Here is a 72089-nt window from a genome sequence, read left to right as displayed (position 1 = left end):
GGCGGCGCGTGAGACCCCCTGTGGCTGCTCCGTTCCTTTCGACGACGTCGCCTCCTCTCTCCAACCAAAGCCCACCACCCACACTCATCAGAAATCCAACTAGAGATATGCAACTGATCACGTTGCTTTTTCATTTTATCCACTTTAATAGTAATCGGCATAGCAGTACGTAATGCCTCACTCACATTTTTGAAGTCATAATAGTAATCCTTGATGTCTTGCCCTTTCTGAGACGGTCGATGAACATCCAAGGACAACTGATACAACCTCCTCAAATTATCTGCCCCGCTAAACCATTTATTTACTAGTTCCAACACTTCCTTAAGACATTTACAATGTTGTATAGATAGGATTATTTTCCTATCAATGCAATTTATTATACGCGAAAACAGGGCGTTATCGTCTTTCTCCCACTCTTGGGCTTCGGTAGGGTTCACCGGACATGTTTTAGTTAAATGTCCACCTTTACCCATACCTCTCAAGTTAACTTCAACTAAAAATTTTCATTCCCCAAAATTGGACCCATCAGGTGCCAACACCATATCAATTAATTTAGATGGAGTTGACACCACCGTAATGGTCCTACCTTCTACCATACTAAACAAACAAAAAAAACTGACCTGGACACCGGGCAATAGAAGTAGAACAATAGAAGAAGAACAACGCAACCAACACAAAACCTCCTAAACACCAGGCTATACCACCACTGCAAATGTGTTGGGCGTACAGAGACGAGGCTAACAGTGTAAGCCGCGATCGGAGAAGACATCGGAAAAGGGCACACTCGCTGGCGCGTTGCGTCAGAACCCTAGAACTACGGCGACATGTGGCGGTGCGTGAGACTCCCGGTGGCTAGTCCGTTCTTTCCGATGGCGTCACCTCCTCTCTCTGACCAAAGCCCACCACCCACACTCACCACTCTGATTCCATGTAGAACATATGTAGTGAAGTGTATGTATTGAACTCTCAATGAATACGTAGTTGTACAGAGAAGCCTATATATATGCAGTCTAATAGTAAGACCAGCCACTCATTTGAATTTCAAATGGGTAGCTGAGAGAAATCCTCTAATAACCTTCTAACAGAAGAGTCCAGATTTTCTATAGTCCACACAGACTGCCCAGAAGCCAAAGAGAATTCCTTAAGAATAGCTTTCACCACATTGGCAGCTAAGAATTCCTTAAGAATAGCTTTCACCAAAGAGAATTCCTGATGCACTTCCTTATTAATAAGGAAGCTAAGGCCTTCCATCATAATGATAAATAAGTAGGGGGAGAGGGGGCCCCCTTGCCTTAAGCCCCTGAAAGGGACAATTGCACCAACTCCTGCCCATCGTATAACACATAGAATCTCACTGATCTGATGTAGCCAAAAATCATGTCCACACAGTCTTGATTGAAGTCCATTTTGCACAAGATACCCTCCACCAAATCCTAATTGACCCTATCATACGCCTTACTCATATCAATCTTCATTCCCACAGCCCCCATTTTTCCTTGGGTTTTCCTATTCAGGAAATGTTGGGTCTCATAGGCTAGGAGAAGGCTCTAAAATAAGTCTACCCAGGACAAAGACTGTGACAACCCAAAAAATAATTTCTCTAAATTCTATTTTACAAAATTCCAAAATAGCCATTTTCACTCTTACCAAATTTTATTTCGAAAACGGTGTTTGAATTAAATATTTTAAATCGAGTTTTTAAATAAATTCAACACCAAACCTTATCCTATTTCGAAAATCCTAAATTTCGGGTACATTTATGTATCAAGTTTTGACCCGAAAAGTCAATCTGAGTGAAATCGGAAAGGAACCTGTGAAACCTGAACCAAGTGTTTTAACTAGAAAACATTTTTAGAAAATCTATTTTTGACCTCAAGTTATTTTTTTTTTATTTCTTTTTTTTTTTAGTAATATTCAAAATTCTGGTTACATGTCAAATATCAATGGGGTGTGGGTACAAGTTTCTGGATGATCCTCTGATTCTTCAATTGGATGCCTTGAACACCCCACCATTAAAGGGCCTCCGGGTTTAATCTTCAAAGAAGGGCTTGTATATATAGCTTGTTCTTCTTAAAGGGCCTCCGGGTTCAAGCCATCCGGGTTTAATCTTCAAAGAAGGGCTTGTTCTTCTTGAAGGGCCTCCGGGTTCAAATGGCTTGATCTTCAATGGAGGTTTGAATCAACCTGCATCAACATATGGAGGAGGAGCTTTTACTTTCAGGATCACATTTTTATTGTGATCTCTGAATAAACTTGATGTTCTTTTTATGATTTTTCCTAGGATGACCTCAAGTTATTCAAAATCACTATTAGACCTTAGTCCATGATACAAGGTGAACCCTTCTATTACACTTGTCTGATATGTTAGAGGCCAAACACAAACTTACCCCTTTGCCCTCCACCAATCATTGGTGATCAACCTAGGGTTTTGCACCCTTTATAAACCTCACTACTTCATTGTTTTCTCCTGATCTTTTCTTTGTCTCTCCACTCTCTAAATCTGCCAAGGGAAAGAAGAAAACACAGTAAGGAATTTCTCAACTTTTATCTCATCCTTACATCTCATTTTCCTACTAGTTTCACCATCCTTTGCCTTTAATCTCTGAGTTTCACCATTAAGTTTGGTTGTGTGGTTTGTTTGGGAAGTTTAGGTGGTGAAGGAGGTGTTGTTTGAGTTAAGAGGAAGGGGAGACCCACACAAAGAAGAAGAAGAAGTTGAGGTATAAACCATGGACTCCCAAACTACCATTTTTGTTCTCTGTTAACTGCTAGATTGAGGTTTTGATGTGTAGAAATGCTAGATAGATGTTGTGGTTGAGCTATTTGTGTGTTGTTGATGCTATATGATTGAGCTATTGAGGTTTGGAAGTGTTTAGGTTGCATCTGGTTTGATTTCAGGTGAAGAAGGAGGTGTCTGGTGCACACAATAGGTGCACCAGATCACCTAACGGAGCTAGCCAACGGACCTTGGCATGGTCCATTGGCCAGCCCCGTTGGGAGGCGGATCATGCCATGTTCCGTTGTCTAGTACCGCGGCTTGGCAGAGCCAAGTGGCGGGGCTTCCCAAGCCCCGTCACCAAACCCCGTCAGGCCAATCTCAGTTCTGGCCGGGCCCTTTGTGGCTCAGCTACACGTTGTTCGGACCGGGACTCGTGGGTCCTTGAGGCTCGGACACTCGGGCTCGTTACGACGCACTAGTAGAAGTTCGTTTCGTTGATTTTGGAGTTAGAAAGCATGATTTATAGATGGAAATGTGATGAATGAATGCTCAGTTTTTATAGTTTATGTTTGTGTTATGTAAATTTGTTACAGTAACTAGAATTGAAGTATTTGAGCCTTATTATTTGTTTGAGGAGCGTGCCTAAATACTTGTTGTATTTATTGAGAAGTTTTGTTAAGTTTTTGAGAATTTGGCATGAATAGTGTATGAAATCCTTGTTTCACAGTAAATGGTTTTTGCTAGCAAATGAATATACTTTGAGTTGGAAAAGCATGATCAATACTTGTTAAGTAATTGTTAAGAGTTTTTTCTAAGTGTTGAGTTTTTAGCATGAAGTTGTACATTATTTCCTTGTTTCACAGTAAAGAACATGATAGTAGAATTATTGGTTTAAAGTGCATCATTTGGCTCTAAGTAAGCCTAAGTTCTATTTTAAAAATCTATATCTATTTTGGAAAATCATTACCTATTTGCATTGAGAGTTGCATGATATTTGCTGATGGTTTTTGGGTTTTCGGGCCCAAGGAGGTCCAACACAACCTTAAGCTGGTGGATACACCTTTACAAAAGGGTTCGAGTCTTAGTAAAATATGATGCTTAATAGTACTTGTCTATTCCCTCTCCGGGTTCTTAAAATCTGCCTCATACAATGGTGGATGAGCCCTCTTTATAGTGGCTCCTCCTCTACCGTCTTAAAGGCTCATGATGGCCGACTTAAAGGGTACATTCAATGCGCCGAGCCGTTGGGCGACATTACAGACTCTGCCAACGGCTCTCTTTGGCTAGTAACTGGCGGACTGAGCCCGGCCTTTAATGCCTCAACGGCTCCTTGTCTTAACTGTGTTGAAGGCTCCCTCAACGGCTCTCTGGACCGAGTCCTCTCCTAGGTCGGGCCTGGGCCGACTCCTCGTCCCCGTTTGGTATTGGGCCGTCCTTCCGGTCTCTGAACTGGGCCTCCCTCTTTGGACTTGGGCCGAGTCCTGGACTCGGCCCATGCATTCTTTCTGGGCCTCTTTTCTTGGGCCGGGGTTCTCACCCCATCAACTAGTCCCTCACTTTTCTATACCCGGTCCACCAACCTGGGTTTGGAAAAGTAGTAACCCTCTCCAGCTCACCGAATCCGTGCCTTGAATGACTCAAGATTGGCCCAGATTATTCGCTATCTCCCGGATCTCGCGGGACCGTTCTGATCTCCTCGGCCTGGCCTGACACCTATAAATGACCTCGGCCGCTCTTTTCTTAACTTACTAATTCCTCATGGGTCGCTCACCACTGAAAGGGAAGCAGATTGATTTTGGGTCGCCCCGGCGCCTTTTGCCTTTGAAACGGACTCGGCCTGAGAGGGAGCCTAAAAGGAAGGCTCCCCATCCGACTCCACAGAGATCACCTGCTGGCGCCGCCTCTATGGCTCTTCCTCCGCCGACTCCTGCTCGTCGTGAAGTCGCTCCGACTTCTCGCCCTTCTCCTCCTCCGGGGTCTGCTCGAGTAACTTCCCCAGGCGGGACCGTTGTTAACGTGCCTGTCCCAGAGCAGTTGACCTTTCGTATGACCTTTTCTATTCCTCTGGATGACCTGGACGGTCCGGTTACCGGGTTAATGAACGAGGAAGACTTCGCTCGTTATCAAGAGATGTACCCGGACGATGAAGAGCTGGTTGTGCCGCCACTCATGCCGGCGTTCTGGGATTCGCTTTGCCCACCCTCTCCTGGGCCATCGGAAGGGTTCTTTGGAAGCGGCTCCTCCTCGCCGAGTGAGTGATCTTCGTGAACTGGGGTCGGCCGGATTCTCTAGAGGGGTAGTTCTGTTAGGAGCACTTGCTTACTCTGTAATAAGCTCCTTGTAACCTGCACCTTCTTTTTATAATAAAATATTTCCGGCCTTCAGTTTTTCTCTTTTTCAGTATATTTAGTGCACTCGTCCGCCTCAATTGTCGAGGAGTCGACTGCGATGTCGAGTCCTCCCTCCGCTTGACACCTGTAAATCTCGCTTCCCCGGGCGAGCCAGGCTTTTTCCAGTTTAGCGTGCGAATCTCACCCTTCCCGAGCTAATTGGATGGGATTAATCTCTGACAGAGATTCACGCTGCCCGTCCAATCCGGCTCAGTTATGTCAGTTACGATTCCCTCCGTGATTTGCGCCTCGGTCGTTGCTCTCTCGAGGCTCTATATAAGGGCTTTTGGTAGCTCTGTGCTTTCTCACCATTTCATACCTCAAAAACCTCAAGCTATGAGTTTCAGGGACGGTGATCGTCGTTGGTCCATCCGTAATAAGGAACATGCCCGGCAGGAGGAGCTCCGGCGGAAGAGGGCGGCTAGCGGAGGTTACCTGGTGGGCGATTCCGCTTCTGATCCCATCGTGGTGCCTCCTGACATACTTGATCCGATGGTCGTGGACCCGGAGGAGGACGAGATGGTGCCCATGGTAGAGGATCCAGAGCCAGAGGGGGACCTAGACTGGGAGGCTCCTCCGCTTTTTGGCGTGGCCATGTCGCCGAGTGCTCTGGAGAGTCCTCTGCAGATGGTCGTAGATGGGAAGCCTGCCGTGTATCTGGATGAACTGCCCGAGCCCGAGCCTGAGCCGAGTCCATTGCCTTTCCGCCCCCATTACTATTTGGAGGGTCCGGAGCCGGTGCGTCATGCGGAGGAGGAGGAAGTTAAGCCCTAGGCCTGTCTTTTCTGTGTAATGTCTATAGCCGAGTCCTCGGCTTTGTACCCCTGTCTTTATGGAATAAAATCTCGTTTTTACTTTTCGGACCCTGGTTTTTGTGTGTTCCTTTGGCCGACTCTTGGTCGTTATGACCGACTTACAAACTCTGTCCGACTAGGTCCCGTGGGTGGGAGACTCGGCAAATTTAGTCGGCCGATCTTGCAACCTGAAGCTTGTCCGGGCCTCTTTATTTGGCCGGACCCGGCCGGGTCACTTCTAGAAACTTCTAGCGTGATCTGGATGGGCCCCCATACCTTTTGCCTTGATGGGCCTTTGGTCTGGCAGGCCGGGTCATCGTCACTCAGCCTTGGCCTAGGGTAGACGCGCCGCTTGCAGGCTAGCCCTAGGCCTGAACCGTCGTTCCGCCCATCGAGGCATTAAATGCGGCATCCCTTCGACGTCTTGTCGCCTCCGATTCCTCCACTACGGAGGCGCCGCGTGGCAGCCTCTTGGACTTCTCTCTCCCTTTAAAAGGCCTTTTCCTTCCATTCTTCCTCTTTAATTCTCCTACCAAGCTTCTGCTTCTTTCATCGCCTTCCCAGCCTCAGCTTCAATCTGTAAGTAATGTCTTCCTCTTCTCATTCTTCTTCTTCCTCCCGCCGGCCGTCCTTTGACAACCCGGCGGGGACTTCTCCGTCGTCCTCTTCTTCTTCTTCCGTCGTCCGCCGCCTGGAAATGCCGGCGGACTTCCAGGCGGTGTCTTCTTCTTCCCTCTTAGCCCCTTCTTCTTCTGGGGCGGCCACTCCGATGAGCCCAGCCCCGTTAACTACGGTGGCGGCTTTGCCGGGCGGCGTTATACGGCCGCGAGGCAAGTTTGACTCGGTTGTCCGGCCGTCCGGTCTTCCATCGTCGGCCACAGCGGCGGACCTAGATATGGCCCGCTTTCTGCTTGGCCCTTCGGCCATGGTCGTCGCGGCGGAGGGCCGGCCTATCCACGACCCGCCGGAGGGTTTTGTGGGTATCCATTTGCACTCGGTTGCATTCGGCTTCCGAGTGCCCCCACACCCATTTCTTTCGCTTCTCTTCCGGCATTATAACTTGGTCCCGGGCCAGTTAGTGCCTAACTCCCACCGACTCCTGACCAGCTTCATCAATCTCTGCCATTGGTGGAAGTGCGAGCCAGATTTGGACCTATTCCGGTACCTCTTTACCGTGAACAAGGTCGGCTCTCACTCGCCCGGCTTTATCCAAGTCGCCGCCCGTCCGGGACGTCAACTTTTTGAGGGGTTGTCCGACTCGATAAAGGAGTGGAAGCCCCTTTATTTCTTCGTTCGACCTCGCTCCTCTTCCTTCACCTTTCCGACCCTTTGGCCGGCGACTCTTTTCAAGCCCTGCTCTCGGCGCGCCGTCTTTACGGAGGATGCTGTCATGGGCGGCGACTTCTTGAAAGGCTTCGGGCCGTACTCCGTTAAGTACTGGTCTCGAGTCCGGGCCATGGCCAAGCATGGCCTTCTGCCGGAGGGCGCCGCCACCATAGGTAGCGTCTCTTTCCTTTTCCTTCTCGTCTTGCTTTTTGTTTTCCACGGGAACACTCACAAGTGAGTGTATTTCTTTTACAGGTCCGTACGACTCCGATACCTCCAGCTCCGGCGAAGCAATCGAACCGACTCCTGAGATGGCAAACAGGGCGGAAAAGATGAGGCGTCGCCTGACGCAACGCTCCACGGGTCCGGCCGCTGCGTCCTCATCTCAGCCATCGCCGGCGGTCCGGCCGACTCCTGCATCTTCCCACAACGTGGTCGACCTCACACCTTCGCCCGTGGTGTCGCCCAGTCGGCAGCCGCCTCCTCCCTCTACTGAGAGCCCGAGTTCTAAGCGGCCTGCTGAGCCTACGGAGGGGCCGGCTTCAAAGAGGATCAGGCTGTGCCACGAGGTGGATGAGGACGCCCAAATCTGGATGGGCAACACCTCCGTTCGCAAGTGGTGCAAGGATGTCCTTTTGCCAAAGGATGTGGAGTCGACCCGTGCTCTTGGCGACGGGTTCATCATCGAGGCTTTGCTCCGGCAGTCGTATCGCGTAAGTGTCACTCATTCGGCCTTTCCCTCTGTTTACTTTCTTTTCTTTTCTTTTCTGTTCGACTGACGGCTGGGTGTGCAGGACCTCGCCCTCCAGATGGAACTGGGCAATCGGTTCCAGGGCTATAGGAACGATATGCGGGCTATGACCGCCAAGCAGCGCCAGACAGAGGAATCTCTTCTGGAAGAGCAGGCGAAGCAACTCAAGATGGTGGAGGTGCACAACGCCGAGCTGCTGAGGGTCACCCGTCAATGGGAGGAGGAGAAGGGCAAAGTGGCCACGATCGCCGCGACTTCCGTCGCAGATTATAAGAAGTCGGCGGCCTTCGAGGCGGATGTGCAGGCGGCGGTGGCAGCTCGAAGGAGAGAGGTGGCCAAGGAGTGGCTGGCGACCCCGGAGGGCGATGACTTCCTCCTCGACCTGGGCGAGCGAGATTACCGCCTCGGCTTCCGCGAGGCGCAGATGGAGATTCACGCCACCTTGTTGGCACGCGATCCTTCGTTCACTCCCGAGAGCTGGGGCCTCAAGCCGGTGCTGGACGCTGATGGGCTGACTGCGCCTACTGACCCGGCGACTCTTCCTGCGGCGACGCCTCCAGAGCTTCCCGAGTCCCTTCCTCAGGCGGAGGATCCTCCCTCTGCTCCCCTTGCTGGACCATCGGCGGGGGCGCAAGTTGAAGGGGTCGCCGTCGATACCCCCTCCACTGTAGTCTAGGGTCTTTTTAGAATAGACCTTCTTTTGTAAGGGCTGGCCTCCTTATCGGCCGTATTTTAATAAAGAAACAGTTTTTTCATCTCTTTTCACGGAATTTGTCCTTGGGATCTTTTAATATTGGCATTCTTCTAAGGCTTCGAACTATGCTTTTCCCTCGCCGAGCTCCTCAGTCAAGGCGGCTCTTTCACGCTTCCTCCGAGAAACGACTAAGGGCTTGGGCTCTTGTCTCCCAGCTCTTTCTCGCCGAGTCCCTTAGTCGAGGCGACTCCTTTCAGCTTTTCTTTCGGAAACGACTAAGGGTCTAGCCCTTGTTTCCTATCTTTCTCTCGCCGAGTCCCTCAGTCGAGGCGACTCCTTTAGGCTTTTTCTGTTCTCAGAAACGGTTTAGGGTCAGTGCCCCGTTGTTTCTATATATATACTTGCCGAGTCTCTCAGTCGAGGCGACTCCTTTTGGCTTTTTCACGGAAACGTCTAAGGGTCTGGGCCCTTGTTTCCTATCTTTCTCTCGCCGAGTCCCTCAGTCGAGGCGACTCCTTTAGGCTTTTTCTGTTCTCAGAAACGGTTTAGGGTCAGTGCCCCGTCGTTTCTATATATACTTGCCGAGTCTCTCAGTCGAGGCGACTCCTTTTGGCTTTTTCACGGAAACGTCTAAGGGTCTGGGCCCTTGTTTCCTATCTTTCTCTCGCCGAGTCCCTCAGTCGAGGCGACTCCTTTAGGCTTTTTCTGTTCTCAGAAACGGTTTAGGGTCAGTGCCCCGTCGTTTCTATATATACTTGCCGAGTCTCTCAGTCGAGGCGAATCCTTTTGGATTTTTCACGGAAACGTCTAAGGGTCTGGGCCCTTGTTTCCTATCTTTCTCTCGCCGAGTCCCTCGGTCGAGGCGACTCCTTTAGGCTTTTTCTGTTCTCAGAAACGGTTTAGGGTCAGTGCCCCGTCGTTTCTATATATACTTGCCGAGTCTCTCAGTCGAGGCGACTCCTTTTGGTTTTTTCACGGAAACGTCTAAGGGTCTGGGCCCTTGTTTCCTATCTTTCTCTCGCCGAGTCCCTCAGTCGAGGCAACTCCTTTAGGCTTTTTCTGTTCTCAGAAACGGTTTAGGGTCAGTGCCCCGTCGCTTCTATATATACTTGCCGAGTCTCTCAGTCGAGGCGACTCCTTTTGGCTTTTTCACGGAAACGTCTAAGGGTCTGGGCCCTTGTTTCCTATCTTTCTCTCGCCGAGTCCCTCAGTCGAGGCGACTCCTTTAGGCTTTTTCTGTTCTCAGAAACGGTTTAGGGTCAGTGCCCCGTCGTTTCTATATATACTTGCCGAGTCTCTCAGTCGAGGCGACTCCTTTTGGCTTTTTCACGGAAACGTCTAAGGGTCTGGGCCCTTGTTTCCTATCTTTCTCTCGCCGAGTCCCTCAGTCGAGGCGACTCCTTTAGGCTTTTTCTGTTCTCAGAAACGGTTTAGGGTCAGTGCCCCGTCGTTTCTATATATACTTGCCGAGTCTCTCAGTCGAGGCGACTCCTTTTGGCTTTTCCACGGAAACGTCTAAGGGTCTGGGCCCTTGTTTCCTATCTTTCTCTCGCCGAGTCCCTCAGTCGAGGCGACTCCTTTAGGCTTTTTCTGTTCTCAGAAACGGTTTAGGGTCAGTGCCCCGTCGTTTCTATATATACTTGCCGAGTCTCTCAGTCGAGGCGACTCCTTTTGGCTTTTCAACGGAAACGTCTAAGGGTCTGGGCCCTTGTTTCCTATCTTTCTCTCGCCGAGTCCCTCAGTCGAGGCGACTCCTTTAGGCTTTTTCTGTTCTCAGAAACGGTTTAGGGTCAGTGCCCCGTCGTTTCTATATATACTTGCCGAGTCTCTGGGGACGATTGACTGCAACCCACGCACTTTTATTCAGATTTCTTGAAGTCTTTGAGTTCATACATGGCCTATCATGGGCTACTGATAAAACCTCTTCAAATGTGCTGCATTCCATATACGGTCTATAAGCTTGCCTTCCATGGTCTCTAACTTGTAAGTTCCGGCCCGAACTACGGTCGCGATGCGGTACGGTCCTTCCCACTTGACCGCGAGCTTGCCTCCTTCGGTGGGCTGGCTGGCTTGTCGATCCCGCAGCACTAGATCGCCAACCTGGAAGGTTCGCGGGCGAGTTCTGCGGTCGCGGTATCTTTTCACTGCCTGCTGGTACTCAGCCATTCGCGCACTCGCGGCTTCCCTTCTTTCTTCTAGAAAATTTTTCTCAATCTGCAGGCTCTCCTCATTTGCTGCGTCCGAGTAGGTGCGAACCCGATGGGTGGGTTCGACCACTTCGACGGGAATCTTGGCCTCAAAGCCGTATGCGAGCGAGAACGGACTCTCTCCCGTCGCTCGCCGCTGGGTAGTGCGATAGGCCCAAAGGACTCGATCAAGCTCGTCCACCCAGTTTCCTCGGACGTCTTCGAGTTTCTTCCGGATCCCATCGACCAGGGTTCGGTTCACATTCTCCACCTGTCCATTTGCCTGGGGGTAGGCCACCGATACCTTGGTATGCTTGATACCGTGTCGGCGGCAGAATTCGGCGAACGCCTGGCAATCAAACTGTCGCCCGTTATCGCTGACGATGTGCTCGGGCAAACCGTAGCGACAGATCACCTTTTTCCACAGAAAACGTCGACACTGGTACTCGGTGATGGTAGCCAGGGGTTCCGCCTCGACCCACTTGGTGAAGTAATCGATGGCCACGACACAAAACTTCAATCCTCCCGGGGCGACGGGTAATGGTCCCAACAGGTCTATTCCCCATTTGGCGAAGGGAATGGCAGTGGTGACCGGTGTATAGAAGGTGGCTGGCCGAGTGTCTTTCCTGGCGAATGCCTGACAAACGCCACATTTGGACATCCGTTCAACGCAATCTCGCATCATGGTCGGCCAGTAATACCCTTGAACGACCAATTTTCGGGCGAGCGTGTGAGCACCCTGGTGCGCAGCGCAAATGCCTCTGTGGGCTTCATCCATTACCTTCTCGGCCTCAGGCTTAAGTAGGCATTTCAACAAGGGCCCTCCGAACGACTGTTTATATAGGTCTCCGTCTACGATCCGAAAAGAGGGAGCTTTCCGCCGAACCCTTGCGGCGACTGATGGGTCAGCTGGCAACTCGCCTGTTTCCTTGAATCGCCGGATGTCATCTATCCAGAACATCTCCGGGTTTTTCTCTCGATTCCACCCTTCGATGCTTACTTGCTGGACATCTAGCGGCGCCTCTTCGACGCTCGGCCGACTTAGCTCCTCCTTCTGGCAAATCTTTATTAAGCGGTCCGGCACCCCTTCCAGGGCGATTTTAGACAAGATGTCGGCCTCTACGTTGTCCGCCCGGGATATGTATTCTATTTCATAAGCTTCGAACCCCTTCAACATCTTGTTGGCACATTCTTTGTACAACGCCATCCTCGCGTTCTTAGCTTCGCACGTACCCGAGATTTGCCCGACTACTAGTCGGGAGTCGGTTTTGACTCGTAGCCGTTCGATTCCTAGACCCTTGGCGAGTCGGATGCCATTCAATACTGCTTCGTACTCGGCCTCGTTATTTGATGCAGGGAACAGGTATCTTAGGGCGTAATACAGCCGAAATCCCTCCGGGGTGATGAGCACCACGCCGCCTCCGCAGTGCTGTCGACTTGATGCTCCGTCCGCATGCATCTCCCACCACTCGCCCGGGGTGCCCTCCGAGGCACGTTCCTTCTCCTCCTCGCTCGCCGTACACTCGACCAGGAAGTCGGCCAAAGCTTGGCCTTTTACGGAGGGCCTGGGTTGGTACTCGATCCCGTATTGAGTCAGCTCGACGGCCCACTTCACTAGCCGGCCGGAAGACAAGGGGTTCCATAGTACATTCCCGAGTGGTTGATCCGTCAGGACCCGGACGATATGGGCTTGGAAATAGGGCGCCAACTTGCGAACGGTGACCACCAAGGCATACACGATCTTTTCCAGGGCAGTGTACCGTGTCTCGGCAGCTTTCAGTGAGCGGCTTACATAGTAAACCGGGTGCTGGACTCGGTCCTCCTCTCGAACCAACACCGAACTTACCGCTTTGGCCGAGGCGGCGAGGTACAACAGTAAGGGCTCGCCCTCCTGGGGGGTAGACAGTACTGGGGGAGTCGACAGATATCGTTTTAATTCCTCGAACGACTGTTGGCATTCGGCGGTCCAAGCGAATCCCTCTTTCTTCTTCATGGCTTCGAAGAAAGGCACAGTCTTATCCGCCGATTTGCTCAGAAAACGGCTGAGGGCGGCCAGTCGTCCGGTCAAGTGTTGTAGGTCCTTGATAGTGGTAGGAGGCTGCATGTCGAGGATGGCTCGTACTTTCTCTGGGTTAAGCTCAATGCCTCGTTTGGTGACCATGTAGCCCAAGAACTTACCGCCCTGGACGGCGAACGCACACTTCTTGGGGTTCAGTCGGAGGTTATATTTTATCATTACTTTAAAGCAGTCGGCTAAATCCTTCGCGTGCTTGTCCTCCTCTTGACTCTTGACGAGCATGTCGTCGACGTACGCGGCCATCGACTTTCCTAGCAGGTGGTGGAACAGCCGGGCGACCATTCGGGTGTACGTAGCCCCGGCATTTTTGAGTCCGAATGGCATGACCCGATAGCAATACACTCCGTCCGGGGTTAGGAAGACGGTTTTCTCCTCGTCTGCCGGGTGCATGAATATTTGATGGTACCCTCTGAAGGCATCCATGAAACTGAGCAACGCCGACCCGGCCGTCTCGTCGACTAGCTGGTCGATTCGGGGCAAAGGAAACGGATCCTTTGGGCATGCCTTGTTAAGATCTGTGTAGTCTACACACATTCGCCACGTCGGGGGCTTGGGCACAAGGACCACGTTAGCCAACCATTCCGGGTACTTGACCTCACGGACGTGTCCGGCTGCTAACAGCGTGCTGACTTCTTTCTTCACAAACTCCTGCCGATCGTTTGCCAAATATCGTTTCTTTTGCACGACCGGCCGGTGCTCCGGGTCTACGGCGAGTCGATGCGATATGACCGATCGATCTACGCCGGGCATATCTTCTGGGCCCCAGGCGAAGACCAGCCGGTGCTCTTGGAGTACTCTCGTGATTTCCCCCTTTAACTTCTCCGAAAGGCCGACTCCGATTCTCACTCGCCTGCTTGGCTGCGCTGGGTCCACTTCAACTTCCTCTAGCTCGACGGCCGGCTCCGGGCGTGGTATCACTGCTTTCTTAGGGGGCCTCTCGGTGATCTCATGGACCTGCATCCCACGCTTGCCCATACCTCTACACGCCTGCAGATAACAGTCGCGGGCGACCTTGCGGTCACAACGCACCGTTCCTATTCCATTCGGCGTGCGGAATTTCAGGCACAAATGTTCGATTGAGATCAGAGCCCCAAGATCTTCCAAACCCGGGCGGCCGAGTATGGCGTTGTGTGAGCAGGCTAGATCGACCACGATGAACTTCATGCTCAACTGCTGCACGTTCGGATAGCTGCCGATTTCCACAGGAAGAGTGATGGACCCTTCCGCCTCCACCGAGTCCCCGGTGAAACCGGCGAGAGGGGTATTCACGGGCCTGAGCTGTTCTCGGGTCAGCCCCATCTTGGTAAAGGTCTCCAGGTACAGTACGTTGACGCTGCTCCCGGTGTCGACCAGGATTCGGCGGACGACCACACCGTTGATGTCCATGGCGATGACCAACGCGTCTCGATGCGGGGTTTCCCCGGCTGGCAGGTCTTTATCGGTGAACACAATGGGCTCCCGACATGTCTTTTTGGAGCTCTCTTCTCGACCATAAACTGTTCCGACGTATAGCTGCCGAGCCCAGGCTTTTCGGGTGTTCGCGGAATCGCCGCCTTCTGGCCCGCCGACTATCATGTTAATGACCGGCTTCTGGCGCCATTGGGCTTCGTCCTCTTCGGAAGCCGGCTGCTTGCCTCGACTGTTTTCCGAGCTGGCGACAGGTCCCTCACCTCCTTGACCGGTCGACCTTCGCTTCCATTGGTTAGGGGGCGGCGTCCCTTGCTGGATGATCCCCTCCATAATCTTCTTTAGATAGTAGCATTCTTCTGTGCTGTGAGTATAAGATTTGTGATAGCGACAATATTTAGAAGTCTTACCCGTATCCTCGTCCGCTGCTCGGTCGTCCATCGGCGGAGGCGGAGGCGGGGCGACTGCCTGTACTTCACGGACTGGTCGCTCTGGAACCGGTCGATAGGTGCGAACGACGGGTCGGTCATACGGTCGCCTGACCTCGGGTCGCCGGGCGGCATCAGAACGCCTTTCTCTCGCTTCCACCCGCGTCCTTTTTCCGCTGGCGGACCCACCGACCTCGCGCTGCCGTTTATGCTTCATGGCCTGCTCTGTGTTGGCCCTCTTATTGGCCATCTGGACAGCCTCCGCGTATGTCGCCGGGCGGTTGTCCCTTAGATCTCGGTACAGCTGTCCGGATCGCAGAGATTCAATGAAGAAGGTGAGCGCTGTTTGGTCCTCCACCTCTTCTATCGACTAGATCTCCTTCTGCCAGCGAGCAAGATAGGCTTTCAAGGACTCGCCTTCATCCTGATGGATGTCGCCTAAGTGCGTCAGATCCTTCTGTGGCTTGATGTTAGCGGCATAGTGGCTCATGAAGCGGTCTGCCAGTTCTTCAAAGCTGTGGATTGACCCTGGGGGCTGACTTACAAGCCATCTTTGGGCGGGCCCCTTCAGCGTAGGTAAGAAGGCACGGCACATGACCGGATCTCGCACTCCTAGGACTTGCATCTTAGCTTGGTAACTCAATAGATGTTCTCGCGGGTCGCCTGATCCGTCGAATGTGGCTTGCTCCGGGAACTTAAAGTCGCCCGGTATCTTGAAGGCCATGACCTTGTCCGAGAAGGGCAGGGCGGTTAGCAACGTACGCCCCGGGGATTTGGCTTTTCCCTCCATCCGTTCTCTTAGATTTCGTACCTCTTGCACTAGGTTGGCCACTTCGACCCTTTCCCGGGTGCGATTTCCTGTGGATTCCGTGCTTTCGCCGACTTCAGACTCAGCCGGTTGGGCAGGGTTGCGAGGGGGTTGCTCCACGCGGCGAGTCTCAGTCCTGGCCCTTTTGGCTCGGCTCTTTTCTCGTGCAGCTTGTCGGTCGCGGACGACTAATGGGGCACGACTGGGCTCCCTCCGGCCTAATCGCTCTCTTGCCGACCGACGTCCAATGCTGGGACCCAGCCGGGAATGAACGGATTGCACCGGCTGACTTTCAGCCCGTCGGCTAAATTGCCGGCTGTCTGGCCACTGAGGCGGTCGCAGCTCGCGTTGCTGCTGGCGAGTGATGGACTGTTCTCTCACTCCTAGACTCGCTTCCGCACAGGCGCGTCCGATTGCACGCAACTGCTCCGGGGTGAGCTGCACTTGAGGTAATTGCGGGTTTCTCAGCGGCGTCGGCGGCGGTGTCGTCTCGTTTTCATGGCTTCGGGCATTTGTCCTATTCAGCTGGTTTCTCAAGTCGGCCTCCCGTCCGTTGTCTTGACGGCTCGACTGTTCCTCGCTTCCTGCCATATCTGGAATTTGCCTGATTCAACTATTGTTCCTCGGACTCGCCTCACTCAAGAGGACACGTGACTCTTCGTTTCGATCCCCACAGACGGCGCCAGTGATGGTTTTTGGGTTTTCGGGCCCAAGGAGGTCCAACACAACCTTAAGCTGGTGGATACAAAAGGGTTCGAGTCTTAGTAAAATATGATGCTTAATAGTACTTGTCTATTCCCTCTCCGGGTTCTTAAAATCTGCCTCATACAATGGTGGATGAGCCCTCTTTATAGTGGCTCCTCCTCTACCGTCTTAAAGGCTCATGATGGCCGACTTAAAGGGTACATTCAATGCGCCGAGCCGTTGGGCGACATTACAGACTCTGCCAACGGCTCTCTTTGGCTAGTAACTGGCGGACCGAGCCCGGCCTTTAATGCCTCAATGGCTCCTTGTCTTAACTGTGTTGAAGGCTCCCTCAACGGCTCTCTGGACCGAGTCCTCTCCTAGGTCGGGCCTGGGCCGACTCCTCGTCCCCGTTTGGTATTGGGCCGTCCTTCCGGTCTCTGAACTGGGCCTCCCTCTTTGGACTTGGGCCGAGTCCTGGACTCGGCCCATGCATTCTTTCTGGGCCTCTTTTCTTGGGCCGGGGTTCTCACCCCATCATTTGCTTTCCAAAGTTGTGAGAAAGAGAAGTTGATTGAGATTATTTGTGCATGAGTTTGCATAAGATGAGTTTGTGGCATGAGAAAGATGTTGCATGAGGCATATATATATATATATATATATATATATATATATATATAGTGAGGCCAATAGGTTTTTGGAGGACCGTTAGGATTATGTCATTTCGGGAGAAAAGAGAAAGAAAGAAAGTTTGAGAATGAATCAGACATTGTGAATCGAATGAGAATTTTTAGAAGTAACGAGGCGTATTCCTACGTTACTAGGTTGGAGACTTCCCGCCGGGCTTGGAATCCTAGTTAGGGGGTGTTCACACTAAAAGTACGATACCTGATTCCACAGAGAAAGAAAGTTTTATTAAAGAACCACCATAAACGGTTCTGTGGGCGAGTTGAGTATGTGGTCGGCTAGATTGCCGAGCCGAGTCGGTTAGGTCCATTCACGATTCGTGAAGACCTACCTCCCCACGAGTTAGAGGTTCCGTTGATACGGATGTAGCGGCTGCAAGAGTTGCACCATTCGTTAGGGCTTCGCTGCAGCGGAGTACCTGTCTTGCCCAAGAAGAGAAATGAGAAAGTTTGAGAAAGCAAGTAAGAAAGAAGAGAAAGTGAGTCAAGAGACTCAAAGAGAAAGAAGAGAAAAACGAGTCTGTGTGACTCAACAGAAACCTCCACAGTAAAAGTATACATTTTTGAGTGTGAGAGTATATATCTATACTTATAGCATCATGGTTTTTCCTTATACTTGATTGCATGTGTTGCATTTAGAGTATGTTGAGATGTTTAGCTTGTTATTGATTGTTGTTTAGCATGAAAGCATGATATTGTTTTTATGTTATTTAGTATCTCTTTATTTATTGTTGAAGCATGAGATTTGTGTTAAGTTGAGTACTTGAGAAAGCATGACTTTGTGTTGTCTATTTGTTTATTAGGTTGCAAGCATATAGAATTGAATATGAGCTTGTTGAGTTTGTTGTTAAGTGTTGAAGTACTTGAGCTTATGTGTGCTTGCCAAATGAATTTCAAAATCAATATTCTATAATACTTTACAGGGTTGAGTGGTTTTATACTTAGCTTCGTGCTCACGGGTTTATTTTTCAAACTGTTTTGTAACCCCTTTCAGGTGGGTCCAGTTGTTGAGCGCGCACGAGTTTAGTTAGTGCGTAGATGTGTTATTAGAGCCTAGTTGTTTTTGGTTTTGTTGTTATTGACTAGTGACTGTTGTTGATGTTAAACTTTGGTTGATTGTTGGATTCTTAGTTACTCTTTTGTTGGTGTTGAACATCGGGGTTGTACTCCAAGTTTAAGGTTAAATTAATGAAGTTGGCTGTTTAGTTATTTTTCCCTTTTAGCCGGTGTAGTCACCTCGAGGGGTGATTGTGGCGGTAACACCCGTTGGTTGTTTTAAAATAGAATTAAGTTTTCAAATCTTTCTTTTAGTTCGTGCTTATCTTATCGTATTAATATAAGTATTCGGGAATTTAGATTAAGAAAAGTGGGGTGTTACAAAGACACTTTGGAAATTTGAAATAAGGGAATTTAATAGGGTTTTAATATGTTTGCTAAGGTTTTGGCAAGGATTTTGTAGATAACATTGCAAAGTGCAATCTGTCTTAAATTTGCCATGGATTCAGGTTTTGAAACTTTGGGAATCAACATAATGTGGGTATTGTTACTACTAGCAAGAAGGGTTTTTGACACTCTTAATCTTCACAAACTTCACCACATCCTTCCTATTATATCCTAGTAACACTGAAAAAAATTTGAGGTTAACCCATCAGGGTTAGGGGATTTGTCACTTTTCATATAAAAAGGGCAGATTTTATCTCCTCACTTTGAAATTTCCTATTCATCATAACATTCTGGGTAGTAGATATTTTGCTCTCAAGACACTCAACAACAAGACTAATGACATGAATAGAAGGCTAAAATAACTCCTGAAAATAATTCACAATGAGATCATTTAGATCTTTACCTCTTTCAACCCACGTGCCATCATTCGCCTTGAGCTTATTAATTGATTAGTCTGTCTCTTCCTTCGGATTGCATTGTGAAAGAATGTAGTGTTCTGGTCTTTGTCCTTCAGCCAAAAGACTTTAGCTCTTTATCTCTAATAGGAATTTTGATGCTCAAGAGCCCTAATATGTTGAAATTGGATCTCTTTGAACATGATACAACTCCTCTCGTCAGTTTTTATTTTCAAAGCTTCCATCCGTCTATTCCAGAAGTCAATTCTTTGTTGGAAGTCCATAGTGAAAAGCCTCCCCCACAGCCAAAGTGATTTTCCACACATTTCAATTCTGTCCAACAGACCGAGACCTTGTGTAGACTTCCAACTCCAAATAACCACCTCTCAACATTGGGCTTCATGTAACCACAAATTCTCGAATTTGAATCTCACCTTGTAATTAGGGAAAAGGCTGCTAACAATTTTGATGAATAAGGGTATATGGTCACTTCTTGAGGTAGCAATAGAATTCGTGACCGCTCCCCTAAATTCATCTCTCCACGAATCTGACACTAAAACTTTGTCAAGTTTGACTTGAATCCACCCAAACTTACCTCGGGATTTCTCCCAAGTGAACTGGTGCCCCTTGAAAGTGAAATCCGAGATGCCACTCTGCTCCACAGCTTTGAGGAACCCATTCATGAGCCATTTAGGTTGTGGGTTACCCCCCTCCTTTTTGTCACCTTGCAGGATGTCGTTGAAGTCGCCTACAACTGTCCACGAAAGATTTTTGTGAGAGGAGAGTTCTTTAAGTAGGTTCCACCCTATGTGACTTTTACTTCTTTCGGGTTCACTGTAGAAACCGGTTAGACGCCAGAGTCTCTCACTATCCTTATGCAAGACAGTTGCAGGCAAAATATGAACATAGAGTTCAAAAATTATGAACATAGAGTTCTATAATTATGAACATAGAGTTCTGTAATTGTGAATATAGAGTTCAATAATTGTGAATATGAAGTTCAAAAATTATGAAGATAGAGCTTTTATAATTATGAATAGAGTTCAGTAATTATGAACATAGAGTTCAGTAATTGTGAATATAGAGTTCAATAATTGTGAATATGAAGTTCAATAATTATGAATATAAATTTTTGTAATTATTAAAATAGAGTTCAGTAATTGTGAACATAGAGTCCACAACATACCAATTGACAATTGCATCAATGTATCTTGGGAATAACTTTTAATATTAAGCATTGGGCTTATTCTCCACAAACAAGTCATCCCTCCACTATGACCCCTATTCTCAACTACAAGCAGGCTTTCAAAGCATATCACTCTTCTTATGGGCTCAAGTTTTCTTTGGCTCACTAGAGTTTCTATTAAAATAACTATATCTGGCTTCTTTGAGTAGATAAGATCCACTCGCACTTGAACTGACGTGGGATTGCTCAGCCCACGACAGTTCCAAACAAGAATACTCATTGATTTAGGCGAGCCTGAGGTCCAAGACCCGCCTCTGGAAAGTCTTTTTGAAACCCAACCGTTTTGCAATTTCCTCATTCTGATCCACAACCATTTTGTCCTCTCTTCCCAGCCCACTATTACTAGGCCCGTCAAACTCCAAATCCATCTTTATCCTTTATTATTTAGTAATTAATAGACCCAATACTGTCTCTTGTATTTGACCTGAATGTAAAATGTCAGCTCCAACTGTGCACACATTAAATGTTTCGCATGCCCTCTGTTGTTCTGATTCTGGAGTTCAGATTGCCCGTTGTCCATGAGACAAACACTTTCCCTAAATTCCATATCCCCACCTTGTACCTCGTACCTCGTACATCGAGATTCTCGTCTGTTGCACACCGTTGGTTAGCTTTGTCACTGTTCTAGAGCTCCAGCTTGGTGGTTGTGTTAGGAGCCACCACTTCCCTAAAACTCCTATGTCTACGGGGCAATTCATGTCAGCCCAATCCACTAGATGATCACCAAATGATTACAAGGGGAGTACAATACACACTACGATATACATCAACTACCCAGCACATCCTCATCATCTATTCATACGGGTACGTGCATGCCGAAAGCTCCAAGCAACCAAAACTCCAGGAATATACTTCAATATAACCTTGAATCACTGTTAAACCATTCACTATATAATGAATAAATAGAGTAGAGGACTTGAGAGCTAATTAATCCATTTTCTTCATCAAATAAGAGAAACCCATACGCCTTTTTATAGAAATAAATCACCAACCAACTTGTCTGAAAATTTGCAGCTCAAAAGTCTTCAAATTAAGATGCTCCAACCATTTTAAACACAGCCCAAAAATTGGGTCTAAATACCAGGATTTGTTAGAGAAAATTCTCCCACTATGGATTACGTCCTGATTGAGATCCAGACTGTTCTGAAGTAGATTCTGACTCAAATCCAGAACCTAATATAGTCTAAATAAAACTAACCTAAGTTTTGACAAATAATTTAGCCAATATAAAAGAGTAAAATATGTATCATTTGTACACTTACAATTTGAATCAAGAACTCTGCTATATTTAGGTCGACATCAAATGACAACTCCTTCTCCCTAAGGGATTTAAGCACTAGAAGGCTTTTCTCAAAAGACCAATGCCCATCTTCAAGATTCCTTAACATATATATTTCATGAAAGAAGATGAATAAGTAAAGATTGGTGGCTACCTCTTTCACCATCATACCCCTTCCTAGCCTCAAATTTGCAACAAGGGTGTCTTTCATAAAGTTAAACTTGATGACTTTATCTGTCAGGAACGTTCCCACCAGAATAAAAGAGTATTCCTTCAGTGAGTGCAACGGGTCCTCAACCTCTAAAGGAATGTTAAGTTCATTGTCGTGGATACGTAGAGCTTCACACTGGGTCTCCAATGTTTCCTTCTCGCGACTGCTTGACGCCATGCAAATTGGAAAAGGGGAATGTAGGGGATGCCACAAGAGTATCGCTCTTAGAACTGGTACGCTGAGGATAGGGTTCAAGCAGAACACACAGGGGATAAGGTCCTCAAACTAACCTAAAAGTTAATGGTGAATGCAGTTGGTAGTTTGAGCTAACATATATTAAAAGCTTTCAAAACGGACAATGAGAAATAAATGCTAATTAAGTAGATCTGGTCATAAATGAAGGCGAAAAGTTTGACCCCGGCTTGATTCCAAGGCAAGAATAATACATTGAAGGAGAAGAAGAGACGAGCACTTGTTATCAAAAACAAGGAGAGGGCTTGTTATAAAAAACAATAAGGAGAAGAAGTTGCAGTGAAATTCAAAATTCAAAATTATTAAAATGCCAAATGTGGAGATATCACTTGCCATAAATATATGACAATGGAATTCCACACCCAAACCATAAATCCTATAAAACCCCTCATTGGCTTTAGTGAAAACCATGCATTTCTGTTTCACCATGATGAGGCTCAGGAGGAGAAGTAGAAGGAGTGGCCGCCGAACGCCCCGCCGCAAAAGTCAAAGAAAGACGCCGATGAGGGTGTGACTTTTGTGCATTTTAGGGGATGCCACAAGAGTATCGCTCTTAGAACTGGTACGCTGAGGATAGGGTTCAAGCAGAACACACAGGGGATAAGGTCCTCAAACTAATCTAAAAGTTAATGGTGAATGCAGTTGGTAGTTTGAGCTAACATATATTAAAAGCTTTCAAAACGGACAATGAGAAATAAATGCTAATTAAGTGGATCTGGTCATAAATGAAGGAGAAAAGTTTGACCCCGGCTTGATTCCAAGGCAAGAAGAATACATTAAAGGAGAAGAAGGGACGAACACTTGTTATCAAAAACAACAAGGAGAAGAAGTTGCAGTGAAATTCAAAATTCAAAACTATTAAAATGCCAAATGTGGAGATATCACTTGCCATAAATATATGACAATGGAATTCCACACCTAAACCATAAATCCTATAAAACCCCTCATTGGCTTTAGTGAAAACCATGCATTTCTGTTTCACTATGATGAGGCTCAGGAGGAGAAGCAGAAGGAGTGGCCGCCGAACGCCCCACCGCAAAAGTCAAAGAAAGACGGTCGACGAGGGTGTGACTTATGTGCATTTTACGTGGGAGTTGGGGGAGGGGAGGGGGGGGGGGGGGGGCTTGTTTTCAAAAACAAGAAGGAGAAGAAGCGACAGTGAAATTCAAAATTATTAAAATGCCAAATGTGGAGATATTACTTGCCATAAATATATGACAATGGAATTCCACATCCAAACCAGAAATCCTATAACAGACCTCACTGGCTTAGTGTAAACCATGCATTTCTGTTTCACCATGATGAGGCTCAGGAGGAGAAGTGGCTGCCAAACGCTCCAGCGCAAAAGTTAAAGAAAGATGGCCGACAAGGGGGTGACTTATGTGCATTTTACGTGGGAGTTAGGGGGGGGGGGGGTCAATGTTTTGTTGTGCATTGCGGCTTGTGTCGTTGTTCACTCTTGAGCGACAGTTCATGCATTTGCACTTGCAAAATGAGAGTTTACGTTTCCAATCACTATGTATGTTTACTATTTTATTTGATTGTACAAAATAAAATTCACGATGTTTGTAATTTTTGGAAGTAAAAAATTTATTGCAATTAATACTCATTTTCTTTATATGTTTTAAAAAATAAAGTCATGTGTATTTTGGTCATTGGACTTGCCTTATAAAAAAGTGCTTTAAATTTGTTACTCTAAGAAAAAAATTAATTGGGAATGACATATTAGAAATACATTATAAGGTTAAGGATAACTAGTGTAATTGTTATTTTCAAGCAATAATTTCTATAAGACTGTCTCATAGATCCTCATTCTTGAGTTGAGTCAAGTTCCTCATAAGTAACCCCTCAACCCCTAAATATTACATTTTGATTTAGAAGTATTATATTTTTCTCAAAAATATCAGCATTTTCCTCATAAGTGTTGCACTTTCCCATAAGTAAGAATCAATTTATCGATGATTAGTATTACAATTTTTCTCATAAGTATTACATTTTTTCTCATTAAGTAAAAATCAATCAAATTATCCCTAATTAGTATTGCACTTTTTTTTTCCCTCATAAGTAACTCTTTGACTCCTAAATATTACATTTTGATTCAAAACTATTATATTTTTCCATAAAAGTATCACAATTTTCAAAATGTGTATTACACTTTTTATCATAAGTAACAATCAATTTATCCCTAATTAGTATTAGACTTTCCATCATGAGTATTATATTTCCACTTAGACTCGACCAGTCTCACGAATAAAGGTTCGTGAGACGGTCTCACAAGAGAGTCACCCTTATTTTAATCTTAAACAATGTTATGATGATTAAATGTTATTTTATCAAATATTTTACGATCTAACATAATTTTATAGAATAACTCATTATAGGGTATTGCATCCACAAGTAATCAATAAATATAAAATACTTGTTGATACTTTTACAAAATGTTACGTTAAAAACGTAGCACATATATTTCAGTTGTTGTAAATATAGTCCTTTAATTGTTGATCTATTTGTAAATCTAGTCCAGGTCTTGCCATAAATATATGACAATGGAATTCCACACCCAAACCAAAAATCCTATAAAAACCCTCACTAGCATAGTGAAAACAATGCATTTCTGTTTCACCATGATGACGCTCAGGAGGAGAAGAAGAAGGAGGGTGGCCGCCGAACGCCCTGCAGCAAAAGTCAAAGAAAGATGGCCGACGAGGGTGCGACTTACGTGCATTTGACGTGGGAGTTGGGGGGGGGGGGGGTGTCAATGTTTTGTTGTGCACTGCGGCTTGTGTCGTTGTTCACTCTCGAGCAACAGTTCATGCATTTGCAATGTTAGAAATAAAAAAAAATTATTGCAATTAATACTCATTGTCTTTATATGTTTAAAAAATAAAGTTATATGTGTTTTGGTCATTGGACTTGCCTTATAAAAAAAAACGCTTTAAATTTGTTACTCTAAAAAAAAAAATGGGAATGACATAGTCCTATATGTTGTGAAATACATTATAAGGTTAAGGATAGCTGGTGTAATAATTCTTTTCAAGCAATAATTTTTATAAGACTCTCTCATAGATCCCCATCCTTGAGTCAACGTGCACAACAAAACACTGCACACCCCCAACCCCCATCCCCTACGTAAAATGCACATAAGTCACACAGCAATTGCACAGCAGTCGCAACCCATATCTCCGAACAATAACAAAAATAGAAAATTTATATTCAAACAATATATAATTGAAAACACAAAAACCAACCTGTCCATCACAGAAGAAAAGAAACGCAGAAGATGAATACTGATTCTCATATGAACCTGAATACACATGCACACACACATCTCTCTATCTCTCTCTTGAGTACCTTATGATATACAAATTCTTCTTTTGTGTGCTAGAAATCATAAACATGTATCCACCACGACCGCTAATGGAGGAGGCGACGATTGTGATGATGGTAGTCATAGACACAAGAAGGGGAGTTTCGTCAACTTGTTGACGAGGCGTGGAATTGAACATGATATCAAAGATATGTCTTCTGTGTGGACTTTCTTGAATTCATTATTTCTATTTTTTAATGAATTTTCATTATCGATCCGTGACTTGTTTTGCTTTATGTTTGTTACTTTAGTAATGTTTACATTTTGATTCCTATTGCACCGATAGTTCCCAATCTATCTTCATCTTAGTAATTTGGTACAAATAATATTCATTGATCTATTTATAAATCTAGACTGTATATTTCAATTGGTGTAAATCAAGTTTTTCAATTGTTAATCTATTTATAAATCTAGACCATAGTCCACATAATAATTATGAGGAAAAGTGTAATATTAATCATTGGGCAATCCACGGACAGTTCGAGAAATTGTGGACATGGTGTCCAAGAAGAAGCCTGATTTTGTATTTCTTATGGAAACGAAAGTGGGGCGAATACATGCTGAACGTGTTCGTGTCAGGATTGGTTATGAAGGACTTTTTTATGTTGATAATACGGGCCGTAGTGGTGGTTTGGCACTACTTTGGAAAAAGAATAATACTGCAAGATTACTGGGTTACTCAAAAACGCATATTGATGTGGAGGTGAGTATAATTGGTTTTCCCAATTGGAGGATGACTTGCTACTATGGTTATTCAGAGAGAACACGCAGAACTGAATCATGGGATTTGTTAAAATTGTTGGCAACGCAATCTGATTTACCCTGGATTGTAATTGGCGACTTTAATGATCTCTTGTATCAATATGAGAAGAAGGGAGGTAATCCACACCCGAATAGTCTCTTACGCGGCTTTGGAGAGACTATAGATCAGTGTGGTTTAGCTCAGCTACCAATGACTGGCTATCAGTTCACATGGAAAACAGGCAAAGGCACTCCTGGATGGATTCAAGAGAAACTGGATAAGGTACTTGTTTCTGATCAGTGGAGGGATATTGTTAATGGGGCCACGGTTGCGAATCTAATGACAAGGAAATCAGATCATTCGGCTATATTTATGGCAATTCGACATTATGGGGCCAGAAGAGATGGGGCAAGACGATTTCGGTTTGAGATGGCATGGCTCTATGATGAGGGGTGTAGGACTGTAGTTGCTAAATCATGGGAGGAAGGAAGAGGAGGGGGCACGCAAAATTGCATTAGACATTGTGGGAACCGGTTAACCCGTTGGGGGGGAGACCGTTACCATAAGTTTGGGGAGAAAATTGTACTGCTCCGGAAAAGACAGGACCGTCTCAGGGGATGTACCGATCCGGCCTCACTAGCCGAGTACAACCGCCTGGAAGTGGATTTATGCCGGGAGGAGATGCAGGAGGATGTATACTGGAGACAGAGGGCCAAACAACACTGGCTCAAAGATGCGGATGCCAACACGAAATTCTATCACAGGTATGCCTCGAACCGAAGGAAAAAGAATACTTTAATTAAAATTATGGATAATCATGGTGATTGGGTGGAAGGGGATAGTATGACGGGTGTGGTTCTGGATTATTTTAAGCATATATTTACATCTAGTAACCCCATGAATGGTGACCTGATTTTTAGTAATGTTACTCCACAAGTCAGTCAGGCACAAAATGTTTTATTAGTGCGGCCCTTTGAGATTGGTGAGGTGAGGGATGCTCTGTTTGAGATGTATCCTGATAAGGCACCAGGACCGGATGGGATGAACCCGGGGTTCTATCATAATTTTTGGGATATTGTGGGGAGTGATGTTTCAAATTTTATTGTAAACTGTCTGAATACATGCTCGTTGCCCCCTAGTTTGAATAATACAGATGTCGTGTTAATCCCAAAAAAAGATGTTCCTGAGCAGGTCTCTGATCTAAGACCGATTGCGCTAAGTAATATAATCTATAGAATTATGGCCAAAATGATTACTCAAAGAATGAAACCCCTGATGGATAGTATTATATCCGAGTCTCAAAGTGCATTTATACCTGGCAGATTAATAACGGATAATATTCTGATTGCTTCAGAGGTAGGTGATGTTATCACATCTGTGTTTGTTTTTATGGTTATTTTGAATCATCACAGTAATTAGGCTCTTTAATTTTGCTTATTTAATACATGTTTTCCTTGCTATTATCATTTAATTATGGTTCGCACTTGTTTTGAATATTTTACGGTGTTTGTTAGTGTTTTTGAACCATTTTAGGTCAAAGATATGACCAAGGGGAGTTCAAGGATGAGTTCGGAGCAATTTTGGATGAGTTCGGGGCCCAGTGGACTCGACGCGTCGAGCCAAGGGCTCGACACGTCGAAATTTTCCAGTAGCTAACTAATTCGCGCACAGGAAGTCTCGACGCGTCGAGAATTTTCTCGACGCATCGAATATGCGTCTGTTTCTGGGATAAAAACAGACGCTTAAAGTGGCGCAGCTGGGCAAAATTCAATACAAGCGCGAGATCTCTTTTCCTAATATCAATTGCGCGGATTTCAAGGCTCATATCTCCATATTAAAAGTTAGCAATTCAAGGAATCTTCCAAATTCTAAATATCATTAAAGATGACAATTTCTTTATTTAAATATAGGAATTAGAATTTGAGTCCAATTTGGTACAAGATTCCTATTTCATCTCAACTTTGTACCCACTATAAAATCCCTCCTTCCTCAACCCTAACAAGTGAGACCGGACACAGAGAGAATTCAGAGATTCTTGGAGACAAGAAGGAGAGAAATCAAGAGCCACAAGTTGTCTTGGAAAGCAAGAAGAAGACTAGGGAGATTGGGGAAAATCGTCTGGTTAATTCTTGTACTCTTTTGATGATTTGCAATTCTTTATTTATATTTGCTATGTATAATTTAGTCATGCTTGGCTAAATTCTTTAGAGATTCTTGGGTAAAAGTGTTTATGAACCTATGTGCCTGAGCTCTCAGTTTCTTTAAAATATTATTATTTGGGTTTAATACTTGTGTTGCAATCGTGATAATATTGTTTGATGCTTGTAATTAATGGCCATAGTTACTAGCTTCATAGCCATGTTTGTGTCACCAATGGGAGTTGGGGCATAAATTAGGGCACACACGATTGCACCTAATGGTTGGTCCTTGGGAAAGGGGAACTTATTAGGGGAAGTTTATTCTAGATTATTGCTCATCGGGAGATGGTAGTAATTAGGAATAATTGAACGCTGATCTTTGATCTTATTGGGTGTTTAAGCCATGGGAGTGGAAATTCACTAGGAATAGAGATTACGGGAGTAATTCGATTCCACTTTGCATTCCCACACAAATCTTAATTCCAAACTAAATATTGCAAACGATAATTGGCACTAGGTGATTAAATACTTGAATCCCATGAATCTCAACTTCTCTCTAATTGTTTTCAAAATCCTGAACCTCTGTTTTATTTTATTTATTTTATGCCAATCAATCATCTAAGTAATTGTTAGGATTAGCTCTAATGAATAAGCTAGTAACTAGTGCTTGATACAACCACTTCCCTGTGGATCGATAACTCGTACTCCAAGAATTATTTGTTTGCAAATATACTACGCATCAAATTGGCGCCATTGCCGGGGAGGTGGTGTTTCCAGTATTAACATTAGTGAAATCTTTATTCTAGGAGACTAGTCCATTTTTATTTTTTTATTTTATTTTTTTTGCTAACCCATAACAAGTTCATTGTTTTGAGTGTGATTTAGTTTATGGATAGATATGCATTCCAAGGAACCATGCCACCGTTTTACCCTCCTTCTCAAGGTTATGAGATGAGTTGGAATATGAATCGAGAATATGGAGGAATGGAACAACAATTCCCTTTCTCAAATTTTGCCAACTCTAGTCAAGGATATTATCAAGAAAGTTCATATCAAACATCACAACCCCAATGGTGCTCATTTTGTGGTGGGAATCACTTTGTGGAAAATTGTTACATGCTCAACCCCACCAACCATATCCATCAACAATCTACTCAAGGATTTTGTGCCAACATGAGTCAAGCTACTTATCAAAGATGCACACCACCTACTCCACAACCCTCACGGTGCATGATATGTGGTGGATCTCATGAGGCGGAAAATTGCTTTATCATGGATCCCAATTACAAGTATCAAGGGCGAGCTCAAGAGTTGCCGTACCAAGAGTTTCAACAAGATTGTCAATCAATTGACCAAATAATTGAGATGAAGTCCAAAGAAACCAAGGTAATGCAATTGTGCTCGAAATATCTGGAGTTACAAGATCACATGAAGGCTCAACTTGATCGCATGAATGCTCGACTCGATCACATGATGGCTCGACAGCAAGATTTGACAATTCAAGAGCCACTTCAAGATTCATTTAATGGAGAGGTTCTAGAAGAGTTGCTCTTGCTAAATGAAGGTCATGAAGTTGAGAGATATAAAAAGGATGATGAGGATCTTAGAAAGGAAGATGAAGAAATATTTGATAAAGGCATTGAGATGGAGACACCAAGCTGGGAGGAAAATGTAGAGTTGCAAGGTAATGATGGCAAGGAACATATAGAGAGTTGCCCATTAGATGAGGAAGTTCTTAATGGAGCACATGATTTGAATGAGGATGTCTCACCAATGGAGAACACTTCCCTTGGAGAGAACTTCAGAGAAATTTTGAATTTGGGAGGCATTGGAGTTCTTAAGGATAATGGCACACATTTGCCTATCTATATATCCAATGATTCCCAATACTTGCTGGTTCATGTGAATGATCCGAGACTCTCATTACTTGTTGAACAAAAGAGTGTTGAAAAAGAAGGAAAAGAGAATGGAGGCATAATTCTTGATTCGGGCAAATGTGGTTCCTTACATGATGACGTGAAGGGTTCGAGCTTAAGAGAGTTTATAAATGGACACCACTTGAAGAAATACTTGGAAGAGAAAGTTGATGGAAAGAAGGGGATTTTTCTTCTCCAATCACTTGATGGCTAGAGAGGTAACGTCGAGCTAACGACATTAAATTTAGCGCTTCATGGGAGGCACCCCATGTTATCTTTTATTACTTTCCCTATTTATTTATTGCTTTCTAGTTTCGTCTTATTTAGTTTTATTATTTTCTAGTTCGTGATTATTTTATTGCTTCTTAGTTTTCTCTTTTCTGTCGTTCTCCTTTTCTTTTATTTTGCATCAGGGATGATGCAAAGTTTTAAGTGTGAGGGGGAGGAATCATTAATTTGGGGATATTTCTAAATTTTTAAAATTTTTTCTTTTGCTTGGATGACTCATATGCTATTTTTGGTGAATAAGCTACTTGTCTTAGCATGCAGTTACAATTATTCTCTCTTGTTGGTTTGTGGTTTGTTTTAGTTGTGCTTGCTGCATCTCAATTTGTGATGGATGATTTGAGGTGTAACACATATTTGATCTATTCTCTTGCCAATAGCTTTGTTAACCACTTAATAATTGGATTAGTTCTTGATCTTGTGTTTTGCATTGCTAGTGAAGGCTTATGTGAGATTCCGGTCATGGGTGTTTTGCTAGAACTTGCCTCATTACTCCCTAAGTGATGTCTAAGTTTTGCATGTTTTGAAGTGATTTAGGCCATTTTTGTTTATCCATACCCTTTAAACCTGTCCCTATATATATTTTATCCTTCGTATCCCCATTGTGCCTTTTGTTTGTTCAAATAAGTGCTAAGCACTTATCCCCTCTTTGTGATTGTTTTTCTTTGATTTACCCCATTATTATAACCCTTAGCCCGTGGCCAAATATTTCCCTTCCACCCTTGAGAGAATGAAACTTTTATCTTTATCTTTTCCGTATGAAGAGTTTTATGGAGTTGTGCTACGAAAAAAAAAAAAAAAGCAGCCAGTGTTACAAATGCTCAAGTGTGGAGGTCATGAAAGTTTGGATTAAAGTTATCTTGCTATATCCAAAAGAAGTCCAAAGACAAAGAAAAGAATGAGAAAAAAAAAAAAAGAGAAAGTTTGAAAGTTTTTGAGTTTGGATCCCCACTTTACCAAAAGTTGCTAAGTTCTTAAAAGAAATTTGCTCCTTGAAATTATGATCATCTCATCTCTTCCAAATCTTGAAAAGTTTAGATAAATTACGACATTCTCTCTTTTTGATTAATTTTTCCATACCACTTCCTTGTTAGCCATCACCCGTAGCCCCATTACAAGCTAAATAAAGTCCTATTTGATCTTAGCATGCATTCTTAGATTTGATCTAGGGGAGTATGAAAGGCAAGCCTAAGGGATCTCATTCATGAACCGTATCTTGCATAACCTCAACTGAGTATTTGTGCACATTTGATCCTCACATGCTTTAAATTCTTGGTGCTTGGTTATTGGCTTGGAAATGGGTCTCTTATGTGCCAAACTAATTTGATTCTTGAAGCTTGTTGTTTTGTAGCAAGTGGGTTGGTGGTTTGAAAGGTTGTGCAAGAGAGAGCATGAGTAATTTGTACGTTTTGACTTGTGATTTTATTCCTTAGTTTTGCTTGAGGACAAGCAAAAGCTTAAGTGTGAGGGGGTGATGTTATCACATCTGTGCTTATTTTTATGGTTATTTTGAATCATCACAGTAATTAAGCTCTTTAATTTTGCTTAATTAATACATGTTTTCCTTGCTATTATCATTTAATTATGGTTCGCACTTGTTTTGAATATTTTACGGTGTTTGTTAGTGTTTTTGAACCATTTTTGGTCAAAGATATGACCAAGGGGAGTTCAAGGATGAGTTTGGAGCAATTTTGGATGAGTTCGGGGCCCAGTGGACTCGACGCGTCGAGCCCTTGGCTCGACACGTCGAAATTTTCCAGTAGCTAACTAATTCGCGCACAGGAAGTCTCGACGCGTCGAGAAAATTCTCGACGCGTCGAATATGCGTCTGTTTCTGGGATAAAAACAGACGCTTAAAGTGGCGCAGCTGGGCAAAATTCAATACAAGCCCGAGATCTCTTTTCCTAATATCAATTGCGCGGATTTCAAGGCTCATATCTCCATATTAAAAGTTAGCAATTCAAGGAATCTTCCAAATTCTAAATATCATTAAAGACGACAATTTCTTTATTTAAATATAGGAATTAGAATTTGAGTCCAATTTGGTACAAGATTCCTATTTCATCTCAACTTTGTACCCACTATAAAATCCCTCCTTCCTCAACCCTAACAAGTGAGACCGGACACAGAGAGAATTCAGAGATTCTTGGAGACAAGAAGGAGAGAAATTAAGAGCCACAAGTTGTCTTGGAAAGCAAGAAGAAGACTAGGGAGATTTGGGAAAATCGTCTGGTTAATTCTTGTACTCTTTTGATGATTTGCAATTCTTTATTTATATTTGCTATGTATAATTTAGTCATGCTTGGCTAAATTCTTTAGAGATTCTTGGGTAAAAGTGTTTATGAACCTATATGCCTGAGCTCTCAGTTTCTTTAAAATATAATTATTTGGGTTTAATACTTGTGTTGCAATCGTGATAATATTGTTTGATGCTTGTAATTAATGGCCATAGTTACTAGCTTCATAGCCATGTTTTTGTCACCAATGGGAGTTGGGGCATAAATTAGGGCACACACGATTGCACCTAATGGTTGGTCCTTGGGAAAGGGGAACTTATTAGGGGAAGTTTATTCTAGATTATTGCTCATCGGGAGATGGTAGTAATTAGGAATAATTGAACGCTGATCTTTGATCTTATTGGGTGTTTAAGCCATGGGAGTGGAAATTCACTAGGAATAGAGATTACGGGAGTAATTCGATTCCACTTTGCATTCCCACACAAATCTTAATTCCAAACTAAATATTGCAAACGATAATTGGCACTAGGTGATTAAATACTTGAATCCCATGAATCTCAACTTCTCTCTAATTGTTTTCAAAATCCTGAACCTCTGTTTTATTTTATTTATTTTATGCCAATCAATCATCTAAGTAATTGTTAGGATTAGCTCTAATGAATAAGCTAGTAACTAGTGCTTGATACAACCACTTCCCTGTGGATCGATAACTCGTACTCCGAGAATTATTTGTTTTCAAATATACTACGCATCAATAGGACATTATTTGAACAGAAAACAGTGTGGAGTAGTTGGGTGGAGTGCTTTGAAATTGGATATGGCGAAAGCTTATGATCGAATGGAATGACCTTTTTTAAAGGGTATGATGGTGGCCCTGGGTTTTACTGATAAGTGGATTGATCTTATTATGATGTGTGTTACTACTGTATCCTACAACTTTCTGGTGAATGGAACACGTAGTGATTCACTATTACCAACTAGGGGCTTACGACAAGGTGATCCATTATCCCCATGCTTGTTTATTATTTGTGCTGAGGGCCTCTCTTTGTTGTTACAGCAAGGGCAGAATAGGGGTTTGATACATGGTTGCAGAGTAGCTAGGGGTGCCCCCCTATCTCTCATCTCTTCTTTGCTGATGATAGTTTATTATTTTTTAAAGCAACTGTGCAGGAGGCTAATGAGATTAAAGGTTGCATATCCTTATATGAAAAACTGTCTGGACAGGCTCTTAATTATCACAAGTCCAGTATATGTTATAGTAAGAATACGACGGATGAAGAGAGGGAAGATATGGCACAGGTATTGGGTGTGACCCAGGCTCCTAACTATGAAAAATATCTTGGATTGCCATCCTTTATTGGAAGGAATAAAAAAAGCAGCGTTTGCCTATATTGAGGACAAGATCAGACAGAGAATAGGATCTTGCAATAAGAAGTTATTGTCACAAGCGGGTAAGGAGGTCTTATTGAAAAGTGTGGCTCAAGCTATGCCTACTTTCTCGATGAGTGTTTTCTTATTACCTGTTTCTGTTTGTACGGCTATTGAGCGTTTAATGAATAGGTATTGGTGGGGCTCAGGAACTGATCAGAGAATTCATTGGAAAGCCTGGGATAAATTATGTATCCCAAAGAAATATGGTGGGTTGGGTTTTAAAGACCTAAGAGCTTTCAATGTGGCACTGTTAGGAAAACAAACTTGGAGATTACTTACCAATACAGAATCTCTGGTGTCTAAAGTGTATAAGGCGAGATATTATCCTAAGCAATCTTTTACTGATGCAATTCTTGGAAATAACCCAAGCCACTGTTGGCGAAGTATTATGGCGGCGAAGGGTTTAATTTGTAGTGGGGTAAGAAGACGAGTTGGGAATGGAAAATCTACCTCGGTATGGGGACATCCTTGGTTACAAGATGAGGAAGACCCTATGATCCAGATAGAAATGCCACCCCAACTGAGTAGTGCCAGAGTAGTCAATTTAATTGACCAAGAAACGGGTACATGGGATCACGACTTACTTACGGATATTTTTGAACCCAATGATGTGGCCAGGATTTTAAAAATACCAGTCTCCCCAGATTATGATGATATGTGGTATTGGCATGGGGATCCCAGAGGCTACTACACGGTTAAAAATGGGTACAGATGTATATTGGGGAACTACGAGAATACTGGAAATATGGGGTTTACTAAGTGGCTCACATTGTGGAAACAGAAAATCCCACCCAAATGTTAAACCTTATTATGGAGAGCTTTAAGTGATATCCTTCCTACTACCAATAACTTGATTATAAAAAGAGTAGAGGTTGATCCGGTGTGTGCCATGTGTGGAGTTGCAAATGAGGATATTATGCATGCATTAGTTATGTGTGATTATACAAAGACCATTTGGGCACTATCTAACCTTCCATCCCCAAATATTGTGACAAATATTTTTTATGAATGGTTTAGTGAAATGTTAAATATTCTAGATTCTGATGGTGTTGCCTACCCAGCTGCAATTATTTATCATTTATGGAGAGCTCGGAATGCTGTGGTATGGGAAGCATGTTTGCCCCGGCCAAGAAGATTGGTAGCCATGGCCCAAGCCGATTTTGCGGTATGGCGACGCATACATGGGAGCACACTAACGACGGTGATGATGCCTACTATACCAAGCAACAACGCTACAGCAATTGTTACTGCCCACCAAGCCAAAAGGGAGTCCAACGAAATAAGCATGCCTCATGCAGCTCACCACGCCGTTACACACCACACTCCAACTCATTTGCCACCCAAATGCTACGTCGACGCGGGGTACCGCTATGCAGACAATACAGCAACGGTAGGAGCGGTATTAATAGGGCCAGATGGACAGTTTATCTCGGCGTACAGTGCACCCTTGCCACATTGTTTTTCCCCACTAATGGCTGAGGCGTATGCATGTAAGGAGGCCCTATCTTGGATACGCGACCGTGGAGAACAAAGTATTGAGTTATTTACTGATTGCCAGACCCTTCAAAGTTATTTGACCACACCACAACTGCTGTCACGATCGTATATTGGCTATGCTATTGATGGATGCAGGAATCTTATATCTACTTTTAATTACAGTCGTGTTAATTTCATTCCTAGATCGCATAATTATTTAGCACATAGTTTGGCTTCTACAGCTTTTCAGTATGATACAGCTATGTATTGGGATACTATCCCACCTGATGCTATTGCAGCTTATCTATAAATACAACCCATTGGTTGACCTTCAAAAAAAAATCATTGATAAATTGATTTTAATTTATAAGGGGAAGTGTAATACTTATTAGGAAAAATGTCATTCTTTTGAGAATAATATAATATTTTTTAAATCAAAATGTAATATTTAAGGGTTGAGGAGTTATGAGGAAAAATGTAATACTAATGAGAAATTTGACCCGTCTCAAGGATGACGATCTCATAGGAATTTTTGTTTGAAAATAATTATTACACTAGCTATCCTTAATGACACGGGCATAGAATCCGGCGCAGCACACAGCGCCCGTGCAGCGTCCCGAGGCCCCTCATGCCCCGCAGACCAGCCTTACCCACATACGCACCACACTGGTTTCGCCCTGCCATGGGCTCATCAGGGAAGTGGCAATAGCTCCCAACAAGTTGTGCCTTTCGATCGCATCAGATCCCCTTCATAGTCAAGTCTAAGACTAGCGACAGGCTCCCCAAATTTAATCGGGTCGGCGTGCCTAACTCGGCCAGACCTTAGCGTCTAAGGCAAAACAACCATTAACGCTATTGACGCCCCCTTCACCCGCATGGCATTGTTAACCAGTTGGCCGTTTCCACACTCTTTAGGGTCTTTACACGGTCACGGAAAAACAGTCCGTGACACTCTCCCCCACCCAAAATCTAGCACGCTCTCGTGCTAGGGGAGAGGACTCTGCCCATAGATCGTCGTACTTAATATTGCATACACGCCGCTAATGCCAGGACATCTCACGAAGAGTAGTCCGATTGAGCTGGAGGCCACCCGAGTCCCCTTTTCCTCCACAGGACCCATCCGCCCCCTGCGGACCAACAGAGTGGAGCCGTCATCAGCACGTGCGCATCCCCTCTCGCGCCACCGTGCTCGCATAATCCTCACCCCTGAGGATCCCACCATAACGCACAGCAATATAAGTACGTCCCGCTCTAATACCACTTTGACACGAACATAGAGTCCGATGCAGCGCACAGCGCCCGTGCGGCGTCCCGAGGCCCCTCATGCCCCGTAGACCAGCCTTACCCACATACGCACCACACTAGTTTCGCCCTGCCATGGGCTCATCAGGGAAGCGGTAACAGCTCCCAACCAGTTGTGTCTTTCAATCGCATCAGGTCCCCTTCATAGTCAAGTCCAAGACTAGCGACAGGCTCCCCAAACTTAATCGGGTCGGCGTGCCTAACTCGGCCAGACCTTAGCGTTTAAGGCAGAACAACCCTTACCACTATTGACGTCCCCTTCACCCGCAAGGCATTGCTAACCAGTTGGCCGTTTCCACACTCTTTAGGGTCTTTACATGGTCACGGAAAAACAGTCCGTGACACTAAGCTTATAATGTATTTCACAATATATATGAATTTGTCATACCCAAATAATTTTTTTTTTTTTTTTTGGAAACATGACACTTTTTCCCCTTTAGTTATATACTTATAGCACTTTTTCCCCTGAATTATTCATGTAAGCACATTAGCCCCCTCAATTATTTTAAAAGTGGTGATTTTCCCCCCTGATATATTAAATTGACATTTCTACCCTTAAAGTAAACATTTTATTTATTTTTCTTCTCCAACAAATTATTGCGTATACGTAAGGATGACCACTGTTCAATTCCAATTGAACCGGACACTATAGCAATCGAATTAAAACTTTCCGGTTATGATTCAGATCCAGAACCCAATATTTCGATTTCAGTTTATTAAAATTATGAATCGAAAAAAATTGGATCCTGAACCGTGAACCTGCGGTTCCGGATCCGGTTCGCAATTTTGAACCGTCTTTATTTTAAAATTTTATTTTTTATTTTAAAATAGTCTAAATTCAAAAATAAATGCATTTTATTTTTTTTTTTCAGTTCGGAACATGAACCGGCCATCCCGGTTCGCAATTTTAATAAAATCTAAATATCGAGTTTCGATTCTAAATTGTAATTAGAATATTTCAGTTTGGTTGCTATAATGTCTATTTGGTTTGAACCAAATTGTGGTCATAATTTGTTGGAGAAGAAAAATTAATGAAATATTTATTTCAAGGGTAAATATGTCCATTTAACATTTCAGGGAAAAAACAACCACTTGAATAATTTAGGAGGGAAAAGTGCTATAAGTATATAACTCAGGGGGAAAAAGTGTCATTTTCCCTATTTTTTTTAGAGTAACAAATTTAAAGCTCTTTTTTTATAAGGCAAGTCCAATGACCAAAACCCACATGACTTTATTTTTTAAACATATAAAGACAATGAGTAGTAATTGCAATAATTTTTTTTATTTCCAAACATAAAAAAAATATTTATAAACATCGTGGATTTTATTTTGTACAGTTAAATAAAATAGTAAACATACGTAGTGATTGGAAACATAAACTCTCATTTTGCAATAAGTACACTGAATAAGTACAAACTCACTATAGCTTACACTAGGCAACAAAGCTCTACTCGTGATGCTATCACCCACCACAACACCACTTCAAATGCAAACGCTTTTGAATTTGCCAATCGTGTTACTCTTGTGTGTGTATATAGGATCATGATCACATGAGACCTGTCTCCATTAAAAAATTATGATGGATATATTTGAACCCTTTATATTTCTCAATCTATTGCTTGGATTATCTCTTTTTTTTTTTTTTTTTTTTTTTTTTTGAAAAAGGGCCTATGATTATCAACCATAAATTACCTATATTTAGGCACAAGGGTAAAATTATCTGTCTAAAAGACCCACACATAGGTAAAATAGGGGGAGAGAGCCCCACTTTCCCTCTCATTCTACGCTTACTCATCGCCAACAACTGGACTAAGAAACTCACAACAAATTCATCCCTTTTACTCCAATCAAGGGATTAAGAACCCCAATCATTAAACTACCGTTAAGAAAAAATTGCACAATAGTTGCAGCCTACAATTTACATCCCAAATGTTAATAAAAAAAATAAAAAAATAAAAACTAATCCACACTGAAAGCCAAAAATGCACACCAGTGACCATGAAAATGCACAACTCTTACTATTGTAGATTGCACTACTATAGAGGCAACAACATACAATAGTACATTGCATGCTACCCACGACAAATGCGCATAAGTCTCCCCACAACTGCATAGCAGTCCCAACTACAATGCACACCCCCAAGTGTCTCAAACCTCACCCACACTAGAACCCTGAAATGCACATCACCGATGCTACAAATGCACGACTTATCGCTCGAGAGTGAAAAAAAAAAAAAAAAAAAAAAAAAAAAACACAAGCCAAAGTACACAACAAAACATTGCACGCCCCCAACCCCCATCCCCCCACGTAAAATGCACATAAGTCACACACCAATTGCACAACAGTCGCAACCAATATCTCCGAACAATCACAAAAAAAAAAAATTATATTCAAACAATATATAATTCAAAAAACATAAAAACCAACATGTCCATCGCTGAAGAAAAGAAACGCAGAAGATGGACACTGATTCTCATATGAACCTGAATACACAAGCACACACACATCTCTATTTCTCTCTTAAGTATCTTGAGATATACTAATGCAGGAGGCGACAATTGTGATAATGGTGGTCATAGACACAAGAAGGGAAGTTTCGTCAACTTGTTGACGAGGTGCGGAACACGATATCAAAGATATGTCTTCAATGTGGACTCTCTTGAATTCGTTATTTCTATTTTTAATGAATTTTCATTATCGATCCGTGACTTGTTTTGCTTTATCTTTGTTGCTTTAGTAATGTTTACATTTTGATTCCTATTGCACCGATAGTTCCCAAGCTATGTTAATCTTAGTAATTGGGTATAAATAGTATTCGTTGATTTATTTATAATCTAGTCTGTATATTTCAATTGTTGTAAATTAAGTTCTTTAATCGTTAATCTATTTGTAAATCTAGTTTCTTACTTTCAATTGTTGTAATATAGTCTTTCGTTTAGAGTAATGAGTATTGTTTTAACCAAAAAAAAATACATTTACAACAATCCAAAGGCACAAACTGGATTTACAAGTATGTCAACTTTTGAAATACTAAATTATATAAATGGAAAGATAAGAATTATATTATTTTTCATGAACTTTTTTCCTTTTCCCTTTTCTTAATATGTTTGATATTTGATTGATTGGAAAATCAAGCTTGGGGTGTATTTGGTTCATGGGTTTACCTATCAGGAATGAGAATCAAAGTCATTGTTATTGTTTGGTTGAAAGGTTCTTATAACACTACTATGAGATATGATTACTCCTTAATTAGTAAACTCATTTTCTAATAAAATAAGGTTCCACTCCATTATTCTCTCATCATAGGTAATTTGATTTTTAAGTTTGGATTAATAAGCCAAGCACCTTCTGCTCAGATGGCATGTAGTGACCTCTCCCATGTGGGAAGTCATGAGATCGAGCCTCAGTGGAGGCGTTGTTGACTCTTTGTGCTTCATTAGGTTGAGAAAGTATATTTGAACAGATACTACAATGTAATAGAGTCAGTAGCATTCAAAAAAAAAAAAAGTTTGGATTAATAAAATAAGGGTTGCATTCCATTATTCCCCATCCTAATTGATAATTTGATTTTCAAGTTTGGATTAATGTTTTTAGATTTTTGTTTTTATTTTTTTGGTTCATTTTTTATTCTTGTATTTTTAAAACCTTTATCCGCACTATAAGATCATACCAATATTGGTAATCATTCCAATTCAACCCTACCACCAAACATGCAAAATGCTTTCACCAAAACTCATTACCATTACCAAGTATTTGATTCTCATTGGAACAACTAAGGTTCGATCTCATGACCTCCCATATGAGAAAATCACTACATGTCATCTGAGCACAAGGTGCTTGGCGAAAGACAATGACTTGATTTACAACAATTAATATATTATTGAAAGACATGAATTAGAGTTACAACTAGGTCAATAATTGAAAGACTAGATTTACAAAAATTGAAATATAGGAATTACATATGTAATCTGTGAATAATTGAAGAACCAAAAATGCATTTTTTTCTTATTTGATTTTGATTCATTTCGTAGTTTAGAAGCTATGATCATAATAATGTTGATGGATTTAATTATCCTGGGGTAGTCCAGATCACTAAACCCGATAATAAAAGGACTAGAACGATGCGGTAATAAAGACAATAGGAAAAGGCAATGAATATATGTCGCGGGGACAACTTTCATATTGATAGTATTTTGTACGAGAATTACAAGGAATATGTAATATTCAGACAAGCTAAGGTAGTAGTAGATGTCCTAAAGAAGACAAGGATGCCTCCTTATATACTAAGTTCCTGCGCAACCGCCCCTTGAGAATAGGGTGGGCGGTTGGATCACCTTTGACTGGGTCCACTTGCACACCTGAGGCCTAAGACACCTCCACTGGGGCCACCTTCCGCCACTAGCCCATGGGTCGTGGTTGCCCTGGCTGAGGTCGGCCCCCAACCGGGGTCGGGCTGAGGCCGAGGTCGACCCCAACCGGGGTCGACGCTGACCTCTAGCCGGGGTCGACGCCGACCTCTAGCCGGGGTCGACGTCGACCTCTAGCCGGGGTAGACTCCGACCTCTTGCCGGGATCGACCTTGACCGAGGTCGACTCGTGCCAGTGCCCCCCTTGGCCCCTCATGCCGTACTAACTACTCTCCGGGTCGGTTCGCCCCGAGCCCATTGCTAATATATCCACCATCAGTCCTCCACTCTCCGAGTTGCGAGTCTTCGTCAACGAAGGAGAGTAGCCCGAGTCGAAGGTCGACCCCAAGCCCGCGAGGGGGAAGTTCTCCTCTAGCCGGGGTCGACCTTGACCAAGGTCGACCCGTGCCGGGGCCCCCCTTGGCCCATCATGCCGCGCCAAGTTCTCTTCTGGTCGGTTCGCCCCGAGCCCATTGCTAATATATCTATCATCAGTCCCCCACTTTTTGAGTTGCGAGTCTTCGTCAATGAATGAGAGTAGCCCGAGTCGAAGGTCGACCCCAAGCCCGCGAGGGGGACGTCCGCCTTGCCCCCTCCCTTTCTAGTAGATTTCAACGTAATTTTAATGCGATTGAAACTCGTAATTTTCTTACGAGAGACTATCAATACAAAAGTTGTCCCCGCGACATATACTCATTGCCTTTCCCTATTTATTATTTATCGGATTTAGTGATTTGGGTCCACCCCGGATAATTAAATCCATCAAATGTATATAAAGTATATAGACTTGAAGTGCAACTTTGGGTTGTAAATTTTGACTAGGTAATTTTATATGAATGTTGCCATTGTATATCTTTTAATTTGGTTCATATTTTAAAGTATTGCAAGTTGTCATATTAATTTGTTTTAAATGGTACAAGTTTGGTTAGTGAAAGTTTAGTTGTATGTGAATATGAATGTGAATGTGAATGTGAATATGAAGATTTTTTTTAATTCAAATTTTTATTAATCACCAAAAAGATACAATCAAAAGAGGTTGGACTAAACCAAATCTCGAAGGAAATAGGGAACAAACCCGCTAAACAACAATTAAAACATATACCTAAACTCATAGTGACCACGCCTCCTCTCCCGACCACCACGTGCCCGACCTCCATGGCGCCCCCTAGCACGCTCATATCGCTCAACATATCTATCATCATCAAAATCGTCCTTACAATCTAAGAACTCGTGGCCATGACTCGACTCTCAATACGAATTCAAACTTCGATCCGTCGAATGTAACTCCGATGTGATCCTCGGACTAAGCAACCTCTCCAAATTCCTCGATCAGAACAAACTACCCACAGTCAATCTCAATAGTGCATACTAGTCCAGTGTCCTCGTGTTTGAAGTGTAACAAAAATCCCCAGCCTTGTTAGATAGAACCGACTTCGCCTCAATATTGAACCCACCAGAGTGAAATGCCTTTGCATTTGGGTTTAAATCCTTGGAATTAATTCCACTAGCTTGGCTCAATTCTAAATTAGGACCACTAGGAATTTTAGAGCTCAAGTCTACAATAACAGCAATTATACTGTGGACCGCGGTTCAAAAATGACGCCGTTAAAATTAATGGAACGCGCATTTTTTGTTTGTTAATTATCAACTGAAACTACAGTGTATCTAAATTGACACTGTCTCACGTATTATTTTTGTATTATCAAATGAAATTGCAATTGAATGGAAATGAAACTGCAGTGTATACAAAATGAAACTGAATAACAATTTCACATATTTGAGTGAATATTGCCCAACGAAACTGTAGTTATATCAGAATGATACTGTAGTTGTGTTGAAATGAAACTGCCGTGTATATAAAATGAAACTGAATAACATTTCACATATTTGAGTGTATATTGTGCAATGAACTTGTAGTTATATCGAAATGATAATGTAGTTGTGTTTTAATGAAACTATAGTGTATATAAAATGAAACAAAATAATATTTTCACATATTTGAGTGTATAATATCAAATGAAACTGTAGTTGTTTTGAAATGAAACTGCAGTGTATACAAAATGAAACTGAATAAAAGAGTTACTTTTTACAGAACGGCGCAAAACGGGTGCCGTTTCTTTTCATTAAACAAAACGACGTCGTTTTGGACCGCGATCCAGAGTATAATTTGCCCTACAATAATCACATGGCCCAAATTACCTCGAATAGCTTGCTGTAAATTACTTCAGTCGTTATATCATGGACCGTGGTGCACATGCATCGCGGTCAAAACGGCGCTGTTTCTTTAAGTAAAGAAACGGTGCGCCGTTAGTGTTAACGGAGCACGCATTTTTTGTATGTTAATTACCAACTGAGACTACAATGTATCTAAACTAACACTACAGTATATCTAAACCGACACTGTCTCACGTATTATTTTTATATTTTCAAATGAAACTGCAGTTATATCAAAATGATATTGTAATTGTGGTGAAATGAAACTACAGTGTATATAAAATGAAACTGAATAACATTTCACACATTTGAGTGTATATTGTACAATGAAACTGTAATTATATCAAAATGACCATGTAGTTGTGTTTTAATAAAACTATAGTGTATATAAAATAAAATTAAATAACATTTTCACATATTTGAGTCTATAAATATCGAATGAAACTGTAGTTTTGTTGAACTGAAACTGCAATGTATATAAAATGAAACTAAATAACAGAGTTAGTTTTTGCGGAAAGGTGCGGAACGGCAGAAAACGGATGCCGTTTCTTGTCATTAAACAAAACGACATCGTTTTAATGCGCGGTGCATAATCAATTATGCATCGCGGCGCACAATATAATTTGCCAAATTACTTCCAGTGGGCTGCTTCACGACTTGCTTCTACTGCGTTATAGCATTTACTGGGCCAGTTGAATGGGCCTTTAAACCCAAATTGTTTTTCTTCTGTAATTCATTTCCGCGGTCCAATATGACAAATTTTACCGTGGACCATGGTCCATGTAGTAATATGGTCCATAAAGTAAGTATTATTCTAATTACATTTCAATTTCATTTGTCAATATTGCTCTGTTTTTCAATTTCATTTTTCACACTCATAAGTTTCATTATAGCAATACCAGAGTATCATTTTAATTCTACTACAATTTCATCGACAATATACATTATTGTATGAGCTCTATTTTGTTGTTTCATTTTTCACATACACTAGTTTAATTGTAATAATGCTAAAGTATTATTTTTAATTACACTCCATGTTCATTTGACAATATATGTTATTATAAGGTTCTGAATTTTAGTTTCATTTTTCACACACACTAGTTTCATTTTAATAACATTAAAATATCATTTTAATTATAATACAGTTTCATTTGACAATACGTTGTTGAATGAGCTCTGTTTTTTTAGTTTCATTTTTCACACACACTAGTTTCATTTTAGCAACAGTAAAATATCATTTTAATTCTACTACAGTTTCATTTGACAACCATGATCCACATAGCATGATGGTCCATGGTCCGCTGTATAACAAGTTAACAACCCTGGTTAGATTCGGCAATCTGCAGCGTCATTATTTATTTATTTATTAGAAAGGGAGAAACCCAAAGAAAGCAAAACAAGTTACTATGCATTATACATGAGACGCCAAGACGGAAAACCAGCTATGTCATCCTCAAGAAACTCAAAATAACTTCCGGTGGCGAATTCAAAATGTGCACTCCAGGGGGGAAGTTCCTGGAAAAAAATGCAAGACAATCTGCAGCGTAGTTCTGCTCTCTGGCGATTGCTGTAGCCTGCCAACTCTCGAGACGTCGGAGTTCTTTCTTGCAGGCTTCAAGGATATTATGAGCCACAGTGCGAGGAGGGCCACTCCCTTTGATGTAGTTAATGGCGTTCGAAGAATCACTTTCAATGATCAGATTATTGCAGCTCTTGGATACTGCTAATTGAATACCCTTTAGTATGGCTCATGCTTCAGCTTCGAAAGGAGTGCAGTTACCTATATTGAAAGCGAACCCTTGGTACCAATTTTCGGAGCTGTCACGATTAACCCGCCTCAACTAGCCTTACTTGAATTCCCCATGACCGAGCCATCCACATTCAATTGAAGAAGTTGGCCTGTGGTTTTTCCCAGCACAGCTGGTTCCAAGACGATGTAGCTTGCGTATTCAGCCTCCCTGTGAATTTGGCAAAGGCTCTATCTACCTCCATAGCCTGAGCTTTGATCCATGAGATCTTAAAATCAAGGGGTTTAATTGTGTTCTCGAAGACCGCCTCGTTTCGCCATTTCCAAATCCACCACAGAGTCATGGAGAATGACGAACTAGCTTTGAAGGGCCTTCTGCCATCGCCTTTGTCGGTTATGCCAGTTTCCAGCCAGCTGGAGAAAGGAAGTGCTCTCGTTCTCTCAAACGATTCTGGACATATAACTCTCCAAAGAGTTTCTGCAACTGGGCAGGAGCGCAACACATGATCCACGTCCTCAATTAGATCACTGCAGTTCCAACACTTATTACAAGTTGTCATTCCTCTTATTTCTCTATTGCTGTTGGTCATAATTCTTCCATGAGTCACTAACCAAATGAAAGATCGGATGCGATTTGGAACTTTCAATTTCCAAATGTTGTTCTACTTAGTTGTTCCGACCAATTTTGAATCTCCATTTGCTATGTCGTATGCGAAAGATACTGTAAAAATGCTCGATGCCTCCTTGGACCAAGCTAATGTATCTTTAGCTTCCAGATCGTTGAGGACAATAAAAGCCGCCAATCTGCTCAGCAAATCTTCAGGCAGAAGGTGGTTCAAATGATCCCAATTCCAACCTCTATCCACTATCCAATAACTCGTTATTGCCTTTCTAGATCCCTTTCTATCAATTCTTCCAATGCCTCCTCCATTAAAGGTCTGTCACTTAACCATTTCTCCCTCCAGAACAGGGTCCCCTCACCATTCCTTACATGCTTTCTAATACCCTCCTATAGAATGTGACTGGCTTTAACAATATCTCTCCATGCATTGGAGCTGCTAGCTTTAAGTCGCCACGATGAGCAGTCCAACGCCGAGATTGAGTACTTGGCTCTGAAAATCTTTGACCAAAGCCCTTTGTCATCCTGAAGTAGTTTCCAACCCAACTTGGCTAAAAAGGCAAGGTTCATTGGTGCCAACTTACGAATGCCCAAGCCCCTCGAATGCTTATTCTTTGTTACTACGTCTCATTTGACCAAGTGACACTTTCTTTCGCCCTCTTTGCTTCCCCAAAGAAAATCTCTGATAAGTTTCTCCATGCTATCAATAAGACCCATTGGGATCAGCATGGACTGCATCGCATTATAAGGGATAGATGAAAGCATGGATTTTGCAAGGATTTATTTGCTCGCAAAAGATAGCATTTTTTATTTCCATCCGGCTAATCTTGTTTACATCTTCTCTAGCAGACTCGCAAGGGTTTCTCTTTTAAGCCTCCCATGAATGGAAGGGAGGCTAAGATATTTGCCTAGATCATTCACCTTTGGAATATTCATTGCTTGAATAATTGTTTGTTGAACCTCCAAAGCCGTATTTTCTGAGAAAAAGACAGAAGATTTCTAGAGGCTAACCTTCTGCCTAGAAATTGGGCAGAAACGGTCTAGGCAATTCTTCATCTCCAAGGCTTGCTCCAATGAGGTTTCCCCAAACAGCACTAGATCATCTGCAAAAAAAAAGAAGAGATGAGATATTAGAGGTGCATTCCTTACGACTTTAATACCTTTCCATTTACCAACCCTAACCGAATTCTCGATAATGTGGCCGAATCTTTCCATACACAGGACAAATAAAATAGAAGATAAGCGATCTCCTTGTCGGATTTCCCTTCCAGGTTTGAACCACTCTGTCTACTGGCTATTCCACAAAACTGAGAGCCTTGAAATTGAGATGCATTCCCAAATATTCCTTCTCCAGGCATGGTTGAAACCAATGTCATAAAGAGTATCATCAATAAACCTCCAAGAAAGCCTATCATATGTTTTCTCCAAATCAATTTTCATGATTAGCCAGCCTAGTTTCCCTTTTTTACTTTTCATTGAGTGCAAAACTTCTTGATAGACGAGGATATTTTCTGCAATAGACCTCCCTGGGACAAAGATTGTTTAGTGTTGCCCCACCAGATTCATTAGACTGCTTCGGAGCCTAGCTACCAAGCATTTAGTGATCAATTTGTAGTGAACATTATAGAGACCAATTGGTCAATTTGTAGTGAACATTATAGAGACCAATTGGTCTAAACTGCTTGATGCTTTCCGGATTTGATACCTTCGGAATCAGTGAGATGAGTGTGTCATTTGTTCCAGCCGGAAGAGTGCCATTTTCAAAAAAGTTTTGCACCAGTTTGACTAGGCCCCTTCCAACGATGGTCCAAGCTTTTTGGTAAAAACTTGCTGAAAAGCCGTCAGGGCCCGGGGCCTTACATGGTTCCATATCAAAGAGTGATGCTCTTACTTCGTCAGTCTCAAATTGTGCATTGATGCTCTGCCATTCTGCTTCAGAAATCTTAGGAAAGAAACCATTCAAAGGGATTCCATGGTCTTGGTTGGGCTCTTCAGAAAAAAGGTTCACAAAGTAGTCACGGACATGGTTCGAGACTTCGCTTTCCTGCGTAAGCCATGTTCCTTGGTTATCTCTTAAGGCTGCAATCTTTCCATTTTTATTTCTAACTGTGGTAGTGGCATGGTAAAAATGTGTATTACGGTTCCCAGAAGTGATCCAGTCTTCTCTTGAGCGTTGGAACCAAACTAGCTCTTCTTGATAAAGAGTATCGTCTAGCTCTAACCTCAGTTTCCTATCCAGCCTTATCAAATCCGAACGGGCATTGAGACATAAACTACGCTGAATTCCTCCCAACCTAGCGAGCAAATGCTTCTTTCTTCGGAAGATGTTACCAAATGTTCTCTTATTCCATTCTGTAAGAGCTGCGACCATCGCTTGATTGTTGGAAACAATATCCAAATCCTCCTTCCAAGATAAATTTACAAAGGACAAAAAAGAAGGGTGAGTAGCCCAGGCTATATTAAATCTGAAATGATTGGACTTGACCTCTTGAAACCGAGTGTGCAGGCGGATAAGTAAAGGAGAATGGTCCAAATTTACCATTGCTAGGTGCTCAATGGAAATGTTGGGGAAGCTGAACTTCCAGTTCATATTACCTAAGGCACGATCCAGCCGGGCACCTTTAAATGTTGGCGTGTTTAGACCTCTTGTCTAGGTGAAAATGCTGCCAGTGTAGCCTATATCGACAAGCTCTTCTCTAAATATCCAGTTGTTAAAGTCCGCACACCTGGATAGGGCGAAGTGATCTGCGTTGTTGACCTCTTGTTGGCAAGTAACTGAGTTAAAATCACCTGCAATTAGCCAGGGGCTTTGGGAATTAAATGAACTATATGTTAGTTCAGCAAACAACTACCTACGCAGATAGTGATTAGGGCTGCCATAGATAATCGTTAGGAACCACGGTTCCGACTGATTATCATTCACCTGCAAAGAAATAAATTGAGGGTGAGTGTGGGCAATATTAATGAGTAGGGGACCTTTCCAGAACACCCAAATGCCACCTGAGAAGCCAACCGCTTCTACTCTAATCCATTCCTTGAAGCCAATCTTGGAACAGATTGAGTTGGCATGGGTGCCCGACACCTTAGGTTCTAACAAACAAATAATAGAGGGTCTATGCAAACTACAATAATGGAAAAGGGTGCGCCTAAAGGATTTGGAGGTCGCACCCTGACAATTCCAAACTAGACAAAACATTAAAAAGATGGAAAACGGGAAAAGCGTTAAATACGCATGGAACTAGACGCAGCATGCCCATCAGGGACAACAAGACCCTCAGATTCCATCATGGCCTCATCCGGCGGTTCAGCCTCAATTCTCTAGGTTGATGGGATGTCTGGTGGTTTATCCTTAAAGGCATTCTCAATCCCCACCATAGATGGGGACTCCGGATTAGCAAAATGTTGGACTGTTGACATAACAATGTTCCTCCCATGATTCGAACCCCGAACAACTGTATGTTCCTCTTCAGCTGTCGCACGATTAGGAATACAACCCCTTCCCCCTCGGCCTCTGACCCCTCCCCTAAGACCTCCCCGAGATGCTGACAAAGAGAAATTATGGAAGGGAGCTTGCACCCTTGAAGGTGCTTCCAAAGGGGGATTTTGTGAAATGACATGATCCCTTGTCCTCTGCATCGGTTCTGCATTATCACGCACCGGCTGCCTCTGGCCATTACGAAAGTTGGTTCTGATCCTAGGTAGGTTAGCCAGTGGTTGCTGTAGTTCCATGGTCGCATCCTGCTCGTTATTGGCTTGCACATCTTCATCCAAGCTATCCAGGGAAGCAAACTGATAATGATCCCCCAGACTTTCAAATGTCTGGTTATTCATCCCCGTGGCCTGACGTTTGTCACCCAAGGGACGATTGACAGGCTGTGAATTGTTCCTGGAACGATTTCGGCGCTCCTTGCGGGTAACTAACATCCAAGACCCAAATTTCTCAGATGACTTGTTTGCCGGTTGGACCGTCACCGTAGGGATATCCTTCTATCCGGAAGCATCATCGCCCCAGAGTTATTCTCGCCACAGTGCTCCTGTCGGTGACCGTACAAGCCGCACTTAAAACAGATGAGATGTATACCCTCGTACTCGATGGGCCATTCCTCGAAATGTAAAACAAATTTCGACACTAGCGGTTTAGTGATGTCGATCTCAACACAGACTCTTGCAAAGTTACCTTTCGATGCCAAGCTAGTTGTGGTGTCAATCTTGACTAGCCGGCCTATCGTCCTTCCAATTTTCTTGAGGAACTCTTCCTAAGTATTCTATCGGCAATTCTGAGAACCGAATCCACACAAGGAGCTTCTTGGTTACGTTACGCGATGGAATGAAATTAGGATCCCATTCTTGAATCACAAGATAGTGGTCCAAGATCACCCATGATCCCTCAAATTTGGCAATCTCATAGTCTCTTAAGGATTCGAATTTCGCAATGTAATAGTCAGGTGGAAGAGTGATTAACTCGAAAGTAGATTCTGGCTTCCACATGCGCTGGAGTCTCTGGAGAAGGTACGAATAGCCTACTGACCTTCCAAGAACCTTGATGATGAGTGAACGACGCCAGAGGCGTCTTAGCCTTTCTTTCTCTTCCTTGGTTACCTGAATCACCGGGAACATTGATAACATTTCGTCTTCTTCCATAATATCATCATCAGAAACCACTTCTTTATCAAGGAGGCTACCAATATTTCTTCGTATCCAAGCTTGATTTGGGGTTGCGTCGGGGGTTTTCCATTGTGTTGAATATGGGGTGGAGATCCCTATTGCAGGCGGTGTTTCGTGAATGTTCTCCTCTGACTGCAATGACAGAGAAGTTTCAGTCGATTCGCAATTATGTTTCGTCTTTTTGGTGCTTCTTTCGAGTAAGTCCTGGTCCTCCGGCGACCGATGGGTCCCCAGAGAGGAGAGAGCATAGAGTGATTTCGTAGATGCCATCTTTCTGAGACTTAATTTGTACTGAATTTCCTGCAGCGTCATTTATAATCTCATTAGCAACCTTCTCTAGGATAGTTATGTTGTGCATCCGTATGCACCATGCATAGTGCATACGGATGCAAAAACGACATCGTTTTATTAAAAACGCGCGTCTTCCCTTAAAAAAAAATTCAGGTTTGATTCCCAGCAACAACATTATGTTGTTCATTCATTCTGGAATTTTAGTTCATAGATTATGGAATTTTAGTTTATTGATTCTGGAATTATAGTTCATCGATTATGGAATTGTAGTTCATCGATTCTGAAATTTTAGTTCATAGATTCAGGAATTTTAGTTCATTCATTCTGGAATTTTTAGTTCATAGATTAGATTCTGGAATTTTAGTTCATAAATTCTGGAATTATAGTTCATTGATTCTGGAATTATAGTTCATCGATTCTGAAATTTTAGTTCATATGTTGTTGCTGGGAATCGAACCTGATTTTTTTTTAAAGGGGAGACGCGCGTTTTTAATAAAACGACGTCGTTTTTGCATCCGTATGCACCATGCATGGTGCATACGGATACACAACATAATTTGCCCCTTCGGAGCGTTATGCTGTGCAACCGTGTGCACCATGCATGGTGTACACGGTTGCAAAAACGACGTCGTTTTGACGTCCAACTTTAAAAAAAAAAAAAAAAAGTTTCGATTGTCGTTAACAGCGTTATGTTGTGCATAATTTGAACTATACATCCATAACTTCATAATTATACATTCAGAATTGCATAACTACACATCTATAACTTTATAACTATACATTCAGAATTACATAACTACACATCCATTAACTTTATAACTATACATTCAGAATGTGAAATAATAAAATTATGAACATATGTTTACGTAACTAACGACAATCAAAAATGATTTTTTTTTTTTGAGTAAAACGACGCCGTTTTTGCAACCGTGTGCACCACGCATGGTGCACACGGTTGCACAATATAATTTGCGTTGCCCAATTGTTATGTCGTGGATCTGTGTCCACCTTGCAAGGTGGACACGGTTCTATGTTCATAATTACTGAATTCTATGTTCATAATTTTTAAACTTCATATTCACAATTATTGAACTCTATATTCACAATTACAGAACTCTATATTCATAATTATTGAACTCTATGTCTATAATTATAAAATTCTATGTTCATAATTTTTGAACTTTATATTTACAATTATTGAAATCTATATTCACAATTACGGAACTCTATGTTCATAATTATAAAACTTTATGTTCATAATTTTTGAACTCTATATTCACAATTATGACAATTTTGGAAATGTGTAAAGTGGGCACGATTCCAGTTTCACACCATAATTTGCCCACCTCCTCTCCCCTACCTCTAGACCCATATCCATTACCCATCCCTTCTGACCCAGTTCTAGGCCCATCTCCTTCAGCCAGCCCATTACACCCCAAGCCCAAGTCATCCAGCCCAGCCCCTATTCAGGAGCAAATTATGTTGTGGATAAGGTGGACCCAGGTCCAAAATGCGCGTCTGGAATAACGGGTGCCGTTAGTGGTTCCCTTTCTTTAGTCAATGTTTTTTTTTTTTTTTTTGAATATAGAGTTAAAAAATTGTGAATATAGATTCAAAATTGTGTTATACTGTTGAATATAGAGTTATATAATTGTGAATATAGAGTTCAAAAATTGTGAATATTGAGTTCTCTAATTTTGTATATTGAGATCTAAATTTGTAAATATTCAGTTCTAAAATTGTCCGTGTAGAGATCTAAAATTGTGAACATAAAGTTCAAAAATTATGAATATAGAGGAACGAATTCTGAAGACAAACGGCACGTTAACACAAGTAAGCAATTTTTTTAAAAAAAATTAATTCAGACGGCGTCGTTTTGAACCTGGGTCCATGGCATAACAATTGCTATTTCGACCCAGATCTATGACCCGATCCAACTGACATTCTACAATCCTCCATCCCGGCCTCCACCGTCTATAGGGATGGAAATAGGCCAATCCGAGCCAGACTTTAGAAAATTAGGCATGGACCTGTTAGGAAAATCTAAAGCCTAGGCCTGGGCCTGAGCCTATATGTAGGTTTTTTTTTTTTTTTAGGCTCAACCCTGAGCTTGGAGTTGGCATGGCCTGGCCTGAAGCCTCTTTAAAAGCCTATTTAATAAATAGGGTTTTAAAAAGGTTTCAAAGTAGGTCCTAAATAGACTTTGAACATATTTAAATAGGCTCAAAGCCTATTTAAGCCTATATTCATTTTAAAGCCTTTTAATATATACCTGTAAAAAATAATCATATTACTAAATTACAATTAATCAATAATCATTAATGACAAAATCAAGTTCATATTTTATAATAAAATTTTGAGAAAATTTCAATTTTGGTCCACTGACTATTGAGGTTGTATTAATTTCAACACTTGACTTTCAAAAATGTTAATTTAGTACCTTGACTATGCAATTTCTATCAATTTTGGTCACGCCGGCCAAAGTGCCGGCCAAATCTCACCGAAAAAATTTAATAGGTCAATTTATGAGGGTATTTTAGTAATTTACTCCTCTTTTTTCTTCTCCAATGATATTCCCAATTTCCGGTAATTTCCGGTGATGACTTCTTTCTTCGCCGATCAAGAAAACGCATCCTAGAGTCCAATTCTTGCCGCTCAGACTTTGATTTCCCTTGAATTTATAAGGATTCAAAATTGTGGGTAAGAAGAGGAAACATGAAGGGGTGACGGAGAAGGGGAAACATGAGGATACTGGAATCGATATTGATGCGAAATCTGAAGACCCACAGATGTGCGCCACCTATGTTTCTGAGATTTATGAGTATATGCACCAAATGGAGGTGAATCTTAAGCTTTTTATCCATTCCTTTGAACTTTATTCTAAATGCTTTGATTCTGTACGATAAGAAATGGATTAATGTTGCTTGAAATATTGCCTAATTTGCTTCTGGGATGAATGATTTGATGTTATAGGGTCATTAGATATTAATCAATTGATTTTTTCTTTCAAGTGTTTCCTCTACTGTTTCCTCTTCTTACCCACAATTTTGAATCCTTATAAATTCAAGGGAAATCAAAGTCTGAGCGGCAAGAATTGGACTCTGGGCTGCGTTTTCTTGATCGGCGAAGAAAGAAGTCATCGCCGGAAATCACCGGAAATTGGGAATATCATTGGAGAAGAAAAAAGAGGAGTAAAATTACTAAAATACCCTCATAAATTGACCTATTAAATTTTTCCAGTGAGATTTGGCCGGCAATTTGACCGGTGTAACCAAAATTGATAGAAATTGCATAGTCAAGGTACTAAATTAATATTTTTGAAAGTCAAGTGTTGCAATTAAAAAAACCCCGATAGTCAGTGGACCAAAATTGAAATTTTCTCTAAAATTTCCAATAACACAAATTTAATAAGTAGAAGTTCATAATACAAAATTCAACCATACAAATTTGATAACTACAAGTCTACAAGTCCATAATACAAAAGTCCATCACAAGTTTAATAACAATAGAAACCATAAACCCACAATACAAACATACAAACATAATAACAACAATGTAAAGATAATAGTATTCAAACATAAAATTTATGTTGAAGCCATGACTTGTTTCATTTTATGTTTGAATATTATTATGATTACATTGCTGTTATTGTGTTTGTATGTTTGTATTGTGGGTTTATGGTTTTTGTTGTTATTAAACTTGTGATGGACTTTTGTATTATGGACTTGTAGACTTGTAGTTATCAAATTCGTGTGGTTGAATTTTGTATTGAACTTCTACTTTTTTTTTTTTTTGAAAATAACTTCTACTTATTAAACTTGTGTTGTTGGAAATTTTATTATAAAATATGAACTTGGTTTTGTCATTTATGATTATTGGTTGATTGTAATTTAATATATTGATTATTTTTAATCAATCGTTATACCGTGCACCAGGGCGCACATAGCAACGTGAGTCCCGCGCCTCTCAAAACGACATCGTTTTGTTAATTTCAGGTATAAAATTCTGTGCATTCTGTTACATAATTCTGTACATTCAAAACATGAGAATTTTTAGTTATAAAATTCTGTTTTTCCAGGTATAAAATTCTTTGTTTTCAGGTATAAAATTCTGTACATTCTATTATATAATTCTGCACATTCAAAACATGATTTTTTTTTTAAAGAGTTAAGAGTTTATGTATATTATGTTAAGAGTTTATGTATATTATGTATTATGTTAGATTATGTGTATTATCCTTTCAAAAACGATTATGTGTATTCAGTTATAAAATTATGTGTTTTCAGGTATAAAATTATGTGTATTCTATTATACAATTCTGTACATTCAAAACATGAATTTTTTTTAAAGAACTAGTATTTTCGCCCGTGCGATGCACGGGATGGATTTGTTATAATATATTAAAAATATTTGGATTGATATATAATTATTTAAATTAGAACATTAAATATTATACAGTGCAATTGAAGATATGTTTTGGATTATTTATGTGTTTTGATGTTATCATTGTTTGAATTTGAGCAAATAATTGCTCAAATTAAACGTTAATGTGTAGATGTATGCATGCGATGTTGTAACTTTGGAGATTTTATTTATTATTGTTTAGTATTTTTTATATAAATTAGGCAAATATGTTCGTTCTCTAGCAACTCAGTTATAGGAATGAATTGCTATCTTAATTCATTTGTATGGAATATATATATATATATATATATATATATATATATATATATATATATATATATATTTGTCTAGATATATAGCAATTTTGCCATTAAAAAAAAAACATAATATCAACGATTGTATTTACACATTATTGAAATCTGTTTGTATATGACATTGGTTGTAGCAACGCAATCCTGTCCATCATCGTATAGAGCTAACACCTTCAGTCCATCAGGATAGGTGACTCGGGTGAAAATATATAATGGTAGAGTATTAGTCAATTAGCGATCCTTTTATATTTTAAGTCAATTAGTAATATCAAATTCATTTTCAGCAAATTATTCTTATATATTTTTAGTCAATTAGTCAATTAGAATATCATATGTAGTGATATTTTTACCTAATTTTCGTTCAATTTTTAATTGATGATGTATAATATTATTATTGAAATATTCACGTTCCATTTTTAATTTTATCTTTAATATTATTTAAAATATGCATTTACTATTTATGATGTAGAATTATTATTGAAATATTTTCGTCAAATTTTAGTTTCCGTTCCATTTTTAATTAAAATGCAATGATCAAACCATTTCTTTTTTTCATATTAATCAATTATGGATCATTTTTTATTTGCAGTCAACTTATAATATTCATTTCTTTTTATATTTTCAGTCCATTTGTAATGCCATATTCATTTTCAGCCAATTATTTTTTTTCATTCAATTAGTCAATTAGAATATCAGATGCAGTGATATTTTTACCTAATTTTCGTTTCATTTTTAATTGATGATGTAGAATATTATTATTGAAATATTTCGGTTTCATTTTTAATTTTTGTTTCATTTTTAATTTACCTTTACTATTGTTTAAAATATGCATTTACTATTGATTATGTAGAATATTATTATTTAAATATTTTCTTTTCATTTTTAATTTACTTTTACTTGATGATGTAGAATATTATTATTAAAATATTTTCGTTCTATTTTTAATTTTCATTTTAAAATTGTGAAATATTTATGACATAATTATGATTTGATGTATTTTATTGTATAATATTATTGTGAAAAATTAAAATGCAATGATCTGGCCATTTCCTTTTCCATTTTAGTCAATTATGGATCATTTTTATTTTCAGTCAATTATTAATATTCATTTCCTTTTCCAATTAACCTAACTTCAATTCATTTTTTTTTCATTTTTAATTTTCAGTAAATTATTAATATTCATTTTAATTGATGATGTAGAATAGAGAAAATTTCAATTTTGGTCCATTGACTATTAGTGGTGTGTTAATTGCAGCACTTGACTATTAAAACTGTTAATGTAGTACCTTGACTATGCAATTTCTATCAATTTTGGTCACGCCGGCCAAATTAATGGCGAATTTCCACCGAAAAAATGTTAGTCAAACATTTCTCCGATTTGGCAGGGACAAATAAGACATTTCACGTTGCTAATATGGTTGGTCTGTCCGGGTTGTTGACCATGAAGCTACCCGACCCCAATTCAAAACGATCTGTCTAGGCAGCTCTGATCTGCTTTTTACTCCTCTCCTATGCTTTGATTAACTATAAAATTTTCCGTTTTGTCACCGTCATCGCCGACTGCCTTATTCAGATCTGAAGACCAATCACGTTGGTGTTCTTCTATCTGATCTGGTGGAAGAACATACAGAGTCTTATATATCTCCTTCGTCTAGCTTCCTGCAAATGAGTAAGTAACATTATATATATTATATTATTGGGGAAATTAAATCTGAAGCTAATAATTAACCACTTGAGATGTTACTTTGTTGATGGAGATGGAATGACAGACTTACCATTGCTGAATTGAAGATGCTTAGGCCTTTCCGGTAATCTGACCCTTGCTGAATTGAAATTAAATCTGAAGCTCGTGCCATTGAAGAACATCATGATGATTCTACAATAGTTAATTTTGATTATGCCTTTCAGCCTTAGCATAATTTTGATTTATTTTCAAAACTATTAAAATTTTACCTACCTACCGTAGTTTAATTTTTCCGGTTTCAATCTCCGTTAGCCGGACTCGACCGACGACCGTGTAAAGAAGAAAATCTCGCTTTTGGTCGCCACCCGTAGCAGGTCTCGACCATCGTCGCTCCGTTGCTGGCGAGTGTGCGTATGCGCTGGATTTGGATAGATGAAACTAAACTGTGAAATTTGATTGTGTTGTAGTAATTCATGGCTTCAAGGAGAAGTTCACGGAGGCTGCCAGGAGAAACGATGTTAAAGGTATTGTTTTGACTGGTGAATTCTTAGTTCCTAATTTTTTTTTTTTTTTTGGTTCAGTTAATTTATGTGAAGTCAATTGATGTTGAGCGGTTATATTCCAATTAATTCGGGTCGGGTAGCTTCATGGTCAACAACCCGGACAGACCAACCATATTAGCAACATGAAATGTCTTATTTGCCCCTGCCAAATCGGAGAAATGTTTGACTAACATTTTTCCGGTGGAAATTCGCCATTAATTTGGCCGGCGTGACCAAAATTGATAAAAATTGCATAGTCAAGGTACTACATTAACAGTTTTAATAGTCAAGTGCTGCAATTAACACACCACTAATAGTCAATGGACCAAAATTGAAATTTTCTCATGTAGAATATTATTGTGAAATATTTATGTTCCTTTTTTCATTCTTTTTTTAATTTACCTTTACTATTTACTATTGTTTGGACAAGAAATCAAGTAAATAGGATTTTGATTTTGATTTTTTTTCATTGTTACATATCGTGACATAACTGGCTAATCAAAAAGAACATTCATTACTTGTCATTATTCAAACACTTTCAAATATAAAGAAAAATTAAAACACTTTGTTTAGATTAACTCTTCGTATCATTTTTAACTCTACACAATTGCACAAGACCAACCATAGGATTTGCAAGGCCAGAATTAAAAAAAAAAAAAAAAAGTTTCAACTCTTGGCCTTGGTATATGTTGATCCCACACTGTAGCTTTCAATTGATTGTCCCTATAAACAAATAAACTACGGAGTACTTAATAAAAAATACATATACAAAATACAATAAAAATAACAAAATTAGATAATTTACTTTGTATCCACGTACAATTAAAAATCAATAAGTTAAGGCTTCCCTGCAATGATCTTATCCAATGGGGAGTATATCTCAACGATTCTACCAATAACGTCAAACATGTTAATAAAACCGTGACTATTAGGAACTATTAGAATTATTTTATCAAATTAATTAAGGGCAAACACATGGTTTACCATCTCAACTGAGTCAACTTTTGCTGTTTTCTTTTACTTATACTAAAACCGTGACTATATATATATGGGTTGAGTTCAAATGAGGACAACAATATATAGAGGACTGTGAGGACAAATAATGGGCACAGAACAAATTAATACCAGGCACACAACTTAATACATAATGGCACACAAGAATAAATGTAAACATCAGGTTTCGAACCCAGGCTCTATAAATTAACAAATCTAGCACACGACATACAAACTGTGGCACACGACTACATTCGGCCATACACACAACATATCGACTAATGGCACACTACATTTGTCCTCACAGTCCTCTATAATATACTTGTCCTCATTTGAATACACATCTATATATATATATATATATATATATATATATATATATATATATATATATATATATATACACTTTTATATTAATAATGAGATGTGTAATTTCTAATGTGTTTTCTATTAGAATTATTTTATCAAATTAATTATGTTTCATATTTTGTTATAAGTATTTTTATAAAGTTTTGATGTGTTTTATTTTTTGCTCATATCTAACAATATTTATGGCTAACTTCTTAAGTGTTTTTTTTTTTTTTTAAAGTTATCCCTTTTGTTTAATGTTTCGCAGAAGCTCTTGATACTTAATATTTTGTTATAAATTTATAGACATTTTTTATTATTTAAACTTTGCCCCCACTCAACTATTTTTCTGGGTCCGTCACTGACTCGAGACTTTGAATTAGTAAACAACGATTATGTGCAGTAGCCTGCAAATAATACCAGAGAGGTAAACCTTACTACTTAATTAAGGAATAAGGGTCAAACAGGCCATTGAACTACACACTAAAATACAATTAGGCCATCCAACTCAAAAAAGCTACAATTAGGTCCTTGAACAGGGCAAATTAAAACAATTGAACCCAAAGTGACCTGTTGACCTGATAATTAGATGACATGGCGGTAAACAAGTTAATTTTTTGAAAAAGATATTTTAATTATTTTAAATTTAAAGAAAGAAAGAAAAAATCTCTGGCCACCCCTTCCCCTCCTTCGTGGACCTGTTTTCGTCTCCGAAGAGTCACGAAGACCATTTAGAATTCTTTCAAGCACTAAAGTAGTACTGTGACTACTGTCCCTCCTTGATTCCATTACTCAAACCCAAAGCTTGATGGGAAAATGGTCTTTGATCAGAACAAAGCTCTCAGCTCTTCAGACTCACCTCTCTGTCCGCCGCGAATGACAACCCTCTCTCGGCGGACTTTCTCCGGTCACTCTCCGCCGCCATTTCCGACGGGATGTCTCTTCAGTTCGCTGCCACAACCCCAACCCTCCCGACGGGAAGCTCAAGACGCAGAACGAGATCGACTCCTTGCCTGCAAAAATTGATAGCCTTAACAGGGACCTCGAGGTTCTTATCAAGAGCGGTGTTCTCTGCGAAAACGGCGTCGTTTTGTCGAGTAGTTATTCAAAGAGGGAGACGATTAGGGCGGAGACGACGATTCTGATCACTCGGCTCCAGATCGGGACCACTGAGTCGAAGAACACGGTGCTCGACTCACTCCTCGGACTCTTGAAGGAAGACGATAAGAGCGTGTTGATCGCTGTGTCGAAAGGAGTCGTTCCGCTGCTCGTCATCCTACTCGATTCCACTTCTTCGCCGGAGATTAAGGAGAAAACCATCATCGACGAAAATTTCTACCGTTGACTCGAGCAAGCTATATATATATATATATTTTTTTTGAAGTTTTTTATTTAAAAATTATTAAAATATTTTTTTTTAAAATAAAATTTGGTAACCGCCATGTCATCTAATTACCTGGTCAACAAGTCACTTTGGGTTCAATTGCTTTAATTTATCATGTTCAGGGACCTAATTGTTACTTTTTTGAGTTGGATGGCCTAATTGTATTTTAGTGTGTAGTTCAATGGCCTATTTGACCTTTATTCCCTTAATTAATTAAGGATAATGCAAGGAAAAATCTATCGATTTAGACTTTTTGTAGTTGCTATTTGGAGTTAAACAAATTTCTCAATATAGAGATCGATTAAATTGGCAATGTAATTAAGATAGAATTTACTTACGTGCACATGTCGAATAACTGGACATGATAAAAATGTAAACTATTTGTACCAAAGTATTTATTAAATATTTTACTCTTTTTTTTTTAAACTTACTAATATAACATTTTAAAAGTATTATATATTTATTGAATATTACTTTTGAATGCAATACCCGAGTACCCGACAATGAGTTAATTATGTAAATATTATTCGAGATTGTAAAAGATTTGACCCAAAAAAAGGAAGGAAAGAAAAAGAAATTAATACACATTGTTGTAATTCGGCCTATCAACTTGTCAGTTCTCGCGTGATAGTTGTACGGTAACGCATCGATTGTATGTATGAAGAATATTGCAATATGGAATGGAAGAGTAGAGAGAAAAATATAACACAAGAATGTAGAACTCAAGAACACAAGTTCTATCTTTCATTATGCCTTGAACATGTATATATATATATATATATATATATATATATATATATATATAATCCTTCATTTTCTATAACATAAATAATGGAATAAATATAAGGCAAATGAAAGGTCTTGTGATAATGGCCATAATAATAATAATATTTATAACACACATAACGTTGTTTGGGAAAATAATTAATTCTTCCCAAAATGTTGAATCTCTAATCCTATAATCATTATTCTGTGAACCATATTTTGTATACTGTAAAATAATGTACATTCAGTATAAAACTAATGTACTTTTAGTATATTAAAAATGTACATTTTGTATTCAGGAAATGTACATTATTTGTGTACTGAATGTCCATTATATTATATAATGTACATTCCGTACACAAATAATGTACATTTAGTATATTAAAAATATACATTTTATTATGGTCCATATATCATGGTCCACACAATAATTTGCCCCAACCCCAAGGGCCACCCCACATTCCGGCCTGACAGAGTATCTGGGAGGATGTAAATCAAGGTAACTCAACTTTACACGAACCATCCTTAACTTTATAATGTATTTCTGCAAACCTAATAAGAACCAATAAAGTTAAGCCCCTAACAGGAACAAAAAAAAATAATGGTGTAATTGTTTGTTGAAATAAATGGTTCATATTATTTTGATTTTAGTAATTTTTTATTATTTTTCCTACTTTACTCTCTATTATATCATTTACTTTTCTTAAATATCCTTGCATTCCGTCAGTGTAAACTTTAGCAACGAAATATTCTGTTAACTATTTATTATTCTTAACTTAATTATTGATTTTCATAAGGTCTTAGGTTCGAACTTCATCCCAATCAAAATTGACATAGTTGTTAAATATATACTATGAATATTTTAGAGTGTATTAAAAATACAATATGAAATTTAACATTAACTTTGGTCAATTAATTTGAATCACGCATTGGGCATTGATAAAGCAGTACACCTAATTTAAAGTATATATTCAACATAGATGAGAAACTATGCATATTATCATTGTCTTTTTTTGGGGAAGGAGGATTTGGTTATGTTTTTGAAGGTGCAGTGCGCCAAAGCACTAAAATTGCATTGAGCACACCAAGTGACTAGATTAAATCAATAATTTAATTATGACGGAGGTGACAACAAGAGGAAGCATGGATTAGGTCAATTAATAGGGTTTTGTCTTGGAAAAATTATGCTTGGATACTATCCAATGAGGGTGTTTCCTCTAAAACTAATTTTATGAAAAATTATGTCATGTCTATTTATTTTTATGAAAAATTTGATAATCTTACATTGATATACGACAAGATAATGAGTGATACTTTGATAAATTTTTTTTTTTTTTTTATGAAAAAGGAGGGGTATACCCAAGGGCCGTTATGCAACCCTCACAATAAAAGTCTCGCCAAAGAGGCCAAGCTCATCTTCACGTAGAAATCTTTGGATGTCTCTTGGTGGGCTAACAAACCAATTGAAATAGTCACAAATTTAAAAATACACATTGCACATTGGACAATTCGTGCAATGCGCGTGTGTTAACTAGTCACGATATATATACATTAATTTCTCCTACCAAATTAATATTTTTTTTAGAGTAACAAATTTAAACCTCTTTTTTTTTTTTTTATAAGGTAAGTCGTCCATTGTCCAATGACCAAAACAGACGTAACATTATTTTTTTAAGTTTTAACATATAAAGACAATATAATGAATATGGATTGCAACAATTTTTTAAAAAATTTCAAAATTAAATAACATAATTAGAAACATCACAGATTTTATTTGTACAATCAAATAAGACAGTACACATACCTAGTGAACGGAAACTTAAAACTTCATTTTGCAAGTGCATTTATAAGTGCAAACTAGCAAAAAATACGAAACCAGCCACCTCAAACGCAAATGGAGGAGGTGACGACTTCGGCGATGGCTGCCATAGATGCAGGATGAGCAAGTTTCGTTAACTTGTTAACGCAGTCTGGAGCACGATATCAAGGATATGTCTCCCGTGTGGACTCTCCCGAATTCCTGATTGCCCTCACCGATGGTTTTTGCACTCTTGAATGCTGTTGCTAAAAATATACATTGTTTCTTTTTCTTTTTTGAATTTTCGCTACCGATATGTTAATTGTTTTGCTTATGTTTGTTGTTTTAGTAATGTTCCCAAGCTATATATGTTGATCTTATGAATTGGGCATAAATTAAATAGTATTTGTTGCTTTTCTGTATGTGTACGTTGTTGTTTGATTGGAAAATCACAGTTATAGTTCCTCAAGTGTTCAAACGTTATTCAAACATTTCAATGGTTGTAAATCTAGCTATTAAATTATTGATCTATTTGTAAATCTTGTCATTCATTTAGCATAATTATTGTTGTTGAAAGACAATGACTTGATTTACAACAATTCAAACACAATTGAAAGACAAGATTTACAACAATTAAAATATAGGAACTACATTTGTAACTTGAGAACAATTGGAGTATCAAAAATGTGTTTTACTCTTATTAAATTAAATAATAATTTAGTAGCTACAACTACAAATAATACATATGCATTTCTTTAATTTAGAATTATGTGTCTACAATGTCTTTATTCAAAAAAAATTATTCATTATATATAAATAAATTAAATAAGAAAAATAATTTACATTCATATTCATCAATTGATTATATTCGCTACATTATCACTACAATGTCTTTATTCGAAAAAAAAAATTATTCATTATCAATAAATTAATTAAGAGAAATAATTTCATTAGTTATATTGTCTTCATTTTTCTCTAATGTAAAAATTCTTTACATTCAAATTCACCAATTAATTATATTCACTACATTGTCTATTATCTTTTTTTTTTCTACACTATTTTTAATTAAATATCAAAGTTATAATACAAAATAATACTATATTTTTATTTACTAAGTATTTTATTAATACCATGAAAAAATATAATTAATAAAGCCAATCATATTAACTACTAGAGGGATTTGTTGACAAAGAGAGTATTCAAATCACACAACAAATTGAAGTGAGAACTACCTCGCAATGTCCTTATTTGACGATCAGCAATTAGCGGTTAGCGTTAGCGGATTATAGGCTAAAAGCATATTTAGGACCTAGTTTGAAGCCTTTTTAAAAGCCTATTTATTAAATAGACTTTTAAAAAGACTTCAGGCCAAGTCAGACCAACTGAAGGCTCAGGCTTGAGCCTAAATAAAAAGCCTACATACAGGCCCAGATCCAGGCCTAGGCTTTAGATTTTCTTAATAGGCCCAGACCTAATTTTCTAAAGCCTAGCTCGGCCTGGCCAATTTCCACCCCTATCTACACATAGTATATAGCTTTACAATTACTAATCATCACAAAAATTTGTTGACTAAGTTCTCATATAAGAAAATCTATTAATATTAAAAAAAAACAACAACAACAATAAAAAAACCCATATTACATACATCCTTTTTTTTTTTTTTTTTTTTTTTTGTTGAATGACGACGAAAATCCATAGTCATTACTCGACAATTTGAATTAGTAAATAACAATTATGTGCAGTAACTTGCAAACCATACCAGAGAAGTAAACCTTACTACTTAATTAATTAAGGATAATGCAAGACAAATCTATCAATTTAGACTTTTTGTATGTAGTTGCTATTTGGAGTTAAACAAATTTTCTCAATGTAGGGATCGATTAAATTGGCAATGTAATTAAGATACAATTTACTTACGTGCACATGTCGAATCTGGACATGATAAAAATGTAAACTATTTGTACCAAAATGTTTATTAAATATTTTATTTATTTATTTTTTACTTACTAATATAACATTTTAAAAGTATTATATATTTATTGATTATTACTTTTGAATGCAAATATGCAATACCCGAGTACCCGACAATGAGTTAATTATGTAATATTATGCTAGATTGTAAAAGATTTTGACCCAAAAAAGGAAAGAAAGAAAAAGAAATTAATACACATAACGTTGTTTGGGAAAATAATTAATTCTTCCCAAAACGTTGAATCTCCAACCCCATAATCATTATTGTGTAAACTATATTTGGTATACTGTAAAATTTAAAAATACACATTACACATTGAACAATTTGTGTAATGCGCGTGTGTTAACTAGTCATGATATATATACATTAATTTCTCCTACCAAATTAATATTTTTTTTTAGAGTAACAAATTTAAACCTCTTTTTTTTTTTTTTTTTATAAGGTAAGTCGTCCATTGTCCAATGACCAAAACAGACGTAACATTATTTTTTTAAGTTTTAACATATAAAGACAATATAATGAATATGGATTGCAACAATTTTTTAAAAAATTTCAAAATTAAATAACATAATTAGAAACATCACAGATTTTATTTGTACAATCAAATAAGACAGTACACATACCTAGTGAACGGAAACTTAAAACTTCATTTTGCAAGTGCATTTATAAGTGCAAACTCGCAAAAAATACGAAACCAGCCACCTCAAACGCAAATGGAGGAGGTGACGACTTCGGCGATGGCTGCCATAGATGCGGGATGGGGAAGTTTCGTTAACTTGTTAACGCGGTCTGGAGCATGATATCAAGGATATGTCTCCCGTGTGGACTCTCCCGAATTCCTGATTGCCCTCACCGATGGTTTTTGCACTCTTGGATGCTGTTGCTAAGAATATATACATTGTTTCTTTTTCTTTTTTGAATTTTCGCTACCGATATGTTAATTGTTTTGCTTATGTTTGTTGTTTTAGTAATGTTCCCAAGCTATATATGTTGATCTTATGAATTGGGCATAAATTAAATAGTATTTGTTGCTTTTCTGTATGTGTACGTTGTTGTTTGATTGGAAAATCACAGTTATAGTTCCTCAAGTGTTCAAACGTTATTCAAACATTTCAATGGTTGTAAATCTAGCTATTAAATTATTGATCTATTTGTAAATCTTGTCATTCATTTAGCATAATTATTGTTGTTGAAAGACAATGACTTGATTTACAACAATTCAAACACAATTGAAAGACAAGATTTACAACAATTAAAATATAGGAACTACATTTGTAACTTGAGAACAATTGGAGTATCAAAAATGTGTTTTACTCTTATTAAATTAAATAATAATTTAGTAGCTACAACTACAAATAATACATATGCATTTCTTTAATTTAGAATTATGTGTCTACAATGTCTTTATTCAAAAAAAAATATTCATTATCAATAAATTAAATAAGAGAAATAATTTCATTAGTTATATTGTCTCTATTTTTCTCCAATATAAAAATTCTTTACATTCATATTCATCAATTGATTATATTCGCTACATTGTCCCTACAATGTCTTTATTCGAAAAAAAAAATAATTATTCATTATCAATAAATTAATTAAGAGAAATAATTGCATTAGTTATATTGTCTTCATTTTTCTCCAATGTAAAAATTCTTTACATTCAAATTCACCAATTGATTATATTCACTACATTGTCTATTATCTTTTTTTTTTCTGCGCTATTTTTAATTAAATATCAAAGTTATAATACAAAATAAGGCTATATTTTTATTTACCAAGTATTTGATTAATACCATGAAAAAATTTAAATAATATAATTAATAAAGTCAATCATATTAACTACTTGAAAGATTTGTTGACAAAGAGAGTATTCAAATCACACAACAAATTGAAGTGAGAACTATCTCACAATGTCCTCGTTTGACAATCAGCAGTTAGCGGTTAGCGGTTAGCGAATTATAGGATCAAAGCCTATTTAGGACCTACTTTGAAGCCTTTTTAAAAGTCTATTTATTAAATAGACTTTTAAAAAGACTTCAGCAAGTCAGACCAACTGCAGGCTCAGGCTTGAGCCTAAATAAAAAGCCTATATACAGGCCCAGATCCAGGCCTAGGCTTTAGATTTTCTTAACAGACCCAGACCTAATTTTCTAAAGCCTGGCTCGGCCTGGCCAATTTCCACCCCTATCTACACATAGTATATAGCTTTACAATTACTAATTATCACAAAAATTTGTTGACTAAGTTCTCATATAAGAAAATCTATTAATATTAAAAAAAAAACAACAATAAAAAACCCCTATTACATACATCTTTTTTTTTTTTTTTTTGGATGACGAAGAAAATCCGTAGTCATTATTCGACAATTTGAATTAGTAAACAACGCTTATGTGCAGTAGCTTGCAAACCATACCAGAGAGGTAAACCTTACTACTTAATTAATTAAGGATAATGCAAGGAAAAATCTACCAATTTAGACTTTTTGTATGTAGTTGCTAATTGGAGTTAAACAAATTTCTCAATGTAGGGATCAATTAAATTGGCAATGTAATTAAGATACAATTTACTTACGTGCACATGTCGAATAACTGGACATGATAAAAATGTAAACTATTTGTACCAAAATGTTTATTAAATATTTTACTTTTTTTTTTTTTTTGCTTACTAATATAACATTTTAAAAGTATTATATATTTATTGATTTTTACTTTTGAATGCAATACCCGAGTACCCGACAATGAGTTAATTATGTATACCTTTCTCGGCCTTTTGGCTAAGATGAAGTGTAGTATCTGTTCTTATCAGTTTAATATCTGATACGTGGGCTATTAGCCCACATGATATTAACTCAATTTTTTTAGGAGAAAGCCTATTAAGATAGCTTTCTGTCTGGGCTTTCGAGTGTCGCCTTAGCGTTGCACTATTGCCTCGGCCTGGCGCACCCCACATGTAAAAAAAAAAAAAAAAAAAAAAGTAGTTAATTATGTAATATTATGCTAGATTGTAAAAGATTTTGACCCAAAAAAGGAAAGAAAGAAAAAGAAATTAATACACATAACGTTGTTTGGGAAAATAATTAATTCTTCCCAAAACGTTGAATCTCCAATCCCATAATCATTATTGTGTGGACCATATTTGGTATACTGTAAAATTTAAAAATACACATTGTACATTGGACAATTCGTGCAATGCGCGTGTATTAACTAGTCACGATATATATACATTAATTTCTCCTACCAAATTAATATTTTTTTTACAGTAGCAAATTTAAACCTCTTTTTTATAAGGTAAGTCATCCAACGTCCAATGACCAAAACAGACAACATTATTTTTTTAAGTTTTAACATATAAAGACAATATAATGAATATGGATTGCAACAATTTTTTAAAAAAAATTCAAAATTTAATAACATAATTAGAAACATCACGAATTTTATTTGTACAATCAAATAAGACAGTACAGATACCTAGTGAACGGAAACTTAAAACTTCATTTTGCAAGTGCCTTTATAAGTGCAAACTCGATCGCCAAAAACACGAAACCAGCCACCTCAAACGCAAATGGAGGAGGTGACGACTTCGGCGATGGCTGCCATAGATGCGGGACGGGGAAGTTTCGTTAACTTGTTAACGCGGTCTGGAGCACGATATCAAGGATATGTCTCCCGTGTGGACTCTCTCGAATTCCTGATTGCCCTCACCGATGGTTTCTACACTAGCCTCTTGAATGCTGTTGATGAGAATTCATTATTTCTTTTTGTTTTTTGAATTTTCATTTCCGATATGTTACTTGTTTTGCTTATCTTAGTTGTTTTAGTAAAGTTCCCAAGCTATGTTGATCGATCTTATGAATTGGGCATAATTAAATAGTATTTGTTGCTTTTCTGTATGCGTACGTTGTTGTTTGATTGGAAAATCACAGTTATAGTTCCTCAAGTGTTCAAACGTTGTTCAAACATTTCAATGGTTGTAAATCTAGTTATTAAATTATTGATCTATTTGTAAATCTTTGTCATTCATTTAGCATAATTAGTGTTGTTGATAGACAATGACTTGATTTACAACAATTCAAACACAATTGAAAGACAAGATTTACAACAATTAAAATATAGGAACTACATTTGTAACTTGAGAACAATTGGAGTATCAAAAATGTGTTTGTTTCTTATTTGATTCTGATTCATTTCGTAGTTTAGAAGCTAAGATTTTAACAATGTATACAAAGTATATGTCCACGAAGTGCAATTTTTTGTGGTAAATGTTGACTAGATAATTTTATATATATGTTGCATTACATATCATTTGGTTCATAACTTAAAAAGGGTTGCAAGTTGTCCCATTAATTTGTTTTAAAATGTACAAGATTGGTTATTGAGGGTTTAGTTGCATGTGAATGTGAATATGAAGTTTGAATATTATATTTGTGGTGTTTGGTTGGTGACTTTTGTATCATACTATGACATTTGATACTCATTATTATGAACTCATTACTCTTTTCTTCCACTGCTTTTGAACAATGTAACAAAAAATGAAGAAAAAATAATAAAAAAGTTATTGTCCATGAATTAAATATGGATCGGAACTTATGTATGTGTATATATATGTGTTATATATTTGTTATATTTTTATTTTTATTTTAATTTTAATTAATTATATATTTATTTAAATTGCAATTCCTATTTACTATCAAACAAAGAGACTGCTACCACCAGTACTCCTTCTACAGTGCCTTAAGACTTATGCCTTGTGATAATTTGTACCAACTGCAGTGAAATGCTTTGGAACTGAGGGGCGAAGAATGGATGGGCAAGACTACTCTGGAAGTGAAAAAATCTATGAATTCATGATCTTCCGTGGAAGTGAAGTCATAGTGAGCTCCACTTTAGCATTATATTCCTTTCACTTGTTTATAATTACTTAGTTTGGTGTTTCATATTGTCATCTATATATAATTAAGTTGTTTAATGTTTTGCATATGTTGTTCATACTGTTAGATATAGATATAATCTAAGATGAATTGTATAAAATCTTTATTACCAGAAACCTAAACTTCGGAAGTAATATTAGAGATCAAAATACCTCCTGCTATAGTTGATATGTCTTCTTAGTTGTGTTGCCTCTCGAGTTATAGAATTGCAGAGAAAAGATTAGACGTTTTTCCCTACACTTGACTCGGAACTTTAAAGGGTGCATTCGAGATTATCCTGAGCAAGAGTACAATAAACCTATATATTATATGTTCAGTGTGGCAAATTATTGTGTGGATCATGGTTCACATAACTGTGTGAACTACGGTTCAAAACGACATTGCTGAATTTTATGAGTTAGAATAATGTATACTATGTGTTATAATAATGAACATTATGTGTTAGAATAATGAAACTTTTGAGCTAAAATAATGTACATTATGAGTTATAAAAATGTAAATTGCAGCAGGTCGCGTGAAAAAAATTGCGCAAAACAACGTCATTTTTGGACCATGTGTGTGGACTGTTATTAATGCAATATCTTATCAATATATACTTTATATAGGCATAGTGTTTGATAAGCCAGTAACTTATAATCATTCAGTTCAACTAAATTTCTTAATAAGTCTAGCTAACTTGCAGTACATAATTAAGGGCTTTATATTTATAATATATTATAGAGCAAAATCTTACACAGTACATGTGTTCTATTATGAATGTTTTTTTAGGTGTGTAATTAGGGAATACATTATTATGTTATGAAATAATGCTTGTCTGTCATCTTTCTTATTGTCTTTAATTTCATATCTTGGTGTTTGCTCTCCTCAGGAACTACAATTTTTAACTTCGCCACCAGCTCAAATTGGGTTTGTACCAAATTATATGGTTGGATCTATTGCTCAAACAATGCAAAATCCTGGTGAGACTGCAATAGTGGCTGGATTGCAACATCCTCCATTGTTGCCTGTTACTTCCACATATTTGTATCCTCTAACTACACCAGAATCAAGCCTACAAATGGTACATCTCTTTCTTTATTGCGTGTACATATATATGCATATATTATATATTGTTGTCTTTGTTAGTATTTGGGGAATGGAAAATGGCACTTTCTATTGATATGTTGCATGTACACTAGTAATCTTACTTATTATAGCACATCAATTCAAGCTATACATGGTATCTCATGCTCTCATCAATAAATGCATTCCTTTTTTTTTTTTCTTTTTTTAAGTTTTCTTTTCAATCGCTGTATATAATTCTTCAACTCTTAATATTATATTTTGATTGTAAAAGTATTATATTTTTTGTCATAAGTATTACGCTTTCTTTCATATGTAACAATTAAACAATTTATCCATGATTAGTATTACATTTTTTTCATAAGTTACTATTCAAACCTAAATATTATATTTTGATTAACAAGTATATCACATTTTTTTTCTCAAAAAGTAACAAATAATTTATTCCTTATTATTGCATTTACTAGTATAAGTATTACATTATTTCTATCATATCATAACTCGGCCCGTCTCACATATAAGACGGTCTCACATGAGACTCACTCTTTATATATATATATATATATATATATATATATATATATATATATATATATATATATATATATATATATATATATATTTGGCCGGTTACTGCAGTGTTGTGCATATCTTATATGTACTGAGGATGATAAGTGTGCAGGAGTAATTTTATACATGTACATGTTTAGGATTGCATATAAATATGTTGTTTGTAACCTTAGATTTTCTATTACCATTACAATTAATAAAAGAATGAATTGATTCTCTCCTGTCAACGTAATCACATTGTCAAACCACACAAATCTTATCTATTTTACTTTATGCTATTGTTATGGTTTATTGTTCTCGCTAATCTCAATACACAGCTTAGTGTTCAACTTCTTAATGGATGTGATTTCTTTGCAGGCTTCTCAGCCAGTTTCTCAATCATTTGCTACTCCTAGTGTAAGTGCTGTTCTTTTTTGGCTTTTATGGCATGTTTGGTTCATGGAATAGGTCAGGATTGGAATAGCGTTCCTAAGAATATTTACCTATTCTATTGTTTGTTTTGGTCATTTTGTCATAGGAATAACATTCCAAGGGATGAGCTATTCCCTTTGCAAGGAGAATAATCATTCCTATGGGGCATTCGTATTAGCTATTCTCATGCTCTTGAGAATAGCTTTTATATTACAAATACCAATATATATATATTAATAATATCCTTATCATAATAATAATAATAATCATAATCATCATCATCATCATCATCATCATCATCATCA

General features: G+C 39.5%; 3 protein-coding genes and 1 long non-coding RNA gene across 4 annotated transcripts in view; 3 read left to right on the top strand and 1 right to left on the bottom strand.

Annotated features, from left to right (window-relative positions):
- The first annotated feature begins 25639 nt into the window (after nucleotides 1–25639).
- Nucleotides 25640–35678, top strand: LOC109163029. The gene is made up of 4 exons (XM_019311751.1): nucleotides 25640–27241; nucleotides 33632–33707; nucleotides 33826–34689; nucleotides 34930–35678. The coding sequence occupies exons 1-4, from the start codon at nucleotides 25640–25642 to the stop codon at nucleotides 35676–35678; spliced, it is 3291 nt and encodes a 1096-aa protein (XP_019167296.1).
- Nucleotides 35679–56786: 21108 nt separating this feature from the next.
- Nucleotides 56787–57852, bottom strand: LOC109163083. The gene is made up of 3 exons (XR_002051196.1): nucleotides 57290–57852; nucleotides 57104–57204; nucleotides 56787–56987 (listed from the first exon to the last, which is right to left on the bottom strand). It is a non-coding gene; the product is annotated as an uncharacterized LOC109163083 (long non-coding RNA).
- A 1859-nt stretch (nucleotides 57853–59711) lies between these two features.
- LOC109163028 lies at nucleotides 59712–60240 on the top strand. Its single transcript, XM_019311750.1, has 2 exons — nucleotides 59712–59760; nucleotides 59843–60240. The coding sequence occupies exons 1-2, from the start codon at nucleotides 59712–59714 to the stop codon at nucleotides 60238–60240; spliced, it is 447 nt and encodes a 148-aa protein (XP_019167295.1).
- An 8135-nt stretch (nucleotides 60241–68375) lies between these two features.
- LOC109163027 (protein decapping 5-like) overlaps nucleotides 68376–72089 on the top strand; it is a 6961-nt gene continuing 3247 nt past the window's right edge. Inside the window, exons 1-4 of the mRNA XM_019311748.1 lie at nucleotides 68376–68520; nucleotides 69584–69684; nucleotides 70610–70801; nucleotides 71731–71769. Of these exons, the coding sequence (XP_019167293.1) occupies nucleotides 68376–68520; nucleotides 69584–69684; nucleotides 70610–70801; nucleotides 71731–71769 (477 nt within the window). The remainder of the gene's footprint in view (nucleotides 68521–69583; nucleotides 69685–70609; nucleotides 70802–71730; nucleotides 71770–72089) is intronic.

Source organism: Ipomoea nil, unplaced genomic scaffold (genome assembly GCF_001879475.1).
Source record: "Ipomoea nil cultivar Tokyo-kokei standard unplaced genomic scaffold, Asagao_1.1 scaffold2975, whole genome shotgun sequence".
Lineage (NCBI taxonomy): Eukaryota > Viridiplantae > Streptophyta > Magnoliopsida > Solanales > Convolvulaceae > Ipomoea > Ipomoea nil.
This window is presented reverse-complemented; position numbering and strand designations above follow the sequence as displayed.

Coding starts and splice junctions, on each gene's coding strand:
- LOC109163029 (XM_019311751.1), top strand. CDS start 25,640: ATGGTGTCCAAGAAGAAGCCTGATTTTGTATTTCTTATGGAAACGAAA. Junction 27,242..33,631: donor ATATTCTGATTGCTTCAGAG/GTAGGTGATGTT, acceptor GCAACTGTGCAG/GAGGCTAATGAGATTAAAGG. Junction 33,708..33,825: donor TCTTAATTATCACAAGTCCA/GTATATGTTATA, acceptor CTTTATTGGAAG/GAATAAAAAAAGCAGCGTTT.
- LOC109163028 (XM_019311750.1), top strand. CDS start 59,712: ATGGTCTTTGATCAGAACAAAGCTCTCAGCTCTTCAGACTCACCTCTC. Junction 59,761..59,842: donor CTCTTCAGACTCACCTCTCT/GTCCGCCGCGAA, acceptor ATGTCTCTTCAG/TTCGCTGCCACAACCCCAAC.